The sequence below is a fragment of the Ranitomeya variabilis genome, chromosome 3 (genome assembly GCF_051348905.1).
Source record: "Ranitomeya variabilis isolate aRanVar5 chromosome 3, aRanVar5.hap1, whole genome shotgun sequence".
Taxonomy (NCBI): domain Eukaryota; kingdom Metazoa; phylum Chordata; class Amphibia; order Anura; family Dendrobatidae; genus Ranitomeya; species Ranitomeya variabilis.
Genome location: NC_135234.1, coordinates 370,971,866 through 371,043,954, shown reverse-complemented (window position 1 = coordinate 371,043,954; position 72,089 = coordinate 370,971,866).

Here is a 72,089-nt window from a genome sequence, read left to right as displayed (position 1 = left end):
GATGGTGAAATCATAGTTGGACATCCGGGCCATCCACCGCTGTTCCAAAGCCCCGAGTTTGGCAGTACCCAGATGCGTTAGCGGATTGTTGTCCGTGAAGACGGTGAATTTCGCGGAGGCCAGGTAGTGCTTAAACCTCTCTGTCACTGCCCAGACGAGGGCCAGGAATTCCAGCTTAAAGGAACTATAGTTGTCAGGGTTCCTTTCCGTGGGACGGAGTTTCCTGCTGGCGTAAGCGATCACCCTTTCTTTGCCGTTCTGAACCTGGGACAGCACGGCTCCTAATCCCACATTACTGGCATCTGTGTACAGCACAAACGGTTGATCGTATTCGGGGTAAGCCAGTATCTCTTCTCCCGTCAGTGGCGACTTCAAACAGGTGAAGGATTCCTCCAGCTCTTCGTTCCAATCAAAGGGGGTTTTCCTCCCCTTGGTCTTCTTTGGTTGGCCCACCAGCAGATTTTGCAAGGGTGCGGCCTTCTTGGTGAAATCCTTAATGAATCTCCGATAGTAACCTACCAACCCGAGGAACTGCCGGACTTCGTGGAGGTCACTAGGCTTTGGCCAGTCCTTGATCACTGTGACCTTGTCGGGGTCTGGGGCCACTCCTTCAGCGCTCACCACATGGCCCAGGTACTGCACTTTAGGTTTGAGCAGATGACACTTGGACGGTTTCACCTTTAAGCCGAATTTGGACAGGGCTTCGAACACCTCGGCCAGGTGCTTCAGATGGTCTTCGTAGGTCTTAGAGAAGACAATGACATCATCCAAATACAGCAGCACAGTTTCAAAGTTCATGTGTCCTAGGCAGCACTCCATCATCCTCTGGAACGTTCCTGGAGCATTGCACAGTCCGAAGGGCATGTAGTTGAACTCGCAGAGACCCATTGGTGTCGTGAAGGCCGTCTTCTCCTTGTCCGCCTCCGCTACAGGAACCTGCCAGTACCCACTGGTGAGATCTAAGGTAGAGAAGTAGTTAGCAGATTTTAAAGCAGCCAGAGATTCCTCTATCCTGGGCAGTGGGTATGCGTCCTTATGTGTAATGCGATTCAACTGCCTGTAATCAACACACATCCTCATTGTACCATCTTTCTTTTTAACGAGGACTAACGGAGCTGCCCAGGGGCTACAGCTGTCTCTCACCACCCCAGCCTCCTTCATTTCCCGCAACATGTCCTTGGCACACTGGTAATGAGCTGGGGGTACAGGGCGATATCTCTCTTTTATGGGTCGATGATCTCCCGTGGGGATGTGATGTTGGATCCCTTTCACCTGCCCAAAATCTGAGGGGTGTTTGCTGAATACCTGCTCGTACTCGTGTACCACCCTGTAAGCCCCCTGTATTTGATGAGACGGGGTGGAGTCAGTGCCCACATGCAGTTCCCGACACCAGTCTTTCGAGTGCTCTGCAGAACCTTTGTTCTCCGCCACGTTTGACGGGACCAAGGGTTCAGGTGTCTGTATTACACTATTATTGACAGTGAACAATTTGGCGAGCGTGGTATACTTGGTTAGGTGGACCTCTTCCTCCCCACAATTGAGGACACGTACGGGCACTCTCCCCTGTCGGACGTCAACCACCCCCCGGGCTGTCAGAACAGTAGGCCTATTGTCTGAATATACAGATTCCACCAAGGCCTGGTAGTCCTTACCCCTGAGGCCTATGGCTGCTCGACACCATATTAACATTTCACTCTTGGGAGGTATCGCGATGGGGTTTGAATCACTTACAGTGACACGACCAATCTCACCACCAGTCAGCTCTACCTGCTGTCTCTGCATCAGAGCTCTGATTTCCTTCTGCAGGGCACGTTGCTCACTGTGGCCAGCGTTTTCTGCCACCTGTTGCAACAAAACAATCACTTCTGCAAGACAATTTTCTATAACATTAGTACCAAGAGTCATCATGGGATTACATTCTCGACGATCAATATCTACAATCACAATCCCTTGGGCTTTCAATTCCACCCGCCCCACTTTGATGGTGACCTCCTTATACCCCACTTGTGGCAACGGCTGACCATTACTGGCGATTATGGTGAAATCATCGTCATGGCCACGAGTAATATCAGCGTCCTCCCAATACCGTTTGTAGAGCACGTAAGGTATAGTCGTCACCTGAGAACCGGTGTCCAGCAAAGCATTCAAGGGGATTCCATCAATCACTACAGGGAGAACTGGTCGTCCTCCAATATACTTGGTTCTCCAATGCTGCGGGCCTGACCGTCCTACTCCTGGGGGTTGGCCCTTTGCCCCAGGGGTTACTCGTTTAAAGGACAGTACCTTGCAAGATGGCCCACCTGATGACAGCGGCGGCAGATGGGTCGTCCATCCTGGTGGAAGCGATCGTCGGGCCGGCTCCTGGTCGGCGGAGTCCTCCTCCGTCGCATCCAAGGGACATCCTCTGGGCTGGAAGCCAACTGGATCTTCTCTTTGGGGGCCTCCTGTAGGGACTGCACCGTCCGGGCCAGGGCAGCAACGCTCTTGGTTAGCTCTTGCATCTGGAGACGGAGTCCTGCAGGGGAGTCGTCCTCGAAGCTCTGGGCATCAGCCTCCGCGGCAACTGGGGTATCCGATGCCACCTCCTGGTGGTAGGTGAGAGCGGGGCGCCTGGGTGGTACTGCGCGGCTGGGCTGTCGCTCCTGCAATGCCTGGATAGCTTTATCTTTAAACTGCGCAAAAGTCAAGTCTGGATTTTGCATGGCCAGGAAGTGCAATTGGCCCCGCTGGTGACTGCACAGGAGCCCCTCGATGAACCGCTCCTTCAGGATTTTATCCTCATCCTGCATGCTGCCGGGGTCACTCTGCTTAATGGCCCGCATCGCTTCCTGGAGATTAAGGGCATAGTCCCGTAAGCTATCCTGCGACCTCTGTTTGCATCCATAGAAAGTCAGTTTAATCTCTGTGGCAGTGCGAGTATCAAAGGTGGCTTTAAGCTTGGCAAAAATCTGTTGTGCAGTTCCTTTATCCTCAGCGGGCCAGGATTTCACTTCTCTCAGAGCCGCCCCAAAGAGTTGACCGGTTATCATATGGACCTTCTAAGGCTCGGTTAGGGGATAGAACTCGAGCAGGCTGCAGAGCCCTTCTTCAAAGTCAGTGAACGTATGCGCCTCCCCAGAGTATCGTGGGAGCCAGGCCGCTCCGGGCAGGTAGGGCATGGAGAAGGGCATTATGGCTTTCGCATTAGCGGCAGTGTCCGACTGGCTGATGGGGGCAGCGGGTTCTGCGGCAGCCAGTGGTGGTATTAGGGCCGCGGCTTCGCCCGCTGCGGGGACCGGAGCTGCCCCTGCGTCCGCGGCTGCGACCGCCACCTCCTCTCCTCCCGACTCGGACATGGCCGTCCCTTCCTCCCACTAACCTGCTGGAGGTCGGAGTTCCTCTTCCGGGATTGGCGTCTCACCGCGCTTTCCGTTCCGCGCTTCTTTTGGCCGATCCCGCCCACGTAGCTAAGGCTCCTCCCTCCGCGCGCGGCAATGGCGAATTTTGGCGGTAACTTTCCGCGGCAAGCAGTAGCACACAGTTCTCTCAATAAAGTACAGTTCAAGCACGACAAATCACAGTCTCTAGGCACACATGACCTGATTCTTCAGGCTTAAGTAGATCCTGTTCGTGACGCCAAAATTTGGAGCGCCCCCACACCGCCGCAGGGCCGAGGGGTACCCGGAGCCGGGCCTCTGGGATCTCAGTCCTGGGGTTGTCACGGTGGCTAGACCCGGTCCGTGGCCCTGTCTGTCAGTGGGGGACGTCCGTTGCAAATAGGTGCTGTTAACGGTGGTATAGCGGTGCAGTTGTGGGGTGCAGGTCGCGGTAAATAACGAGGACACCAGGTTGCAGTCTCTTTACCTCTTTACTGAAGATGTGGGAGACCTCAGTCCAGAGCGCTGTTAACTGGGTTTTTAGAGACCGGCCGGTCCAACGACACATCAGGAGCTCTCTTTACAGGTGGGAATCAGTATCTACCTTCTAGCGCTGCGTGTTGTAGTTCTTCCCTGCTGAGCTCCCGGGATAGTCCTCACAACTGTTTATTTCTGTCTCTACTGTTCCTTCTCCGTCCTCCAGTTGATATGGTAGGACGCACCCGTATGACGGGGTAGGCCTGGAGTTCTTCCGGGACCCTAGAGTCGCCCCTCTCCCACAGCTGCCTCCGTTGTCTGCTTAGGTGTTAAGTGAGACAGCCAACCTGTAGTTAGCTGCCCTGCCGTGGTTTGCAATGTACTTAAAGTCTCTTACTTGCTCGGCGTTCCGGCCACCGACTGTTTGCGCCTCAGAAGGATGTTGCCTCGGTCTAACAGCAAGACCCCTTCTGGTATTTCTCCTTTTCTGTATTCCCGTTGTTTACTGGTTAGTTCTGCTCTGAGGAGTCTGCCAGGATCCCATCCCTGACAGGTCCTCTCACTAGCTCTTCTCAGCTACTTCTCCCTGTCTTCCTGTCCAACCCCCAGTTTTACCAGAGTTGTGAGGAGTGGCCTACTAGATAGGACCACCCCCCCTGGTGGCCGGAGTGTGAAGTGTGGTGTGAGTGTACCTGATCAGAGAAACTCCCTAGTGCAATCAGACGCACCATAGCTCCCCGTAGTGGCGGAGCCACAGCACTGCAACAACCAGGACTCTGGGGTGCTGCATTTACCCTGGTTACCAGCGTAAAAGTAAAAAAACAAACACTACATACTCACCTGCGCGTCCCCCAGCATCTGCTTCCTGACACTGACTGAGCTCCGGCCCTAACAGCACAGCGGTGACGTCACCGCTGTGCTTTCACTTTCACTTTAGGGCCGGCGCTCAGTAAGTGTCAGGAAGCAGACGCTGGGGGACGCAGGTGAGCATGTGCTGTTTGTTTTTTTTACTTTTACGCTGGTAACCAGGGTAAACATCGGGTTACTAAGCGCGGCCCTGCGCTTAGCAACCCGATGTTTACCCTGGTTACCAGTGTAAAACATCGCTGGTGTCGTTGCTTTTGCTTTCAAACACAACGATACACGGCGATCGGATGACCAAATAAAGTTCTGGACTTTATTCAGCGACCAGCGACATCACAGCAGGATCCTGATCGCTGCTGCGTGTCAAACGAAGCGATATCGCTAGCCAGGACGCTGCAACGTCACGGATCGCTAGCGATGTCATTTCGTGTGAAGGTACCTTAAGTCTAGGTTCATATAATGCTATGTTTGGCAGGCCGCTCAAAATGTTTCACCAAACATACACCCCAGACTTTGAGCTAGGCCACTTATTCTAAAACACGCTAGTTACCTAGCTACTTTACATGCCAAGATACTTTCATTGGTGTATTTTTTAAGAGAGAGCATAGAGTGTTTTTCTTTTCTTTATATGCCCTAGAAGTATATAGAATTCTGTACATATACAATTGCATATATCTGCATCATTCCCATAATCCCATTTCAAAAGCAGTATACTGCCGTGTCGTCATAATTAATGCTGTAGTTGCCATAGTGCACTTCAGTATATTTGGGACAACTACCTCTCAGCACATACTGGCAAAACGTAAGCCAAAAATTATTTTTTTTTGTCAAAAATTTAGATAATGAAAAGCTATAGACATGTTAGATGTATGCATAAAAATATTTAAACAAAAATATGCAAATACAGATGTACACTTCCTTATACTTTCTTTATAGTTTACATGAATATACCTGGTGCAGTTGTGCTCAAAAGTTTACATACCCCGGCAGAATTTTTGATTTCTTGGCCTTTTTTCAGAGAATATGAATGATAACACCAAAACTTTTTCTCCACTCATGGTTATTGCTGGGGTGAAGCTATTTATGGTCAAACAACTGTTTTTTTCTCTTTTTAGATCATAATATCAACCCTAAACATCCAAATGACCCTGATCAAAAGTTTACATACCCTGGTGATTTTGGCCTGATACATGCTCAGAATTTGACACAAATGGGTTTGAATGGCTAGTAAAGGTAACATCCTTACCTGTGACCTGTTTACTTGTAATCAGTGATTGCGCACAAAAGCTGAATGAGTTTCTATGATACAGACAGACTCTTGCATCTTTCATCCATCCACTTACTACTGTGTTTTTTCTTTTTAAATCTTAATGATAACCCAACTGAGATAGAGTAGCCATCTCAGTCTCCTGACCTCAATATCATTGAGCCACTCTGGGGAGATCTCAAGCATGCAGTTCATGCTAGACAGCCCAGAAATTTACAGGAACTGGAGGCTTTTTGCCAAGAAGAGTGGACAGCTTTACCATCTGAGAAAATAAAGAACCTCATCGACAACTGCCACAAAAGACTTCAAACTGTCATTGTTGTTAGAGGGGGCAATACCCGTTATTAAGAAATGGAGTATGTGAACTTTTGATCAGAGTCATTTGTATGTTTTGGGTTGACTTTATGATTTAAAAAGAGAAAACACAGTAGCTTGACAATAAATGGCTTCACCCAACCACTAGCCATGAGCGGAGAAAAATATTTGGTGTTATCATTAACATTCTCTGAAAAAAAAGCAAGAAAGCAAAAATTCTACCACAGTATATAAACTTTTGAGCTCAACTGTATATGTTACTGTTATGTATCTGTCATTTATTCAGTAAGACATTGTTTCATCAAACCCATTAGCAAGGAACAGTTACTGTATATACTTGTGTAAAAAACGAGAATTTTAGCACTTTTTTGTGCTGAAAATACCCCTCTCGGCTTATACACGGGTCATTGCCGGCGAGGGGGGGGGGGAGCAGAAGACATCATACTCACCCTCCTGGTGTCATTGCTGCATATCTGTCCCTGCAGCTCGGGTGCCGGCATCTCTCTTCCTGTCTTCCTTCCTGTGCTGAGCAGTCACATGGAACTACTCATTAAAGTAATGAATATGCACGCATCTACACACCCATAGGCATGGAGCGCATATTCATTACATTAATGAGCGGTATCACTGACAGCTCAGCACAGGAAGGAAGACAGGAAGAGAGATGCCGGCGCTCGAGATACAGGGACTGATATGCAGCGCCAGGAGGGTGAGTAGGATTGGGGGAGGGGGAGCCATGTGATATTCACCTGTCCTCGTTCCACCACTGTGCTGTGTCTTTCAGGTCCTCTGGCTCTGACGTTCACGTCAGAGGGTGCAATGACATGGCTAGTGCGCGCAGTGAGCCGGTGACGCTGAGGAGCAGCGGGCAGCGACAAGAGGTGAGTATGTCATTTTTTTAACTGCAGCAGCAGCATTATATAGGGGATATTTTAATATGGAGCATCTTATGGGGCCGTCATTAACCTTTGTGCAGAGTTATATGGGGCATATTTTTGTATGAAGCATCTCATGGGGCATCATTATCCTTTGTGCAGCATTATATGGGGCATATTTTAATATGGAGAATCTTATTGGGCCATCATTATCCTTTGTGCAGCATTATATGTGGCATATTTTAATATGAAGCATCTTATGGGGCCATCATTATCCTTTGCGCAGCATTATATGGGGCATATTTTTGTATGGAGCATCTTATGGGGCCATCATTAACCTTTATGAGCATTACATGGGGCATATTTTTGTATAGAGCATCTTATGGGCCCATCATGAACTTTGTGAAGCATCTTATTGGGCCCATCATGAACTTTATGGAGCATTATATGGGGCATATTTTGTATGGAGCATCGTGATGGGCTGATTCAATATGGATATTCAAAAACATTTAAGCTACTGATGTCTCAAATAATTTTATTTTTATTGGTATCTATTTTTATTTTTGAAATTTATCAGTAGCTGCTGCATTTTACACCCTAGGCTTATACTTGAGTCAATAAGTTTTCCCAGTTTTTTTGGTGCCTCGAGTATATACGATATTTAATAAGTTTACAATTTTAATGCTAATCTTAAGGGTTGTTTGGTGAACCCATTCCTGTCCATATGCCCTATTGGAACATATGAATTTCTTAAACATTTTTATGATACAGTAGGAAGGACATGTTAATAAGCAATTATGAACAGGGCAGGATAAAAAACAATGAATGATGAACATCCAAGTAATTAAAAAGAGATGGAAATAAAAGAATATTGCACATTTTTAAAGTTTTTTTATGTGACCACATAGGCCTGCTTATATATTTACAGACAACTTCTCTAACCCATTAGCATCCATGATGTACCATTATTTCATGAGAAGAGTGTGGGTGCATACAGGGCTTTCACTAGGAATTTCAGGGCCCCATACTGGCAAAATTTTTGGACCCTCTTAAGACTCCACCCAGGCTCCACTGTTGTGAATTCCGTTCTTGGGCTCCCTCCGGTGGTTTTAAGTGGAACTGCTGCTCCTTGGATTTAGCTTAGCAGCTGCTTCCACTTATCGTCTCTCCTGCTCTGCTATTTAGCCTGGCTCTGATCTTCAGCCAGTGCCAGCTGTCAATGTTTCTTGGTTGGATTCAGATCTCTCCTTGGATTTCCTTGATAGTCGGTCCTGTTCAGCAAAGATAAGTCCCTGCATGTTCATTTGTTGTCCTCTTGCTGTGGACTTAATCATTCAGCTAATTTTATGTTTGCTCTAGTCCAGCTTGTCAGTATTCTATATTCAGTTAAGCTGGAAGCTCTGGGGAAGCAGATTTGCCCTCCACACCGTTAGTCAGGTGTGGAGATTTTTTGTAAACTCTGTGATGGATTTTTCTAGCTTTTAATACTGACCGCACAGTATCCTTTCCTATTCTGTCTATCTAGTTAGAAGTGGCCTCCTTTGCTAAATCCTGTTTTCATTCTGTGTATGTCATTTCCCTCTCCACTCACAGTCCATATTTGTGGGGGGCTGACTGTCCTTTGGGAGCTTTCTCTGAGGCAAGATAGCTTTCCTGTTTCCATCTTTAGGGGTAGCTAGTTCTCCGGCTGTGATGAGATGTCTAGGGAGTGACAGGAACATTCCACGGCTACTTCTAGTGTTGTGTTAGGTTCAGGAACTGCGCTCAGTAAAGATACCATCTCCTCAGAGCTCATCCCATGTTGCTCCTTAACCACCAGGTCATAACACTCCACCCCAACTAACTCTGCCTCCATTCCAGCTCCGCCTCCACCCTAACTCCATTTCCACCCCTGAAAATCTTCCACAGTCCCATCGCCCACTCTTGGAAAATATCTGCACCTTTTCCTTACCAATCACATATTTACAGTTCCCATCGAACACCATATCATATATAGCCAGCAGCTTTTATTTTAGCCAAAAGATTTTTTAAGCCGCCACAACGACAAGGTAGACTCTTTTGGCAGGGCCCTACTCTATTCTAACCTATTAAACATTTCTTAAAATACCCAACACTTTTTTTAGGTTTATTTTTCTTTAAGGGAATGTGTAACATGCATTTTTTAACAGACTAATAATACGACATATAGTGAATAAATACCACCACACCATGACCAGACCACATATTACCACCACATAGTGACCGAATAGTACCACATACAGGGAACAAATACTGCCACACCATGACCAGATCACATATTGCCATCACATAGTGATCGAATATTACAATACTGATCATTAATAAAAAAACCGTAATACTAATATTACCATGAGGCCCAATATACACAGGAGCTCTGTACATAATATATATTAATATATATGATAGTATAATGTCAGGGTACAAGTAATAGAGGGACTCACATAAAGTGTCAGTGTACAGGTAATAGTGACTCACCAGTGAAATTATACACTGGAGCTATGTGTATAGTGTACAGGTAATGCAGTGATCACCAGAGACATTATACACAAGAGCTCTGTATATACTATATAGTGTACAGTGTAAGTGTACAAGTAACACACTATTTTAGTGGTGATGTCTGTAGTTGAAGTCCTTTCACCTTTGCTTTTCGTCTTCATCCAGCGAAGATCTCCATTACTTATTGAGAATTGGATCACAGGAGAGGAGAAGGAGAGATTAATCTCTCCATCTTCTCCATTGCCTGTCTTGGTGTATATCAGACTCCACTCAGATGACAGTCGAGTGCAGTCCGATGTTTTACTCTCATCCATTGACTTGAATGGACATGCGCCGTGCGAGATACGCTGGGATTCACAGCATGCTGCAATGTTTTTCTCATGCAGAAACACTGGTCAGAATGCAATGTCGAGATTTTCTCGCAATCATTAATCCGTATTATAGGCGTGTAAGCAAGCCCTATCTATAACTATCTAATCTGTCTATCTATTGCTACCTAAAGTTCCCAATGTTATTTTCTGGCCATAAGGCCACATTCTCAAGATCTGTATTTTCTCAGTTTTTTACATCAACCTATACACTGTGTGCAGAATTATTAGGCAAGTTGTATTTTAGAGGATTATTTTTATTATTGATCAACAACTACTGTATGTTCTCAATCAACCCCAAAGACTCATAAATATCAAAGCTTAATATTTTTGGAAGTTGGAGTGTTTTTTTTTTTATTTGGCTATCTTAAGAGGATATCGGTTTGTGCAGGTAACTATCACTGTGCAGAATTATTTGGCAACTTAATAAAAACCAAATATATTCCCATCTCACTTGTTTATTTTCACCAGGTAAACCAATATCACTGCACAAAATTTAGAAATAAACATTTCTGACATGCAAAAACAAAACCTCAAAAAATTAGTGACCAATATAGCCACCTTTCTTTATGATGACACTCAACAGCCTTCCATCCATAGATTCTGTCAGTTGCTTGATCTGTTTACGATCAACATTGTGTGCAGCAGCCACCACAGCCTCCCAGACACTGTTCCGAGAGGTGTACTGTTTTCCCTCCCTGTAGATCTTACATTTTATGAGGCACCACAGGTTCTCTATGGGGTTCAGATCAGATGTACAAGGGGGCCATGTCATTATTTTTTCTTCTTTCTTCTTTGAGACCTTTACTGGACAGCCATGCTGTGGAGTATTTGGAGGCATGTGATGGAGCGTTGTCCTGCATGAAAATCATGTTTTTCTTGAACGATACCGACTTCTTCCTGTACCACTGCTTGAAGAAGTTGTCTTCCAGAAACTGGCAGTAGGTCTGGGAGTTGAGCTTCACTCCATCCTCAACCCGAAAAGGTCCCACAAGTTCATCTTTGATGATACCAGCCCATACCAGTAGTACCCCACCTCCACCTTTCTGGCGTCTGAGTCGGAGTGGAGCTCTCTGCCCTTTACTGATCCAGCCTGTGGCCCATCCATCTGGCCCATCAAGAGTCATTCTCATTTCATCAGTCCATAAAACCTTTGAAAAGTCAGTCTTAAGATATTTCTTGGCCCAGTCTTGACGTTTTATCTTATGTTTCTTGTTCAAAGGTGGTCGTTGTTCAGCCTTCCTTACCTTGGTCATGTCCCTGAGTATCGCACACCTTGTGCTTTTTGTTACTCCAGTAACATTACAGCTCTGAAATATGGCAAAACTGGTGGCAAATGGCATCTTGGCAGCTTCACGCTTGATTTTCCTCAATTGGGCAGTTATTTTGCGCCTTTTTTGCCCAACACGCTTCTTGTGACCCTGTTGGCTATTTGCCATGAAACGCTTGATTGTTCAGTGATCACGATTCAAAAGTTTGGCAATTTCAAGACTGCTGCATCCCTGTGCAAGACATCTCACAATTTTGGACTTTTCAGAGCCCGTCAAATCTCTCTTCTTACCCATTTTGCCAAAGGAAAGGAAGTTGCCTAATAATTAAGCACACTTTATATAGGGTTTTGATGTCATTAGACAACACCCCTCCTCATTACAGAGATGCACATCACCTGATTTACTTAACTGGTAGTTGGCTCTCAAGCCTGAACAGCTTGGAGTAGGACAACCTGTATAAAAAGTATCATGTGATCAAAATACAACTTGCCCAATAATTCTGCACACAGTGTAAGCCAAAACCAGGAGTGGGTGATAAATACAGAAGTAGTGACGTGTTTCTGTTTTACTTTTTCTCTGAGGCTATGTGCCCACGTTGCAACTCCCTGCCATGGGTATTACGCATGCGGAATCGCATTTGTTTTCCCGCAAAACACAAGCGTTTTTAGCTTGCAGAATGCTTGCGTTTTCCAAGCGATTTAAAGCTTGGAAAAGTGATTAACAGGTTGGTCACACATAGTGCTTGACAAGTGTGACCAACTTTTTACTATTGATGCTGCCTTTGCAGCATCAATAGTGAAAGATAGAATGTTAAAAATAATAAAAAAAAATAAAAAATATGGTTATTCTCACCTTCCGACGGCCCCCAATCTTCTCAGCGGCCCTCCTGCTACATTCTGTTCCCAGGGATGCTTTGCCCGAGGGACCATTGTGACTTCACGGTTGCGTGACCGCGATGTCATCCCAGGTGATTCACGCAATGCATCCCTGGGAACGGAAGCCGCCGCGTGCACCGCTGAGAGCCGGGAGGACTCGGGGGGCCATCAGAAGGTAAGTATATCCCTATTTTTTTTTTAATTCTTTTTTTACAGGAATATTGTAACCAGGCTCCAGACCCGGGTACCATCTACACATGAAGCGCTCACTTTATGCATGGTGGGCATAGCCACAAGCGTAAAGTGAGCATTTCAGTGCAATCCTATGGAGGTGGAATCGCCGCAATTCCGCAGAAATAATGAACATGCTGCAGATTTTACCGCTATGCTAATCCACAGCATGGGCACAGCAACTGCGGAGTCCCATAGGATTGCATGGGAATGCGGTTTTTAAGCATTTTTATGCGTTTCCGCTGCTGCACAAAATGCTGCAGAAACGCATAAAAAACGCAACGTGGGCACACAGCCTGATTGTTCCACTTCTGGTTTTGGTTTAAAAAATTGCTAATGTAAAATACTGACCAAATACTGAACTTGTGAACGTTGCCTTATTGTAACTTTCTGAGCTGAAGAGTAGGTTTGTTAGGGTTCGCTCACACTGGCGAGTAAATAGCGTATAACTCAGATGAGTGCTATTTGAATGAATGCTTTATATGGGTATGCCTTGACGTTTGGTGGAGCAGCTTAGTATACTTTTTTTGCAAAAAAACGTATCAGCCAAATACCCTGTTTTTTCCATCTTTTTACTAGCACTTGCTTATTACTGTTATTATTTTTTTTTTACAACAGAGTGTTTTTGGTCTTACTGTGCTCTTTTGTGTCTTCAAGTTTCTTGGTGGTGTGTGAACAGAACATGTTCCTACAGACTTGTTCACTGTGCAAGTAGCCCATGTGTTTCGGTTTCCTTGAATGAAACAGGACAGCACTCGCTCCAATGTTATACTATGGAGCAGTGCCAACTAGTGCTTTTTTTCTCTTGCCGAGTCGGCAGGAGAAAAAAAAATCGCTGTATGCTGAAATTGGCAGCATGCACCCCTACAAGCCTGTGGGTGGGTGGAAAACATCGGACTGCACTCCGAAGTCATCAAAGTGCAGTCCAATATACGTCAACTTACACAATGGATAAATGAAGTTCTCCATCTTCTCTGCACCTGTGATCTGATTCGAGAGGATTGGATCACAATAGAATGACAATCGTCTCACGCTCGCAGCAGAGTTTGAGCCAATTGTCATTTGCATATAGCATCCGATTCTCTCACATCATTGGATGCTATACGCTAATGTGAGCGAGCCATTATGGAAAGGATCATGATGAAATATATATTGTTGCCATTTTGCAAAGTCCTTTGCCTAACCAGAAAGGAAGAGCTAGATACGGTAGGTATTAGATAATCAATTAAAAGAGGTCTGGATACACATGATGAGAGCATTATACTGCCTCTGTACAAATCCCTAGTTAGACCGCACATGGAGTACTGTGTCCAGTTTTGGGCACCGGTGCTCAGGAAGGATATAATGGAACTAGAGAGAGTACAAAGGAGGGCAACAAAATTAATAAAGGGGATGGGAGAACTACAATACCCAGATAGATTAGCGAAATTAGGATTATTTAGTCTAGAAAAAAGACGACTGAGGGGCGATCTAATAACCATGTATAAGTATATAAGGGGACAATACAAATATCTCGCTGAGGATCTGTTTATACCAAGGAAGGTGACGGGCACAAGGGGGCATTCTTTGCGTCTGGAGGAGAGAAGGTTTTTCCACCAACATAGAAGAGGATTCTTTACTGTTAGGGTAGTGAGAATCTGGAATTGCTTGCCTGAGGAGGTGGTGATGGCGAACTCAGTCGAGGGGTTCAAGAGAGGCCTGGATGTCTTCCTGGAGCAGAACAATATTGTATCATACAATTATTAGGTTCTGTAGAAGGACGTAGATCTGGGGATTTATTATGATGGAATATAGGCTGAACTGGATGGACAAATGTCTTTTTTCGGCCTTACTAACTATGTTACTATGTATGTTACTAATGTCGTCCTCAGTAAGAAACAACAAAATGAAGAAAGAAAATCACCAGTGGGGGGGATTATGGATGCGGGAGGGGGCGGTGGTTATATTGACACAACTAATAAAGTATAGATAGTGATGAGCTGAGAGTCTTGATTCATGACTATCATTTAACAAAAGAGCTGCAGTTATCGGCTGTGATCAATTAACGCAGTCGGACTGAATGATTGTTGACCAGTAAGAGAGGACAAAGAGAAAACAAGTGAAGAGAGGCAGTGATACATAAGGAGAAAGGCAATAAAACTGTCTAGAAAATAAGTCATTTAAATATCTGAAATACGTGATTGTTATCTCCTCTCATGTAGATCTGTGGTTCTTCCTTTTATTATGCTGTAATGTTCACCACTTTAAGTAATTTTCTGAAAGACAGAATGCTTTTCATGCCTGTGCCTCAATCTGCCTGTAGCATTGTATCTTCTCCTCACATGTGTGAATAGAAAATGGGATTTTGTAGTACGGTTGGACCGAAATATATTACACCAAGAACTGAAAATATGACTTAAAATGGATTATGAAAGATTTGGCAAAGTAGTATATATTCAGTGCAGATATAGCCCTTGTTAGATGGTAGAGACCAGGATGATTGGACAAGGCACTGGGCCTTGTGGCTTACTCTGTGGAAATTGTCTTTCAGACACGAGTACAATTGAAGCACTGACCTCCGGCACTTCAGGGTGAGTGCCACTTCAGCAGCGTCATCTGATCAAGTGATCACACTATTGACGTCACTCGCCAGCTCTACTGATGTGAAGGTGGCAGGGTACAGCGTTGGTGGTAACTAACACTCCAGCCTCTGATGGAGCTGAAGACACTGAAGATAATGGTGGAGATTTGAGGACATAGTTTGGAGGGATAGGTAATCACAGTGGGAGAAATTTGAGTACTCAAACTGAGTAGCAAGGGTGAGATGGGGAGCATGTATGAGAAAACAGTATGAGTGGAGGATGGCAGAAGAGAAGACACATCTATAGGGAGTGGGAAGGGGAAATTTAAAGACAGTATGGGGAGAAATATTTAAGGACAGTATGAGGGGAGAAATTTGAGGACAGTGTGGAGGAGATATTTGAGGACAGTATTAGGAGTGAGGGAGTGGGATTGGTGTGTACACAGTATGGAGAGCAAGGAAGCGGTATGGGTGCATATACGGTATGAGGAGCAAGGAGGGGAATGTACAGTTGTGCTCAAAGGTTTACATACCCTAGAATTTTTTCTTTCTTGGCCTTTTTTCAGAGAATATGAATGAAAACACCAAAACTTTTTCTTCACTCATGGTTAGTGGTTGGGTGAAGCCATCTATTATCAAACTACTGTGTTTTCCAAATGACCCTGATCAAAAGTTTACATACCCTGGTGATTTTGAACTGATAACATGCATAGAAGTTGACTAGTGATGAGCGAGTATAGTTGTTACTCGGGCTTCCCCGAGCATGCTCGGGTGGTCTCCGAGTATTTCAGCGTGCTCGGAGATTTAGTTTTCATCGTCGCAGCTGCATGATTTGTGACTGCTAGACAGCCTGAATACAAGTAGGGGTTGTCTGTTTATTAGGGAATTCTCAGATGTATTCAGCCTGTCTAGCCGTCGCAAGTCATGCAGCTGCGGACATGAAAACTAAATCTCCGAGCACGCCAAAATACTCGGAGACCACCCGAGCATGCTCAGGGAAACCCGAGTAACGAGTATACTCGCTCATTAGTAAAGTTGGCACAAATGGGTTTGAATGGATACTAAAGGTAACATCCTCACCTGTGACCTGTTTGCTTGTAATCAGTGTGTGAGTGTAAGGGAGTGGCCGGTCCCCTCAGTTGCGCACTCCTCTCCTTCCGTGTGACCTCCCTGTGCACTGTATATAAATATGTTATGTATTCTTAATGTATTGTGCTGTGTTTGCCTGGTCCTAATGTTTACTATTGTAATGTAGGTAACTGTGTGTTAGAAGTAGGGAAAGAGTTAAGTAACTTAGGCGACTGGGTCAGCAGCATCCAGAGCAGGCAGGAAGTCTAGGTCTGCAAGCAGAAAGCCTGGGTATGTCGTCCAGGGCAGATGTGTGCTACAGAAGGGGCATTTCCAGACTCCCAAATGTGAGAGATCTGCTGCCCCGGACCAAGGAGTTATATAGACTGAAGGCAGGAGTTATATAGACTAAAGGCTTACAACAAAGACCCCCAGGACTTGGGAAGGGCCTTTTCTGAAGGGGTCTCAGGCGCCCAGATGCTAGCGATTGGATGACTGTGAATCTCGGCCATTGTGGACGTTGTGTGTATGGCCACAGCACGTGTCCGGGAAAGAGCAGGAAGCCAGTGTTGAAATTGTCTTTTTGTCCATCCTTCATCGTTTGTTCAATAAAAGTTCATTTTCTCTGTTGGAGTACAACTGCCTTCCGGAACCTTATTTGCCTGGACTGCTGTGACCAGAGGAAAAGAAGGTAACCTGTGGGGAAAAGCTGTGTTGGTCTATCATAGAATGTAAGTCCGCAAGGACAGGGTTCTCTCCCCTCTGTACCAGTCTGTCACTGTAAACCTGTTTACTGTAAACGATATCTATAACCCTGTATGTAACCCCTTTCTCATGTAGAGCACCATGGAATTAATGCTGCTATATAAATAAATAATAATAATAATCTATGTGCAAGTGACCCCCCAGACGCAGGGCCGCGGGGTACTCGGTACCGGGCCTCTCGGTCTCAGTTCTGGGGTTGTCACGGTAGCTAGACCCGGTCCGTGACCCTGCTAAGGGGCGTCCAATGAAAAATGTGATGATGGTGGTGCGTGGCGCAGGTCGCGATGAATAACGAGGACACAGGGTTGCAGTCTCTTTACCTCTTTACTGAAGGCTTCAGGGTCCTCAATCCAGAGTACGGTTAACAGGGCTGTCTGAGACCGGCCAGTCCGATGGCACCTCCAGAGTTCCCTTTGCAGGTGGAAATCTGTGCCTACCTTCTAGCGCCTGTGTGTTGTAGTCCTTCCCTGCTGAGCACCATGGGATAGTCCTCACAACTGTTGTGTCTGTTTCTGATGTTCTTTCCCACAACTTATGTCTATTCTGATGTTCTTCTCCGTCCCCCAGATGATATGGATAGGACGCACCCGTATGACGGGTAGGCCTGGAGTTCTTCCGGGACCCTAGTGACGCCCCTCTCCCACAGTTGCCCCCTATGTCTGCTTAGGTGATTTAGGTGAGACAGCCAACCTATAATTAACTGTCCTGCCGTTGGTTTGAAGTAATGCTTGGAGCTTAATACTTCCTCGGCGTTCCGGCCACCGGCTACGCGCCTCAGTAGGATGTTGCCTCGATCTTACAGCACGACTCCTACTGGTGTTATCTCCTTTTTGCTTTGATCTCGTTTCTCACTCTCCACAATAAACCTCGCTTCTTGTCCTTTCTTGAGATACCGCCGCAATGTAGTGCAGGCGCGGTTCCTTAACGTTCTTTTCTGTTCGCTAGGCCTCTGTCAGGATCCCACCCCTGACAGGGACCCCCCTGAATCTTCCCCTGCAACACCCTCTGCCACAGGATGTTGCCTGGTTCCAACCCAGTCAGCTTCTCACTAACTTTCTATCCAACCCCCAGTTTTACCAGATTGTGAGGAGTGGCCTGATACATAGCGCCCTTAGCTCCCCCTGGAGGCCAGACTATGAAGTGTATTGGTGTCTGTGATACCTGGTCAGGTGAACTCCTTCAGTGCCATCAGACGTACCATCACTCCCCTTAGTGGCGGAGCATCAGTACTGCAACGACCAGGACTCTGGGGCGCTGCACTAGGGACCGGGGGTGCTCACTGACCGTTTGCTCAGTGGACTCTGTCTATCTACTGTGCCTTTAAACAACTCTCCACAACTACTCCCCCCCCCACTGTTCGTCCTTGTTACATGTGCGTAAAAGCTTAGTGCATTTCTGGGATCCAGACAGACTCTCTCATCTTTCATTAAGCCGCTGACTTTTCTGGATTGTGAGTCATGTGGAGAGCAAAAGAAATGTAAACGGATCTCCGGGAAAAGATAGGTGAACTGTATAAAGCAGGAAGCGGATACAAAAAAAATATCCAAGGAATTTATAATGCCATTCAGCAGCGTTCAAACTGTGACTAACAAATGGAAAATCAACAAAAATGTCGTCCACAACTGTAAGGAAAATTGTTTGGGATGCAAAGAAAAACTCACACATAACATCAGCTGAAATACTGGACTAACTGAAAACTAGTGGTGTGGCTGTTTCAAGATGCACAATAAGGAGGCACTTGAAGAAAAATGGGCTGCATGGTCGAGTCGCCAGAAGAAAGCCATTACTGCGTAAATGCCACAAAGTATCTCATCTACAATACACAAAACAGCACTGAGACAAGCCTAGAAACTTCTGGAACAAGGTCATTTGGATTGATGATACCAAAATTGACCTTTTTGGACACAACCGTAAACGTTACATTTGGAGAGAGGTCAACATGGTCTATGATGAAAGGAGCACCATTCCTATTGTAAAGCATGGAGGTGGATCAGTGATGTTTTGGGGATGTTTGAGCTACAAAGGAAGGTTGAATGAAAAGATGAATGCAGCACGTTATCAACAAATAATGGAGGCAAATTTGCAATCATTAGCCAGGAAGCTGCACATGGGACATACTAGGAGGTTCCAACATGTCAACGATCCAAAACACAAGGCCAAGTCGACCTGTCATTGGCTACAGAAGAACAAAGTGAATGCGCTGGAGTGGCCAGCTCAGTCTCCTGACCTCAATATCATTGAGCCACTCTGGGGAGATCTCAAGCTCACAGTTCATGCTAGACAGCCAAGGAATTTACAGGAACTGGAGTCTTTTTGCCAAGAAGAGTGGGCAGCTTTACCATCTGAGAACATAAAGAACCTGATCCACAACTACCACAAAAGACTTCAAGCTGTCATTCATGTTAGAAGGGGGCAATACATGGTATTAAGAAATGGGGCATGTAAACTTTTGATCAGGGTCATTTGGATGTTTTGGGTTGTCATTATGATTGAAAATAGAAAACACAATAATTTGACAATTAATGGCTTCACCCAACCACTATCCCTGAGTGGAGAAAAAGTTTTGGTGTTACTCACATTCTCTGAAGAAAGGCAAAAATTCTGCCATGGTGTATAAACAACTGTATGTGGACACAGTATGAGGAGCAAGGGGAAGAATATATGCCAGCACAGTATGGGGAGTGAGGCTGATGAGATGGGTGCAGACACAGTATGGAGAGTCTGAGAGATGTGTGAGGAGGCAGTATGGAGTGAGGGGGTAAATATATGAGGAGACAGTATGGTTAGCAAGGGGGAAGAAAGAGTAGACAGTATGATAAGGGAGGAGACTATTGAGAGTAATACTGTCAGGAAACATTTTGGGGGAGAAAAGTGTGAGTGGGTACAGAATAGAGACTGAGTAGTGTGTGTGGGGAGTAGCATGGGGAAAAAATGTAAGGTCACAGCCAGGAGGGGACAGTATGCTAAGGATGGGGAGTGTGATGAGGGGGCAAAGTATAGAGACTGGTCCCTATAGGGGGACATAATGTGAAGACGCGGCCCAGTGTGGAAAGGAGGGGGAAGTGTTGAGGGCATGTATCAAAAGAGGGACAGTGTGTGGGTCATATTTTGTGCAGTGATTATAGTGAGGGGCAATTATTTATTCAGGGTCATAGCGTAGGGCAGATATTTTTATTCAGGAGTATTATAATGACACTGTTATCTTTAAAGGCATCGTGTGGGGATGTGCTGCAGAAGACTGGAGAAGGCTGAAGACTGCAGAGATGAGCTGTGGCTGTGAAAATTCATCATAGCGTATGGACAAGATGAATACAGGAAAGATATATATCTTGGTACCATGTTAGTCAGTAGATAGAAAATAAATAAATATTTTTCTGGACAAGATGAAGAAAAGAAAGAGATCGACTCCAGAGACAACGTCATCTATAAGGTACCTGGATATAATTTTTTTTGTGATACTGACTAATTCTCATCAGTACTGTGGTTCCTGTCTGGTCCGCAGTCTGATGATAACTAATGGCAACAACTCCCAGTATCTTCTTACCATTGTTAAGGATGTACTGGAAGTTTTAGTGACATGCCCACCAGGGCCGTGGGGTACTCAGAACTGGGTCAGAAAGTTCTTTGGGGAAGTCACGGGGCTGTGACCTGACTCCGTGGCCCTGGCTGTGCCGTAAAATGGGGAATATGTATATGGGATTTAACGTAACATGTTGTGAACTGTGTTTCTGGGCTCCCTCTGGTGGTCACTAACGGTATTGTGTTAAGCATGTCTTGTTGCAGGCCTGAGCTCCAGCTGTGTCGTTAAGCAGCGGGTGTTCCCTATTTAAGTCTCCTCTGGACTCAGTCTCTTGCCTGGCATCGTTGTATCCAGACCTATATGGTCTCCTCCGGATTCCTTTCAGTCTGCCTCATGCAAGAAAAGCTAAGTCTGTTTTGTACAATTTGGATCGTTTGCATTATTCAGTGTTTTTGTCCAGCTTGCTTTACATTTGATTTTCTGACTCGCTGGAAGCTCTAGGGGGCTGATATTCTCCCTCCACACCGTCAGTCTGTGTCTGGGTTCTTGAATGTTCAGCGTGGATGTTTTTGTAGGGTTTTCTGCTAACCGCATAGTCCCCTATCTATTTTCTGCTATTTAGACTATTGGGCCTCACTTTGCTGAATCTAGTTCATCTCTACGTTTGTGCTTTCCTCTTGCCTCACCGTTATTATTTGTTGGGGGCTTTCTATATCTTTGGGGTTCAATTTCTCTAGAGGCAAGTGAGGTCTTATTTTTTCTCTCTAGGGGTAGTCAGTTCTCCGGCTGGCTCGAGACGTCTAGAACCAACGTAGGCACGTTCACCGGCTACTTTTAATTGTTTGTGTTAGGATCAAGTATGCGGTTAGCCCAGTTTCCACCTCCCTAGAGCAGTAGTTATATTTTTGCTATCTTGCCGGAATATCAGAGATCCTCTGCCATTGGGATCATAACAGAATGCTCTAAACGTTTAAAAAAAGAAGTTAATCCTGTCGCCATTGGTACTTTTCAGCCTAAGTTTATTTTGTCAGTGACTTTAATTTGTTCATTATCTTCTTACTCAGTTATGGCTTTTGTGGATTCTGGTGCTGCTTTAAGTCTGATGGATTTGTCGTTTGCCAAGCGCTGCGGTTTTGTCCTGGAGCCTTTGGAAAATCCTATTCCTCTTAGAGGAATTGATTCTACGCCATTGGCAGAGAATAAACCTCAGTATTGGACGCAAGTGACCATGTGCATGACTCCTGTACATCAAGAGGTGATTCGTTTTCTGGTACTGCATAAAATGCATGATGTTGTCGTTTTGGGTCTGCCATGGTTACAGGCCCATAATCCAGTTTAAGATTGGAAAGCTATGACTGTGTCTAGTTGGGGGTGTCAGGGGATTCATGGCGATTCTCCATTGGTGTCTATTGCTTCTTCTACTCCTTCTGAGATCCCTGAGTTTTTGTCAGACTTTCAGGATGTATTTAATGAGGCCAGGTCCAGTGCCCTTCCTCCTCATAGGGACTGTGATTGTGCTATAGATTTGATTCCTGGTAGTAAGTTTCCTAAGGGACGACTCTTTAATTTATCTGTGCCAGAGCATGCCGCGATGCGGAGTTATATAAAGGAGTCTTTGGAGAAGGGACATATTCGCCCATCCTCGTCCCCTCTTGGTGCAGGATTCTTTTTTGTGGGCAAGAAAGACGGGTCTCTGAGACCTTGTATTGATTATCATCTTCTGAATAAGATCACGGTTAAATTTCAGTATCCTTTGCCATTGTTGTCTGATTTGTTTGCTCAGATTAAGGGATCCAGTTGGTTCACCAAGATAGATCTTCGTGGTGCGTATAACCTTGTGCGCATAAAGCAGGGAGATGAATGGAAAACGGCATTTAATACGCCCGAAGGTCATTTTGAGTACCTGGTGATGCCTTTCGGATTATCTAATGCTCCTTCTGTGTTTCAGTCCTTCATGCATGACATCTTCCGGAAATATCTGGATAAATTTATAATTATTTATCTGGATGATATTTAGTTTTTTTTCTGATGATTGGGAGTCCCATGTGAACCAGGTCAGGATGGTGTTTCAGGTTCTGCGGGAGAATGCTCTATTTGTGAAGGGCTCAAAATGTATCTTTGGGGTACAGAAGGTTTCTTTTTTGGGTTTTATTTTTTCCCCTTCTACTGTGGAGATGGACCCAGTCAAGGTCCGTGCCATTCATGACTGGACTCAGCCCACGTCTGTTAAGAGCCTGCAGAAGTTCTTGGGCTTTGCTAATTTTTACCGTCGTTTTATCGCTAATTTCTCCAGCGTGGTTAAACCTTTGACGGATATGACTAAGAAGGGTTCTGATGTTGCGAACTGGTCTCCTGCGGCCATGGAGGCCTTTCGGGAGCTGAAGCGTTGGTTTACTTCAGCGCCAGTCTTGTGCCAGCCGGATGTCTCTCTTCCCTTCCAGGTTGAAGTTGATGCTTCTGAGATTGGTGCAGGGGCTGTTTTGTCGCAAAAAAGTTCTGATGGCTCCGTGATGAAGCCGTGCGCCTTCTTTTCAAGGAAATTTTCGCCTGCTGAGAGGAACTACGATGTTGGTAATCGGGAGTTGTTGGCTATGAAGTGGGCATTTGAGGAGTGGCGACATTGGCTCGAGGGAGCTAGACATCGTGTGGTGGTCTTGACTGATCATAAAAATCTGATTTACCTCGAGTCTGCCAAGCGCCTGAATCCTAGACAGGCTCGTTGGTCGTTGTTTTTCTCCCGTTTTGACTTTGTGGTCTCGTACCTGCCTGGTTCGAAGAACGTGAAGGCTGATGCACTTTCTAGGAGTTTTGTGCCTGACTCTCCGGGAGTCTCTGAGCCGGCTGGTATTCTCAGAGAGGGAGTGATTTTGTCTGCCATTTCCCCAGATTTGCGACGAGGGCTGCAAAAATTTCAGGCTGATAGGCCTGATCGTTGTCCACCGGAGAGATTGTTTGTCCCTGATGGATGGACCAGCAGAGTCATTTCTGAGGTTCATTCTTCGGTGTTAGCGGGACATCCTGGGATTTTCGGTACCAGAGATTTGGTGGCTAGGTCCTTTTGGTGGCCTTCCTTGTCGCGGGATGTGCGTTCTTTTGTGCAGTCCTGTGGGATTTGTGCTCGGGCTAAGCCTTGCTGTTCTCGTGCCAGCGGGTTGCTTTTACCCTTGCCTATCCCAAAGAGGCCTTGGACGCACATTTCCATGGATTTCATTTCGGATCTTCCGGTATCTCGGAAGATGTCTGTCACCTGGGGGGTATGCGATCGTTTTTCTAAAATGGTCCATTTGGTGCCCTTGCCTAAGTTGCCTTCCTCCTCTGATTTGGTCCCTTTGTTCTTTCAGAATGTGGTTCGTTTGCATGGCATCCCTGAGAATATTGTATCTGACAGAGGATCCCAGTTTGTGTCCAGATTCTGGCGATCCTTTTGTGCTAAGATGGGTATTGATTTGTCTTTTTCGTCGGCTTTTCATCCTCAGACTAATGGCCAGACTGAGCGAACTAATCAGACGTTGGAGACTTACTTGAGATGTTTTGTTTCTGCTGATCAGGACGACTGGGTTACCTTTTTGCCACTGGCCGAGTTTGCCCTTAATAATCGGGCTAGTTCTGCCACCTTGGTTTCACCCTTTTTCTGCAACTCTGGTTTTCATCCTCGTTTCTCCTCGGGCCAGGTTGAACCTTCTGACTGTCCTGGGGTTGATTCTGTGGTGGATAGGTTGCAGCGGATTTGGAACCATGTGGTGGACAATTTGAAATTGTCACAAGACAAGGCCCAGCGTTTTGCCAACCGCCGCCACGGTGTGGGTCCCCGACTTCGTGTTGGGGATTTGGTTTGGTTGTCTTCTCGGCATGTTCCTTTGAAAGTCTCCTCTCCTAAGTTCAAGCCTCGTTTTATCGGTCCTTATAAGATTTTGGAAATCCTTAACCCGGTGTCTTTTCGCTTGGACCTTCCAGCGTCATTTGCTATTCATAATGTGTTCCATAGGTCCTTGTTACGGCGGTACGTGATGCCTATGGTTCCTGCTGTTGAGCCTCCTGCCCCGGTTTTGGTTGAGGGCGAGTTGGAGTACGTGGTGGAGAAGATTCTGGATTCTCGTATCTCTAGACGGAAACTCCAGTATTTAGTTAAATGGAAAGGCTATGGTCAGGAGGATAATTCCTGGGTTGTCGCCTCTGATGTTCATGCGGCTGATTTGGTTCATGCCTTTCACGCTGCTCATCCTGATCGCCCTGGGGGTCTTGGTGAGGGTTCGGTGACCCCTCCTCAAGGGGGGGTACTGTTGTGAACTGTGTTTCTGGGCTCCCTCTGGTGGACACTAACGGTATTGTGTTAGGCATGTCTTGTTGCAGGCCTGAGCTCCAGCTGTGTCGTTAAGCAGCGGGTGTTCCCTATTTAAGTCTCCTCTGGACTCAGTCTCTTGCCTGGCATCGTTGTATCCAGACCTATATGGTCTCCTCCGGATTCCTTTCAGTCTGCCTCATGCAAGAAAAGCTAAGTCTGTTTTGTACAATTTGGATCGTTTGCATTATTCAGTGTTTTTGTCCAGCTTACTTTACATTTGATTTTCTGACTCGCTGGAAGCTCTAGGGGGCTGATATTCTCCCTCCACACCGTCAGTCGGTGTGGGGGTTCTTGAATGTTCAGCGTGGATGTTTTTGTAGGGTTTTCTGCTAACCGCATAGTCCCCTATCTATTTTCTGCTATTTAGACTATTGGGCCTCACTTTGCTGAATCTAGTTCATCTCTACGTTTGTGCTTTCCTCTTGCCTCACCGTTATTATTTGTTGGGGGCTTTCTATATCTTTGGGGTTCAATTTCTCTAGAGGCAAGTGAGGTCTTATTTTTTCTCTCTAGGGGTAGTCAGTTTTCCGGCTGGCTCGAGACGTCTAGAACCAACGTAGGCACGTTCACCGGCTACTTTTAATTGTTTGTGTTAGGATCAAGTATGCGGTTAGCCCAGTTTCCACCTCCCTAGAGCAGTAGTTATATTTTTGCTATCTTGCCGGAATATCAGAGATCCTCTGCCATTGGGATCATAACAGTAACACCACCTGTGGTGTTCGGCAACGGATGGCCGACGCTGCTAAAGTAGACCGCTGGGGCTCATGGTGATGCAGCTGGGATGGTTCTGCTCCCCACAGGTGGAGCAGGGCCCCAGGGCTACTGATCCCATTTATGTCAGGCCCTTTATGTCAGTACCTTGTGGTGCAGGACTCAGGGCGCCAGAGATCACTGAATGACACAAGGACTGTAGTTTTCTTTTCGTTTACTTGATGGTTGCTAGTACAGACCAGGGTACGGGTAAAAGGTCATAATGGAGAGCTGGGCAGCCTGGAAGCAATTTTTGGATACACCTGTCCAGGTAGGTATGGAGGCCTTCTTTCTGCGCTGTCCTCCCTTTTTCCTTGCTGCCTAACAACTCACCCTCCTGCTGCTAACTGTCTCTCTCTGTTTTTAAAAACTAACCATTGCCCGCATGGCAGGCAGCTCGAGCCTATCACAGGTGCTGCTCCATTGTGTCGGCTCCAGGCTCTGGTATGCTGCTGAGCCGCTGGGTATTAGATCGGGCCAGAAGACCTGCAGTCCCCTGCCCTTCGGATTTAGCTGTCGGGACTTCAGTACCCACGCAACCACGAACTCTGGTATCCAGTTCCTAGCGCTTAGCTCTGGGGCGAGTTTAATCATAGCTCCACTCCCCAGGTTCTGCTCTACTTCTCTTCTATTGACACCTGGAGGGGACCCCTCCTTGTTTTCCAAGTTTCAGGCATGACATTACTCCCTGTGAGGGAGGCAACACCACTGTGGCAACCGGACTCCTGGGGTGCCACATTTCCCCCTAGTGAAATTCAGTACTCCCAGACTGAGGAAACAAATAGTAAACAAATGAACAAGTGAACAATCATAACTATTTACAAAATTTCAAAAATAAAAATGACAAAAACCTGGTGACGATTAGTCAATGCGCCATTGTCCATAGTTCATTCCTGAGCCAGGTTGGTAACTATATACAAGTATTGTCCTGGTCACAATGAGTCCAGTGAGCCAATCGCCCATTAAAACAAGTAAAATAGGATTGCTTAATAGTTCTTACAGAGTCTCTATAGGCTCATATGCCTGACAGTTACGTACTTACATTACATATTTACATATCTTATTTGCACAATCTACTTACATGCGGAACCTTACAGGGATTTGACCTAGAGTACTACGGATAGACCTTCGTAGCACTGGTACTGGTGTAGTGCACTCTCTATTGGCTGCGCTAAGGGTGACTCTACGTAGCACAGGTATACCTGATGTTCTACGACCACTGATGCTCACTGTGAGCATGACAGATTTGTCTCTGGCAGGGGGTGGATTCTCTTGCTCCGCTGCTGGTGTGGCATCTGCTGCTTGAGCCCACTGGTATTCAGGCTGGTCTTGAGTCACATCTCTTTCTGGCACTACTAGCTGGGGAACTATCAAAACGGGCATGACTATGGCCTGGTTCACCCTTGTTCAATTTGGAGGGAACTCACTGAGTACTGTGCTGATCTCTTCCTCCACCTCTTCCATTGGCTGAGGAATGTCTTTGTCTTCAATACTTTCCTTTAGTTGGTCAGGGCATGGTTTTAGATGATCCATCGACACTGCAGCTGAGGTTTCTCCTCCATCTTTACTGATGAGGCACACCTTGGTGTTATCAAAGTCTGAAGGTAAAACGGTGTATGGCTCAGCCTCCCACTGGTCGTCTAGTTTGTGAACTCGTATCTTGCTTTTGAGTACCTGTTCTCCAGTTTACAAGGGAACTGCAGGGGCGTGCTGATTATAATTTCCTTCCTGCCTCTGTCTTGCCTGGGACTAACTTTTCTCTACACATTCTTGCTCCATCATGGTTTGCTTCTAAGACCATTGGCGCATCCCGCTTCGAGACTACCACCTGCCAAACCAGTTCATGGGTTTGAGAGTTGACGCTTCTCTGACACAGCATCCTCATAGATGAATAGCTTGCCCTTCTCCTTCCACAACTGTTGGGTCTCTTGTGGGGCATCTGGACCAATGTGTGAATCAGCTTGTGTCAGCAATTCCTTTACTAGGCGGACTGCCGGATCACTATCCTGCATTTCTGCCCATCCATGGTGGGGCAATGGGTTAATTGTTGCCTCTTGCACGGCATAGCACTTGTCCCTCATGCAGTGGAAGCACTGGGCCGCACCGGGGCGGTGGAAGGCTGGGAACTCAAGTTCCTCCGGGTCTTCTCCCACATCTGTCAAGTTGGGCATCCTGGACAGGGCATCAGCATTAGCGTTTTTATGTCCCGCCCGGTATTTGACGGTAAACTCGTAGTTGGAAAGCCGAGCCATCCATCGCTGCTCCAACGCACCTAGCTTCGCTGTTTCAAGGTCGGTCAGCAGATTATTATGCGTGTAAATGGTAAACTACGCTGAAGCCTGGTAGTGCTTAAAGCTCTCCGTTACTGCCCAGACTATTGCGAGAAACTCCAGTTTAAAGGAACTATAGTTGTTGGGGTTCCTTTCCGTGGGATGAAGCTTCCTGCTGGCATAGGCAATCACTCTCTCTCTGCCTTGCTGTACCTGGGACAGCACTGCTCCCAATCCCACATTGCTGGCGTCCGTATATAGTATAAAGAGTTGGCCATAGTTGGGGTGGGCGAGGACTTAGTCTCCCGTAATAGCCATCTTCAACCGAGTTAAGGATTCTTCTTCTCTTTTACTCCACTCGAATGGAGGATTCAGGTTCTTGGCCTTCTTGGACTGGCCTATTAAGAGGATCTGAATGGGTTCCGCTATCTTTGTGAAGCACTTTATGAATCTTCTGTAGTAACCTACCAGCCCAAGGCAATGCCACACTTCCTTGATAGTGGAGGGACTTGGCCAGTCCTTGATCTTGGTGACTTTTTCAGGGTCTGGTGCCACACCTTTGGTGCTTACCACGTGACCTAGGTACTGCACCTTGGGCTTCAACAGGTGGCACTTGGACAGCTTTACTTTCAGGCCAAAACCGGATAAGGCCTCAAACACCTCGGCCAGGTGCTCCAGGTGGTCTTCGTACATCTTTGAATAGATGATGACATCGTCCAGATACAACAAAATGGATTTTGAAGTTTTTATGTCCTAGGCAGCATTCCATTAACCGCTGGAGCATTCCCAGTGCATTGCAGAGCCTGAATGGCATGCAGTTGAACTCGCAGAGGCCCATTGGTGTCGTAAACGCTGTCTTGTCTCTGTGTCCTTCTGGCACGGGAACCTGCCAATACCCACTGGTGAGATCTAAAGTGGAGAAATAGTTAGCGGATCTCAGTGCAGTTAATGATTCCTCAATTCATGGTAATGGGTAGGCATCTTTATATGCAATGCGGTTAATCTGCCTGTAGTCAACACACATCCTCATTGTACCATCTTTCTTTCTAATGAGAACTAACGGAGCTGCCCAGGGGCTGCAACTATCTCTGATTACCCCAGCCTCCTTCATCTCCGGTAACATACCCTTGGCACATTGATAGTGAGCTGGGGGTACAGGTTGGTACCTCTATTTAATGGGCAGATGATCTCCGGCGGGGATATGGTGTTGGACCTCTTTTACCTGCCCAAAGTCTAGAGGGTGTTTGCTAAAGACCCGCTCATATTCTCGAACCACCCGGTAAACCCCATGCTTTTGTGTGAAGTGGTGGAGTCAGCACCTATGTGTAGCTTCTGACACCAATCCTCCAGCTGCCCCCAGAGCCATTGTCCTCCACCTGGTCGGATGGAAGCAAGGGTTCCACGGCCTTTATTGCATAATTACTGACAGTGAACAGCTTAGCAAGGGTGGCATACTGGGGTAGATGGACCTCTTTCTCCCCACAATTCAGTATGCATATTGGCTGTCAGGATGGTGGGTCTACTATCAGAGTACATGGGTTCCACCAGTGCCTGGTAATCTTGACCACTGAGGCCTAATGCTGCCCGACACAAAATCAACATTTCACTCCTAGTGGGTATTGCAATGGGGAATGGATGACTCACTCTGACACTGCCGACTTCTCCACCAGACAGCTCTACCTGTTGTCTCTGCATCAGGGCTCTGATTTCCTTTTGCAGGACACGCTGCTGACTGGAACTATTGGTCTCGGCTACCTGTTGCAACAAAACAATAATTTCTCCAAGACAATTCTCTATTACATTGGTGCCCACCCAGAGTAATCATAGGATGGCATTCTTGTCTGTCAATATCAACTAATATCAAACCTTGCGACTGCAATTGTACTCGGCCAACCTTGATGGTCACCTCCTTATACCTCACCTGAGGCAAGGGCTGACCATTGCTGGCAAAGATGTTAAAGTGTTCATCTGGGCTGCGAGTAATGTCTGAATCCGTTTAAAAAGGATATATGTAATCATTGTCACCTGGGAGCCGGTGTCCAATAAAGCGTTCATCGGGATGCCATCAAGCACGACGGGCAGGACCCACCGTCCTCCCACTTACTGGTCTCGCCTGCTTTGTGGGCACGGTCGTCTTACTCCTGGGGGTTGGCCCTCTGCCCCAGGGGTTGCTTGTTTAAATTACAGAATCTTGTGATGTGCCCCGCCTTGTTGTAGCGGCAACAGATGGGTCGTCCGTCCTGATCGTAGCGATTGTTGTCTCTCCCTCTGGTCAGTGGATTCTCCTCTGCCGTCGCCACGAGACATCATCTGGACTGGAGGCCAGCTGGATCTTCTCCTTTGGGGACACTTGCATGAACTACACGGTTTTGGTTACTGCAGCCACACTTTTAGTCAGCTCCTGGACCTGGAGACGTAGGCCTGCAGAGGAGTCATTATCTAGGGTCTGCGCATCGGCCTTCACGGGTGCCGGGGAAAAGGACGCCGCCTCCTGGTGGTATGTGATGGCTGGGCGCTGGAGGGGTGCAGTGCCACTTGAGGTTGGTTCTTGCAGCACCCGGATGGCCCGGTCTTTAAATCGTGCAAAGTCCAGGTAAGGGTTTTGCAGGGCCATAATGCACAGCTGTGTACGGTGAGCGGTAGACAGGAGCCCCTCAGTACATACCAAAAAAGAAGTGAAGGACAGCATCCAACCCAGGTGAAGTATGAAAAGTTCTTTATTGTGCCAGATTGCATCTGGCACAATAAAGAACTTTTCATACTTCACCTGGATTGGATGCTGTCCTTCACTTCTTTTTTGGTATGTACTTCTGCATTGGAATTAGGACGGGCATCCTTACATCAGTTGTACTGTCGGCTACTTTTTAATTTAAGGAGCCCCTCAGTAAACTGCTCGGTTAGCAATCTGTCTTTGTCTCGTACACTGTCGGGGGTCTACCTGTTTAATGGCCTGCAGCACCTCTTGCAGGTTTAGGGCATAGTCTGTCCTACACCCTTTGTTTGCACCTGTGGAATTTCAATTTAATCTCTGCTGCTGTACAAGTGTCAAAAGGATCCTTCAGCCGGGCCAGGATTTGCCTAACAGTTCTTTTGTCGGTGTCTGGCCAGGACTTCACCTCCCTCTTGGCCTCACCAGTTAGCTAGCCAATAAGGATGTTGACTTTTTGGTTCTCTGACAGGGGGTACACTTCAAATAAACTATGCAGGCTCTCCTTAAAGTCACTCAGGGTGTGCGACTCCCCTGAGTACTAAGGTAGCCAGTCTGCCCCTGGGATATATGGCATGGATAAAGGCATTACGGTGGCTGCTGCCGTGCCCGTCGCTGGATCCTCTCCTAGATTGGACATCTCCTTCCCTCCTAGTGAACCTCAGCCCGGCTCTGGGTATCGTTACCGTAGTAAGCGGCTGCTCCGCAGGTGGGATGGATTGAGCTCCCAGGGGTTTCCAATTCAGGGTCACCTGCTATCTGTACCCCGTGGGGTGCAGTAATTGTGGCTTTTATACAGTTCAATAAAGTCTATGGCACACAGTACCCAGTAATACCCGGCTACGAGATCCTGTTCGTGACACCAAAATGACATGACCAAAAGTCCATACTTGGAACCGGGTCGGACAGTTCTTTGGGGAAGTCACGGGGCCATGACTCGACTCCGTGGCCCTGGCTGTGCTGAAAAATGGGGAATATGTATATGGGATTTAACATGACGCCACCTGTGGTGTTCGTCAATGGATGGCCGACTCTGCTGAAGGAGACCCCTCGGGCTGAAGGTGACGCAGCTGGGTTGGTTCTGCTCCCCACAGGTGGAGCAGGGCCCCAGGGCTACCGGTCCCATTTATGTCAGGCTTTGTGTACCTTGTGGTGCAGGACTCAGGGCGCAAGAGATCAATGAATGACACAAGGGCTGCAGTTTTCTTTTACTTTACTTGATGGTTGATAGTACAGACCGTGGTACTGGTAACAGATCGCAATGGAGAGCCGGGCAGCCTGGAAGCAATTTTTGGATACACCTGGCCAGGTAGGTACGGAGGCCTTCCTTCGGCGCTGTCCTTGCTTTTTCCTTGCTGTCTAACAGTTCACCCTCCTGCTGCTAACTGTCTCTCTGTTTTTAAAAACTAACCGTTGCCCACATGGCAGGCAGCTCGAGCCTATCACGGGTGCTGCTCCTTTGTGTCGGCTCCAGGCTCTGGTATACTGCTGTGCCATCGTGTTAGGGCTAGCGAAACACACCAAGTAATTGAGAAATTGATACGAGGTGCGTTTGCAGCCCGGGGTCCACCGTGCAGAGATACCTGCTTCAAAGTAATGGCGGATGGACACTGAGCTCACACGTGGGTTAAACTTCACCCCATGTGAAATTAAAGCGAGCTCTGTTGCCTCACAGAGTCGCGCTGGGCACATGAAATAATACCCAACTAGGGTTGTGCTTGCTCTAGAACTCTTCTGTGCTAACCGCACACATGAAGGAACCAGATGCTAAGCCAAGGCTAATTGCCCCCACTGATGCTAGCTGCCTGCCTGAGTGTACAGCCCCAAAGCTAAACAGATTCACACCACATATGAACTGAGTGGTAGAGTATCCACTTGCAACAGCCAAACACAAATGATACTAGCGCATGGCAGTGCGGCAATGCGAACCGTTTATAGTTGTAGCGCTCCAGGACCTTCCTAGTGGACCAACAGGAGCTACTATGGGACCTGAGTGTGTGACCCCCGACCTCCAATGAGAGGTCTTCCCTTGGGCATGCTCAGAAGGAGGACTTAGTCCCAGGAGCGCCTGCTTGTCGCCAAGCAGTACTGGTTATAATGGCTGACCCTGGAAGGGCAGCAATAACCAAACGTGCAGTATCTGTCCGAGCCAGGCGCTGGGACCAACGTCTCCACTGAGCAGGTTCCACTGCAGCTTGAGAAGAATGGGAGACAGCAGCAGACATGGTTCGAGATTCCCCCTTTGCAGAGGCAGGAACTCGACACCTAACACACCGGGTATTAGATTGGGCCAGGAGACCTGCAGTCCCCTGCCCTCCGGATTTGGCTGCCGGGACTTCAGTACCCACGCAAGCATGGACTCCGGTATCCGGTTCCTAGCACTCAGCTCTGGGGCGAGTTTAGTCACAGCTCCACTCCCCAGGTTCTGCTCTACTTCTCTCCTACTGACACCTGGTAAGGGGACCCCTCCTTGCCTCCAGGCATGACATTACTCCCTGTGAGGGAGGCAATGCCACTGTGGCAATCGGACTCCTGGTGTGCCACAGTAGGTTCATACGATACAATTGTATATGGGTCTGACCTGACATTACAGTTGATGTACCATGTAATGTTGGTGGTAATGTGATACATGGCTATCTTAATAAAGTGTTGTGCCATCTGCCAAGTTAAGGTTTATTATTAGTGATGAGCGAATATACTCGTTACTCGAGATTTCCCGAGCATGCTTGGGTGACCTCCGAGTATTTTTTAGTGCTCGGAGATTTAGTTTTTTTCACCGCAGCTGGATGATTTATAGCTACTAGCCTGCTTGATTACATGTGGGGATTCAGTAGCAACCAGGCAATCCCCACATGTACTTAGCCTGGCTAATAGCTGTAAATCATTCAGCTGAGGCGATGAAAACTAAATCTCCGAGCACTAAAAAATACTAGGAGGACACCCGAGCGTGCTCGGGAAATCTCGAGTAACGAGTATATTCGCTCATCACTATTTATTATGTTTTTAATTATATTAGGAGCATTAAAGGGATTGTGCAAGTTTGTGATGAGTCTGCAGTTATTCAATGTGACTGCAGACTTCTGAATTCTTACAGTGTGGTCACGAAACTGCAAGTGTGCGATTTGCATACATACACTCACGTGCCGACTAGACATAAGTGGCCTCACTTAATGAAAATTAATTTATCAAGATTGGACATGTCTAGTCTGAATGTGACCAGAAGTATACAAATAGCATAATTGTATTGACATGACAGTCCACTATTGCCACCGGCAAGGGAGAATACTAAAAATGTGCAGTGTATGCGCTGTAAGAATTCAGAAGCCTGCAATTAAATAGAGTAACTGCAGACTTTCATCTCAAATCTGGGCAAGCTGTCAGGATTCAGCTCTACTTGCAGGTTCCAGCAGACATCACATGGCCCTTCACTCATATGCGATTTTCACCCTTACGGTCATGTGAAAACGAGCTTATATTTCTGTTTCTCTCAGCTCTTCACTGAATATTTAAAGAATTATGGAGAGCAGCTCGTCGGCACATGACTAAGTGGGCAAATCACATATGTGTTTGAGCGAGGGATGGGGCGCCAAATTGAATTCTTGCCCCAGATGCCAGAAAACCTAGATACACATCTGTGCCAGCACATTATCTTTCCATTTATTGCATAGAGTTCACTATGTTTGGAAAGCACAACTCTCACAGACTCCAGCTCTATCTATGGTCTTTTACTTTCTCATCTGCCTCACTGTCTTTTTCATTCTGACCTCACTCAACGTAAGTAACTCTTTTTTGGAGCCACATTCTCTTACCTCTGATTTTATTTGAAGTGAAAAAATATATGTATGATAAAAGAATAGCACCAATACACCAGCACTGCTGTCATATTGGTTCCAGACGGTCTCCATTTACGGTACTTTCAGGCTGCCAATCATACATAGTCTAAGCACATGACTATAGCAGAGGTGGCTTAAAGTGATGGGTATTTTACTTACTTATTTTATTTTCACATTTATTGGTTTTTTGAAAAAAAACTAAGCAATGTATTTACTAGACAACCTACTTAAAGTCACCTATAAGTGACTTATAAATAAGTGTATGGTAAAAATGGCAGCTGAAAGCTCTATACTGACAGGGCACAATGCACCAATACAACAGAAATGTCAAGAAGTGATGTGTCAGCACCGGTGGTCATACGATACTGCATTTTTGGGAGAAAGAACACAAAATAAGCTACCTTTAGGCTAGGCTATGCAAGAAGATGGAAGTTTTGCCCACGTTCCCCCTTGAGGACAAGTGTATTGTTGCAGTGTATTTTTGATGTGCACTGCACTTAGTAATGTGTGTTATTAGGGATAGGTTGTGTTCTGCCCAGCCACAGGTAGTTACTAGGGACAGTTAGGGTTAATGTTTGGGACTAGCCCAGAGTTGGAGGGTCTTCAGTGAAGAGACAGAGGGAGTTTCAGGAAAACAGATAGGGCCTAGCAGGTAGATAGAAGGAGTGAGTGATTCTCTGGAGACAAGATCTGGGGTTAGACGCCTAGCAGGATGGTCCTGAGTTCGCAACCTAAGGAAGTAACGGAGAAAACCAGAGCAGGGAAGGCAAGATGAAGAGACTGCCCCGTGTATTAGTTCCAAGGCGTCGGCAAGCAGAGTGGCATATGTAGCTCCTCTAAAGGGAAAAGGACGTGGAACCGCGGGTTGAGAAATAGGACACTCGCTTACCGGACTGTAGTGCCTTTATATACAAGGGAACCTCCTGCAGCACTGCACTTTTTTGTCGTAAAGGCAGAGGAAGCAACTGAGGCAGGACTGATTGAGTTTAGGAAGCAAAGACAGAATGTGTATAAAGATGCTCTATGAATTAAGAGAAACGTCCATGAAGATTTGCACCCACTATCAACTTTGCAGACTCTTCCCTACGTTATTGTTCAGTAAAAGACAGTTTATTTTTTAATGGTGGTCTATCTCATTGAACTCTACAACATCACTTATCCTAGTCAGCTGAAGTCACTGGCTGTTGTGAATTCTGTTGTGGGTTCTGCTCTTAGGCTCCCTCCGGTGGTTATAAGTGGTAGTGCTGCTGTTTGTCCTTCACAACAGTCATCAGCTGCTTCCACTTTGGACGGGGCTATTTAGTCTGGCTCCTGCCTTTAGTGAGTGCCAGTTGTCCATTGTTTTCTAGGGATCCACATCTCTGCTTGGTTTCTCCTTCTGGGTTGTCCAAATCATCAAAGATAAGTCCTGGCTCTGTTTTTGCAGTCCACATGCGGTGGACTTAATAGTTCTGTGAATTGCTATGTTTTTTCTTGTCCAGCTTTGTCTGTGTTAAGATATACTCAGCCAAGTTGGAAGCTCTGGAGTCACAGAGTTACCCTCCATGCCTTTAGTTAGGTGTGGAGATTTTTGTATTCTCTGTGGTGGATTTTGTAGTATTTTTTATACTGACCGCAGAGTACTCTTTCCTGTCTTTTCTTTCTAGGTAGCGTGGCCTCCTTTGCTAAATTCTGTTTTCAGTCTGCGTTTGTAAATTCCCTCTCCTCTCACAGTCAATATTTGTGGGGGGCTGCCTTTACTTTGGGAATTTTCTCTGAGGCAAGATAGTATTCCTGTTTCTTTCTTTAGGTGTAATTAGTCCTCCGGCCGTGACGAGGTGTCTAGGGAGGGACAGGAACATCCCACGGCTACTTCTAGTTGATGTGTTAAGTTCAGGGTCTGCGGTCAGTATAGAGGCCACCTACTCCAGAGCTCGTCCATGCTGCTCCTAGGCCACCAGTTCATAACAGTACAACTGGCCAACAATGAGTTAACCGCATCTCAAAAGAAGGGAAAGAAAGTGCTGAGCCATTTTTTTTTCTGTACTCTGTTGTGTTTTTTTTTCCCTCTTCACTTCTGGGTGGCTCAGGAGTTAGGCATTGACATGGATGTTCAGGGACTTGCTTCTCGGGTGGATCAACTTGCTGCTAGAGTACAGGGTATTTCTGATTATATCGTGCAGACTCCTGTTTTAGAGCCTAGAATTCCTACCCCCGATCTGTTCTTCGGGGACAGGTCCAAATTTTTGAGCTTTAAAAATAACTGTAAACTGTTTTTTGCTCTTAAGCCCCGTTCCTCTGGTGATCCCATCCAGCAGGTAAAAATTGTCATTTCTCTGTTGCGCGGTGACCTGCAGGATTGGGCATTTTCCCTGGAATCTGGGAATCCGGCCTTGCTTAATGTAGACACCCTTTTTCAGGCGCTTGGGTTATTGTATGATGAACCTAACTCTGTAGAGCATGCTGAGAAAACACTTTTGGCCCTGTGTCAGGGTCAAGAAGCGGCAGAGTCATATTGCCAGAAATTCAGAAAATGGTCTGTGCTTACTAAGTGGAATGAGGATGCTTTGGCGGCAATTTTCAGAAAGGGTCTTTCTGAATCTGTTAAAGATGTTATGGTGGGGTTCCCCACGCCTGCAGGTCTGAGTGATTCTATGTCTCTGGCCATTCAAATTGATCGGCGCTTGCATGAGCGCAGAGTTGTGCACACTATGGCGTTGTCTTCCGAGCGGAGTCCTGAGCCTATGCAGTGTGATAGGATTGTGTCTAGAGCGGAACGCCAAGGATTCAGACGTCAGAATAGGTTGTGCTTTTACTGCGGCGATTCTGCTCATGTTATTTCTGATTGCCCTAAGCGTGCCAAGAGAATCGCTAATTCCGTTACTATCAGTACTGTACAACCTAAATTTCTGTTATCTGTGACCCTGATCTGCTCATTATCGTCATTCTCTGTCATGGCATTTGTGGATTCAGGCGCCGCTTTAAATTTAATGGACTTAGAATTTGCCAGACGTTGTGGTTTTTCCTTACAGCCTTTGCGGAGTCCTATCCCTTTGAGGGGGATTGATGCTACACCATTGGCTAAAAATAAACCTCAGTTTTGGACACAGTTAACCATGTGCATGGCGCCAGCCCATCAGGAAGATTGTCGCTTCCTGGTGTTACATAATTTGCATGATGTTGTTGTGCTGGGGTTTCCATGGTTACAGGTACATAATCCGGTGTTGGATTGGAAGTCTATGTCTGTGACTAGTTGGGGTTGTCAGGGGGTTCACGATGACGTTCCTCTGATGTCAATTTCCTCCTCCCCCTCTTCTGAAATTCCTGAGTTTCTGTCAGATTTCCAGGATGTTTTCGATGTGCCCAAGTCCAGTTCCCTTCCACCGCCTAGGGACTGTGATTGTGCTATTGATTTGATTCCAGGCTGTAAGTTTCTTAAGGGCCGACTTTTCAACCTGTCTGTGCCTGAACATGCCGCCATGCGGAGCTATGTAAGGGAGTCTTTGGAGAAGGGGCATATTCGGCCATCTTCTCCATTAGGAGCAGGTTTTTTTTTTGTTGCCAAGAAGGATGGCTCCTTGAGACCCTGTATTGATTATCGCCTCTTGAATAAGATCACGGTCAAATTCCAATACCCTTTGCCTTTGCTTTCTGATTTGTTTGCCAGAATTAAGGGGGCTAGTTGGTTTACTAAGATTGACCTTCGAGGGGCATATAATCTGGTTCGTATTAAGCAGGGTGATGAATGGAAAACTGCGTTTAAAATGCCCGAGGGCCATTTTGAGTATCTTGTGATGCCATTCGGACTCTCTAATGCCCCATCTGTGTTTCAGTCCTTCATGCATGATATTTTTCGGAATTATCTTGATAAATTCATGATTGTATATTTGGATGATATTTTGATTTTTTCAGATGATTGGGAGTCTCATGTGAAACAAGTTAGGATGGTATTTCAGGTCCTTCGTGACAATGCCTTGTTTGTGAAGGGGTCTAAGTGTCTCTTTGGAGTACAGAAGGTTTCTTTTTTGGGCTTCATTTTTTCTCCATCATCTATAGAAATGGATCCGGCTAAGGTTCAGGCCATTCATGATTGGATCCAGCCCACATCCGTGAAGAGCCTTCAGAAATTTTTGGGCTTTGCTAATTTTTATCGCTGTTTCATTGCCAACTTCTCCAGTGTGGTTAAACCCCTGACCGATTTGACGAGGAAGGGCGCTGATGTAGCTAATTAGTCCTCTGAGGCCGTTTCTGCCTTTCAGGAGCTTAAGCGCCAATTTACTTCTGCCCCTGTGTTGCGTCAGCCGGATGTTTCTCTTCCTTTTCAGGTTGAGGTTGACGCTTCTGAGATTGGGGCAGGGGCCGTTTTGTCTCAGAGGAATTCTGATGGTTCCTTGATGAAACCGTGTGCCTTCTTTTCTCGAAAATTTTCGCCTGCGGAACGCAATTATGATATCAGCAATCGTGAGTTGTTGGCTATGAAGTGGGCATTTGAGGAGTGGCGACATTGGCTTGAGGGGGCCAAGCACCGTATTGTGGTCTTGACCGATCATAAGAATCTGATTTACCTCGAGTCTGCCAAACGGCTGAATCCTAAACAGGCCCGATGGTCCCTGTTTTTCTCCTGTTTTGATTTTGTTGTCTCGTATCTTCCAGGTTCTAAGAATGTTAAGGCTGATGCCCTCTCTAGGAGTTTCTTGCCTGATTCCCCTGGGATTCTTGAGCCGGTTGGTATTCTTAAGGAGGGGGTGATTCTTTCTGCCATCTCCCCTGATTTGCGACGGGCTCTTCAGGAGTTTCAGGCTGATAAACCTGATCGCTGTCCAGCGGCGAAACTGTTTGTTCCTGACAGATGGACTAGTAAAGTGATTTCTGAGGTTCACTGTTCTGTGTTGGCTGGCCATCCTGGGATTTTTGGTACCAGAGATTTGGTTAGTAGGTCCTTTTGGTGGCCTTCTTTGTCACGGGATGTGCGTTCTTTTGTGCAGTCCTGTGGGACTTGTGCGCGGGCCAAACCTTGCTGCTCCCGCGCCAGTGGGTTGCTTTTGCCTTTGCCGGTCCCTGAGAGGCCTTGGACGCATATTTCTATGGATTTTATTTCGGATCTTCCTGTTTCCCAGAGGATGTCTGTTATCTGGGTGGTCTGTGACCGGTTTTCTAAGATGGTTCATTTGGTACCTTTGCCTAAGTTGCCTTCCTCTTCTGAGTTGGTTCCGTTGTTTTTTCAGCATGTGGTTCGTTTGCATGGCATTCCGGAGAATATTGTGTCCGATAGAGGTTCCCAGTTTGTTTCTAGGTTTTGGCGGTCCTTTTGTGCTAAGCTGGGCATTGATTTGTCTTTTTCTTCCGCATTTCATCCTCAGACAAACGGCCAAACCGAGCGAACTAATCAGACCTTGGAAACTTATTTGAGATGCTTTGTGTCTGCCGATCAGGATGATTGGGTGGCTTTCTTGCCATTGGCCGAGTTTGCCCTTAATAATCGGGCTAGTTCTGCTACCTTGGTGTCACCATTCTTTTGTAATTCTGGGTTTCATCCTCGTTTTTCTTCAGGCCAGGTTGAGTCTTCTGATTGTCCTGGGGTGGACTCTGTGGTTGACAGGTTGCAGCAGATTTGGGCTCATGTTGTGGACAATTTGGTGTTGTCTCAGGAGGAGGCTCAGCATTTTGCCAACCGTCGTCGGCGTGTGGGTTCCCGGCTTCGGGTTGGGGATTTGGTCTGGTTGTCTTCTCATCATGTTCCTATGAAGGTTTCTTCCCCGAAGTTCAAGCCTCGGTTTATTGGTTCTTATAGGATTTCTGAGATTATCAATCCAGTGTCTTTTCGTTTGGCCCTTCCAGCCTCTTTTTCCATCCATAATGTTTTTCATAGATCTTTGTTGCGGAAATATGTGGTGCCCGTTGTTCCCTCTGTTGATCCTCCTGCCCCGGTGTTGATTGTCGGGGAGTTGGAGTATGTTGTGGAGAAGATCTTGGATTCTCGTTTTTCTAGACGGAGGCTTCAGTATCTTGTCAAGTGGAAGGGTTATGGCCAGGAGGATAATTCTTGGGTTGTTGCCTCCGATGTTCATGCTGACGATTTGGTTCGTGCCTTCCATTTGGCTCGTCCGGATCGGCCTGGGGGCTCTGGTGAGGGTTCGGTGACCCCTCCTCAAGGGGGGTGTACTGTTGTGAATTCTGTTGTGGGTTCTGCTCTTAGGCTCCCTCCGGTGGTTATAAGTGGTAGTGCTGCTGTTTGTCCTTCACAACAGTCATCAGCTGCTTCCACTTTGGACGGGGCTATTTAGTCTGGCTCCTTCCTTTAGTGAGTGCCAGTTGTCCATTGTTTTCTAGGGATCCACATCTCTGCTTGGTTTCTCCTTCTGGATTGTCCAAATCATCAAAGATAAGTCCTGGCTCTGTTTTTGAAGTCCACATGCGGTGGACTTAATAGTTCTGTGAATTGCTATGTTTTTTCTTGTCCAGCTTTGTCTGTGTTAAGATTTACTCAGCCAAGTTGGAAGCTCTGGAGTCACAGAGTTACCCTCCATGCCTTTAGTTAGGTGTGGAGATTTTTGTATTCTCTGTGGTGGATTTTGTAGTATTTTTTATACTGACCGCACAGTACGCTTTCCTGTCTTTTCTTTCTAGGTAGCGTGGCCTCCTTTGCTAAATTCTGTTTTCAGTCTGCGTTTGTAATTTCCCTCTCCTCTCACAGTCAATATTTGTGGGGGGCTGCCTTTACTTTGGGAATTTTCTCTGAGGCAAGATAGTATTCCTGTTTCTTTCTTTAGGTGTAATTAGTCCTCCGGCCGTGACGAGGTGTCTAGGGAGGGACAGGAACATCCCACGGCTACTTCTAGTTGATGTGTTAAGTTCAGGGTCTGCGGTCAGTATAGAGGCCACCTACTCCAGAGATCGTCCATGCTGCTCCTAGGCCACCAGTTCATAACAACTGGCATCCTACAGCCAGAAAGGCCATATCTTCCCCGCAGAATATCCGCACACCCAGCCAGGACCTCCATTTTCATGTAACGTGCCCGAGCATGGAAGTCAAGTATCTCTACCATGGCTTCCACTCTGCGCCACGGTACAACTATGGCAACTCACATCCTTGGAAGAAGCATTTGCGAAACGACGTACGGATAAGGGATGTGCGGCTGTCCTGGTCTTTTTGCTAGTCTTGGCATCTTTGGTCTTTTGAGGTGATGTCATCTCTTGTGTCTATTTACTTAGTCTTACTTACTCTTTTTGGCACTTTATGATTTAATCTATGTATGAAACCTTTTTCTGATTTGTGTATGAGAATCATATTATCATATTTGCTGGCACAACAGTCTGTCCATATGTATGTATTAACAATGTTCCTTCCTTGCACTAAGCACTTTCTAGGAACTTTTCCATATATCCTTATTACCATAAATGAGACTAAACTGAATGCTTCGGCATATCTGATAATTAATTGGGTATTACATTAAACTCCTGTGTTATAAGATTTTGAACTATATGGTAGGCCCTGCCTTATTTTTGTGCACATCCCCCTTTGGAGGTTTGTTCCCACCCTGTTTTTTATTCTGCACCTTATTATTTTTTCTTTATGTGTTTTAATTATACTTCAATAAATTATGAATTTTATATTATTGCTGGAATCACTTTGTATCCTTAGACGGTAAAATATCGTTATTTTGGAACGTGTGAGTTCTATATTTTGGAGTGTCTGCAACCTTAACTGTGTCTTTTGGACCCATTTTGAATTTATATGGCAACTTTGGCCGAGACACCAACATTAGATAGGTGCTGCTGCTACATTGCCCAGTACCACAAGTGAATGGGGTAGTATTATGACCTCGATGTCTCAAAAAAAATTGTTGCATTTAGACTTTTCCAACTTAATTGCCATGGTTTAGGTACCCTTTAGGTTTCAATGAGACCTGATTCACTTGTATTGCGCTGCAGTGTTGCAGGAACAACTAGCTAACTTTGGTCAAGCGACAAAGCACAATCGGCATGTAGCTGTAGCCTAATACACACAAAGCATTTAAAAGACTACAACTACATTGTCCTTTTCTCCAGCGCATCTCAGACAGCTAGCACTGAGTATTAGTAAATGGTAAAGACAGTTTCAGAAATAAACTATCCCCTTAAGAGCAGGTGCTCTGATCCTTCCCAGTTAGCCACTGATTATACTGCTCTTGTCAGTTACTTTTTTGCCTTAGGATATCCAGACATAGACATCCCGGATCAGGATGAATGCTGCTCTATTTTTTCCCACACTGGGCACAACCAGTCATAAGGTTTTAACTCACATAGTTGATTTCTATGGCAAATGCATCTATAACTGAAAAAAACTATATAAATCAGTTTGCCTCCTCTCTTTCCTATCACTATGTGTTTTTTGCGTGACAGCCTAGACATTGTAATGTTCTCTTTTTCTTTGTTACATATTACATCCTTGAAATATTACAGCACTTATATTGAGCAGATTCCACATACATCTATGACACTTCACTTAAAATTGAGTGCAGGATGGAAGGGGTTAGTACAGTTGCCACGTGTTGCAGCCTACAATCCTCAGGCTTCTTAGATAGAAGATGTTTGGGAGAGAGGTAGCTATATGGTTCCCAGGCCTCAGGGAGAGTAAACAGCATTCAAACATTAGGTTGAGTCCTCAAGCTAGAAGCTGTTACCGGATATGACCTGGTGCAACTCACAAACATGCAACGTACTGAGCTTCTAATCTGTACTTAATAGTCACATACTGAATATTAGGTTTTTTACACTGAAAATAAAATGAAAAATATGTTTTTCCCCACAGTCTATCATGCACATAAACGCTCCTCCTACTTCACTTCTACAGATATGTGTCTTTTATATATACTGTACATATATTTTTCGACATTGAAACACTTAGAAGAAAAAAATTGAGAGGTTCTGAAAATCACAAGATGGATAGACATGTTAGTTATAAATGATGGAAAAATGGAAATCAAATTTTCAAAACATCTCGATTTATTTCAGTATTAAGAGCACCGTGCACAGAAATACCTGCACTTATAGGGTGTGTAGTTTCATCAATGAGGTTATTAATGGTTGTCTGAGGGAATGTTCTGTCACATTGAAAGCACTTGGGCCTGCAAATCATCAAGATTCACTGCTGGCAGCTGCCTCTGCAATTGCCGACTAATGATGTCCTAGATGTGCTCAATGGAAGGAAGACGTCTGCTCAAAGTACTACAAGCAACGTGCGGCCTTGTGACATTGTGTTGAGAAACGGTTCCTAGAACACTGGATAAATGACTGTACCACTGGTTTCATGATTGATCCGTTCTGCCATTTAAGTGAAATTTGACATCACAAAGCTAAGACATCAGTGTCTACACAAAGCATCAGCAGGCGTTTGCACAATATTAGGCTATGAGCCAGACATCCAGCTACAGGTTTCCCATTGACCTCGTGCCACCATTCTCAGGGGCTATCATGGTGCAGAGCAAGATGGTAATGGAGGCTGGAGTTGAAGTCTATCCTCTTCAACAATAAGTCCTTCTTTTGTCTTGGACAAGAGGTCTTCACAAGGGAACAACACACTGTTCCTACTACCAGGATTACGGTGTTGGGTGACATAATGTTTAGTAGTCAGACCCATCTAGTCTTCTTTCCAGGTACGCTTAGAGCTCTACTTGGAAACAGTGTTATGGCCATTTCTCTAAAGTGTCCCAGGAGCCATATTTCAACACAATAGTGACAGACTGCATATTGTTCATGCTTTTGTGAGCAGCTTGCGTGGTCTAAATGTGCTAAAATGGCTTGCAGCATTTCCGAACTTGTCTCCCACCATGCACATTTCTAACATTATTCTTCGGCAATTGCATATGGAGCTACCAGTAACAAATTTTGATGCATTCACTGTGACAGAACTTTGTCAGACAGCCATGAATTACCTCATTGATTGCATGCCAAGATGTGTAGGTATGACCATGTGATAGTTCACTTTTAATTTCTTTAATACATTTGCAAAAATTACTACATTTTTTTTTTTCAGTCAAGATGGGGTGCAGAGTGTACATTAATGAGAAAAAAATGAACTTTTTTGAATTTACCAAATGGCTGCAATGATACAAAGAGTGAAAAATGTAAATGGGTAGGAATACTTTCCGTACAAACTGTATGTACAGTGCATGTCGGGAAGGTGCTAAATATCCCACATGTGAATTTGACACTTTTTTTCGAACAAACTGCTATTTATAGTTTGTGCATTTGTGTATATATATATATATATATATATATATATATATATATATATATATATATATATACAAAATCTCCCTTTTACATATATGCTCTCCTTGCCACTTTTCCCTTGTACTTTTATACATATTTTCAAAAATCGCCAAAATAGGAGAAAAACAGCAGCACTCACCAAGATGAAAACAAATAATCAGTGCTTAATTTCACCATTTCACAGTGAATGCAGGAACAGGTGGACGTGCAGGATCAAGGAGGCATGCGAGGAGAGAAAGTGGACAGTCCACCTATTCCTACATAGACCATGAAAGGGTGAAATAAAGGACTGATTATTTGTTTTCAACTTGGTGAGTGCTGCTCTTTTACTCCGATTTTGGCGACTTTGACATTTGTGTTCTTACAAGCTGAGCACCATTTACCTGTTGAATTTGGCTGCCATATTTCAGTAACAATAGGGGACTGACATCTTCATTTGTGTATGAGGGTAGCACTCTAGTGCAGTTCTACTTTTTTCTTTTCTTTCTTTTTTTCCTTTCTTTTTTATATTTTTAAAAATGTTTGAATGTATTTAATAAGATTGTTTTTTACATTAATAGCTGGTTCTGCTTCCCCTTTTTATCGGATTCTTAGATTGTTGGAAGTGCTATTAATATAGACCGGTTTCTTTAATTGGATAACCTATATATAGGGAGCTATGTGCATGCTCATACTGTAATCTAGGAGGCTATGTGGGGGCTCATACTGTACATAGGCAGCTATGAAGAGGCTCATACTGTATCTAGTGTGAGGTAGTGACCGGTATTATATGCGAGGGTCGCTCTGTGATTGCAATGCAAAATAAAAGTAAGTGCTGGTCTTGGGCAAGCTACAGTATTTGCCCAAGGCAGATTTAAGAAAACCCGCCATGGGCTTTTATTTTTTAAACGGACTACAAGAAGGTAGTGGGTTGGTCCGTTTCCTCCCGGCCAGGTTTTACAAGTAGCCTATGGCCACAGATACTTTGTAAAAGCCTTGCAGCAAAGGGGGGGTAGTGTTGTGGATTCTGTTTTTGGGCTCCCTCTGGTGGTTACAACTGGTACTGGGTGACTTTGGTGGGTTGCGGTCTCTGGTTTCCACCTGTCCATCAGTGGCTGGGTGTTTCCTATTTAACCTGGCTTTCCTGTCATTCCCTTGCCGGCTATCAATGTATCAGTGTGTGTCTCTGTTACCTGCTCCTAGGCCTTCAAGACAAGCTAAGTCTGTATTTCCCTGTTTCATGATTGCTTTCATGTTTTTTAGTCCAGCTTGCAGATATGTAATTCTCTGCTGCTGGTTGCTCTAGTGGGCTGAAATTACCACTCATGTACCATGAGTTGGCACATGAGTTCAAGTAATTTCAGGATGGTATTTTGAAGGGTTTTTCAGCTGACCGCGCAGTTCACCTTTTGTATCCTCTGCTATCTAGCTTAAGCGGGCCTCATTTTGCTGAATCTGTTTTCATTACTACGTTTGTGCCTTCTTCTCATTTCACCGTCATTATATGTGGGAGGCTGCTATCTCTGTGGGAATATTTCTCTGGAGGCAAGTGAGGTCTGTTATTCTTCTGATAGGGGAAGCTAGATCTCCGGCTGGCGCGAGACGTCTAGGGGCCCCCCAGGAACGTCCCCCGGCTACTGTTAGTTGAGTGTTGAGGTTCAGGATCGCGGTCAGCTCAGGTTCCATCACCCTAGAGCTCGTCCTGTTTTTGCCCGTGTTATGTTGACAAATTCCCTGCCATTGTGAAACATGACAGTATAGCCGGCCCACAAAGTGTTAATTGTTTGGGCTGAAGCAGGAGAAAAAGAAGTGCTGAAGGGAAATTTTTTTTTTTTTTCCCCCTCAGAGTTTTGCTGCCTAGCCCTTAATTGCTGTCTAGCTGCTTCTTACCTCCTCTTAACCCTTGAATGGCTCTGACCTTAGCTGTTTAACATGGATGTCCAGAGTTTGGCTTCCAGCCTGAATAATCTCGCTGCAAAAGTTCAAAATATACAGGATTTTGTTGTTCACACTCCTATGTCTGAACCTAGAATTCCTATTCCAGAGTTTTTTTCTGGAGATAGATCTACCTTCCTGAATTTCAGGAACAATTGCAAATTGTTTCTTTCTTTGAAATCTCGCTCCTCTGGAGACCCTGCTCAGCAGGTCAAGATTGTAATATCTTTCCTGCGGGGCGACCCTCAGAATTGGGCATTTGCATTGGCACCAGGGGATCCTGCATTGCTCAGTGTGGATGCGTTTTTTCTGGCACTGGGATTGCTCTATGAGGAACCTAACCTGGAGATTCAGGCTGAAAAGGCTTTATTGGCCCTCTCTCAGGGGCATGATGAAGCGGAAGTATATTGTCAAAAATTTTGGAAATGGTCGGTGCTTACTCAGTGGAATGAGTGCGCCCTGGCTGCAAACTTCAGAGATGGTCTTTCTGAGGCCATTAAGGATATTATGGTGGGGTTCCCTGCGCCTACAGGTCTGAATGAGTCTATGACTATGGCCATTCAGATTGATCGGCGTTTACGGGAGGGCAAACCTGTGCACCAGTTGGCGGTGTCTTCTGAACAGGCACCTGAGACTAAGCAATGTGATAGAATTCAGTCCAGAAGTGAACGGCAAAATTATAGGCGGAAAAATGGATTGTGTTTTTATTGTGGTGATTCAGCTCATGTTATATCAGCATGCTCTAAACGCACAAAAAAGGTTGATAAATCTTTTGCCATTAGTACTCTGCAGTCTAAGTTTATTTTGTCTGTAACTCTGATTTGTTCACTGTCATCCATTTCCGTCGATGCCTATGTGGATTCGGGCGCTGCCCTGAGTCTTATGGATTGGTCTTTTGCCAAACGCTGCGGTTTTAGTCTGGAGCCTCTGGAAGTTCCTATTCCTTTGAAGGGAATTGATTCTACACCATTGGCTATGAATAAACCGCAGTACTGGACACAAGTGACCATGCGCATGACTCCCGTTCATCAGGAGGTGATTCGCTTCCTTGTACTGTATAATTTACATGATGTACTAGTGCTTGGTCTGCCATGGTTACAAACTCATAATCCAGTCCTGGATTGGAAAACAATGTCTGTGTTAAGCTGGGGATGTCAAGGGGTTCATGATGATGCACCTCTGATTTCAATTGCTTCATCTACTCCTTCTGAGGTCCCTGCGTTTTTGTCTGACTATCTGGATGTTTTTGAGGAGCCTAAGCTCAATTCGCTCCCTCCTCATAGGGAATTTGACTGTGCTATAGAATTAATTCCTGGCAGTAAGTTCCCTAAGGGTCGTTTATTTAATCTGTCAGTGCCAGAGCATACTGCTATGCGGAATTATATTAAGGAGTCCTTGGAAAAGGGACATATTCGTCCATCTTCGTCCCCTCTGGGAGCAGGTTTTTTTTTGTGGCTAAAAAAGATGGTTCCCTGAGGCCTTGTATAGATTATCGCCTTCTGAATAAGATTACAGTCAAATATCAGTATCCATTGCCATTATTGACTGATTTGTTTGCTCGCATTAAGGGGGCTAGGTGGTTCACTAAGATAGATCTTCGCGGTGCGTATAATCTTGTGCGGATAAAGCAGGGTGATGAGTGGAAAACCGCATTTAATACGCCTGAGGGCCATTTTGAGTATTTGGTAATGCCTTTTGGACTTTCTAATGCTCCTTCAGTCTTTCAGTCCTTTATGCACAATATTTTCCGTGAATATCTGGATACGTTTATGATTGTGTATTTGGATGATATTTTGGTGTTTTCTGATGACTGGGAGTCTCATGTTCTACAGGTCAAGAAGAGGTTTCATACCTGCCAGGTTCAAAGAATGTGAAGGCAGATGCTCTTTCCAGGAGTTTTGTGCCTGACTCTCCTGGAGACTCTGGGCCTACTGGCATCCTTAGGGATGGGGTAATATTGTCCGCCGTCTCCCCAGACTTGCGACGTGCATTGCAGGAGTTTCAGGCGGATAAACCTGATCGGTTTCCACCAGAAAGACTGTTTGTTCCGGATGATTGGACCAGTAGAGTCATCTCCGTGGTCCATTCTTCTGTGTTGGCTGGTCATCCTGGAATATTTGGTACTAGAGACTTGGTGGCCAGGTCTTTTTGGTGGCCTTCCTTGTCAAGGGATGTGCGCACCTTTGTGCAGTCTTGTGAAGTGTGTGCTCGGGCTAAGCCTTGCTGTTCTCGGGCCAGTGGGTTGTTGTTATCCTTGCCTATCCAGAAGAGGCCTTGGACGCACATTTCCATGGATTTTATTTCAGATCTCCCTGTCTCACAGAAAATGTCCGTTATCTGGGTTGTGTGTGACCGCTTTTCTAAGATGGTTCATTTGGTACCCTTGCCTAAGTTGCCTTCCTCCTCTGAGTTGGTCCCTTTGTTTTTTCAGAACGTGGTTCGTTTGCATGGGATTCCGGAGAATATCGTTTCGGACAGGGGATCCCAGTTTGTGTCTAGATTTTGGCGGACGTTTTGTGCTAAGATGGGCATTGATTTGTCTTTCTCGTCTGCATTCCATCCTCAGACGAATGGCCAGACGGAGCGAACTAATCAGACCTTGGAAACTTATTTAAGGTGTTTTGTTTCTGCTGATCAAGATGACTGGGTTGCCTTTTTGCCACTGGCCGAATTTGCCCTTAATAATCGGGCTAGTTCTGCTACTTTGGTTTCTCCTTTCTTTTGTAATTCGGGGTTTCATCCTCGTTTTTCCTCTGGTCAGGTGGAGCCCTCGGATTGTCCTGGAGTGGACGTGGTGGTGGATAGGCTACATCAGATTTGGAATCAGGTGGTGGACAATTTGAAGTTGTCTCAGGAGAAGGCTCAGCAGTTTGCTAATCGTCGTCGCCGCGTGGGTCCCCGACTTCGTGTTGGGGACTTGGTGTGGTTGTCTTCTCGTTTTGTCCCTATGAAGGTCTCTTCTCCCAAGTTTAAGCCTCGGTTCATCGGTCCTTATAAGATCTTGGAGATTCTTAACCCTGTATCTTTTCATTTGGATCTCCCAGCATCGTTTGCTATTCATGATGTGTTCCATCGGTCGTTATTGCGGAGGTATGAGGTGCCCGTTGTTCCTTCAGTTGAGCCTCCTGCTCCGGTGCTGGTGGAGGGAGAATTGGAGTATGTTGTTGAGAAGATCTTGGATTCTCGTGTTTCCAGACGTAAACTCCAGTATTTGGTTAAGTGGAAGGGTTATGGTCAGGAGGATAATTCCTGGGTGGTCGCCTCTGATGTTCATGCGACTGATTTGGTCCGCGCCTTCCATAGAGCTCATCCTGATCGCCCTGGGGGTTCTCGTGAGGGTTCGGTGACCCCTCCTCAAGGGGGGGGTACTGTTGTGGATTCTGTTTTTGGGCTCCCTCTGGTGGTTACAACTGGTACTGGGTGACTTTGGTGGGTTGCGGTCTCTGGTTTCCACCTGTCCATCAGTGGCTGGGTGTTTCCTATTTAACCTGGCTTTCCTGTCATTCCCTTGCCGGCTATCAATGTATCAGTGTGTGTCTCTGTTACCTGCTCCTAGGCCTTCAAGACAAGCTAAGTCTGTATTTCCCTGTTTCATGATTGCTTTCATGTTTTTTAGTCCAGCTTGCAGATATGTAATTCTCTGCTGCTGGTTGCTCTAGTGGGCTGAAATTACCACTCATGTACCATGAGTTGGCACATGAGTTCAAGTAATTTCAGGATGGTATTTTGAAGGGTTTTTCAGCTGACCGCGCAGTTCACCTTTTGTATCCTCTGCTATCTAGCTTAAGCGGGCCTCATTTTGCTGAATCTGTTTTCATTACCACGTTTGTGCCTTCCTCTCATTTCACCGTCATTATATGTGGGAGGCTGCTATCTCTGTGGGAATATTTCTCTGGAGGCAAGTGAGGTCTGTTATTCTTCTGATAGGGGAAGCTAGATCTCCGGCTGGCGCGAGACGTCTAGGGGCCCCCCAGGAACGTCCCCCGGCTACTGTTAGTTGAGTGTTGAGGTTCAGGATCGCGGTCAGCTCAGGTTCCATCACCCTAGAGCTCGTCCTGTTTTTGCCCATGTTATGTTGACAAATTCCCTGCCATTGGGAAACATGACAGGGTAGGTCAGTGTGGAGTTTGCAACTTGCAGAGCAGATGGCTCTACAAAAGCTCAGCCAGTGTGAGGGAACACAGAGCCTAGCAGAGCGAACTCCTCGCACCCCGTAGTGTGATACTATGGTGCAATTGCCATCAGCAACTGGACGCATTTATGGACTGTCTTGTTTCCCTGCTGTGATCCGGAGGCTAGCGTTTGTCTTTTTGTTTGTGAGTACATGGTACATTAAACTATGGTTACTTTTGAACTAGGGAGCTATATGCGGGCTCATACTATAAATAGGAAGCTATACGGGGACTCAAACTGTATATAGGCAGCTATGTATGGGCTCATACTGTATAAAGGGATCTATGTGTGGGCTCATACTGTATATAGGAGGCTATATGGGCTCATACTGTATATAGGCAGCTATGTGCTGGCTCATATTGTATGTAGGAAGCTATATGGGGCTCATACTGTATATAAGCAGCTATGTGGCGTCTCATACTGTATATAGAAGGCTATATGGGCTCATACTGAATATAGGCATTTATGTGGGGGCTTATACTATATATAGGGGATAAAGGAGCCTAAGATCGGGTTCATAATCTCTATAGGAGGATATATGGGGTTCATACTGTATATAGGCAGCTATATAGGGGCTTATACTACCTATAGAGACAGCTATGTGCTATGTGCTGGCTCATATTGTATATAGGGGACAATGTGCGGGCTCATACTGTATATAGGAGGCTATGTGAGGGAGGGCCAGGGCCGTAGTCATGGCTGAGCATATCTGGTTAGGCGTGCCCTGGCCTCCCGCCACATAAAAACAATGTCCCCTTTTTTTTGCATATATTCTGCTGCACCCTCTGCACAGTCAGGGTCCCATCGAGGCTGCTGAAGTTCGGCTGCTGGTGTTGTTGAGCACAAAGAGACAGAGTCTATTTCAAGCTTTAAACTAAGTACTTTACTGGATTCCAAACGAAGCACATCCACATCAGTTACAGCATCAACACAGAGTACAATATCGTTCAGTTCCTTTACTTTCCCTGTGTCTTCATTAAATCCTCCCAGGGTGTCCCCGGGACATACCGACTTATTTGGTACTGCAGCGTCCTCCCTGTACAAACTCACTGTGCTTGGGGGATCCCTCAGCCGTTTCGCAACGGATCTGAGGGCATCAGCCCATGCGATAAGCTGCCACATCTTGGAGCAACCTGCGTCCTATTACTGCTGCAATTCTTTAACTGTAATCTTCTGACCCACTGCCACTGGATGGCTGGGCCCTTCTTATCAAACGTTGCGGAGCTGCTGCACTGTCCCGGGCTCTTAAGCCCTATGGGACACATGGGGCTCCCTGTTCCCTCTGAGCTGTAACAGCTACCTGTCTTCTCTGACTAAAATCAGGAAATGTTCCTGAATTACCCACAGCAGACTCCTCCTATTAGAAAACTGTGTACACTATTTTATGTGGGCAAGCTAGAGGGCAAAATTCAGTACTGCACTTTCCCTACAACATCACATGCATAAAGGTAATAAATATATACACAGCAGCACTTGAAATGGCATATTAAAAACAACTACATGTACACCATTAACCGGGATGAGTTTAAAGGAGTGGGAGCATCCACAATCTAGGCCACCCCTTACAGCTACATGGACTCATACTTTATATAGGCAGCTATGTGCTGGCTCATATTGTATATAGGAAGCTATATGGACTCATACTGAATATAGGCAGCTACTGTATGTGGGGGCTTATACTGTATATAGGAGACAAAGTGCAGGCTCTTACTGTATATAGGAGCCTAAGAGCGGGTTCATAATCTATATAAGAGGCTATATTGGGGCTCATACTGTATATAGGCAGCTATATAGGGGCTCATACTATATATAGACAGCTATGTGCTGGTTCATATTGTATATATAGGACAATATGCAGGCTCATACTGTATTTAGGAGCCTAAGTGCGGGCTCATACTGTATATAGGAGGCTACATGGACTCATACTGTATATAGGAAGCTATCAGCAGGCTCATATTGTACATACTAGGCTATATAGGGGCTTATACTGTATATAGGCAGCTATGTGGGGGCTCATACTATATATAGAAGGCTATATGGGCTTATACTGTATATAGGCAGCTATGGGTGGGTTCATACTGTGTATAGGAGTGTGATGCTGTAAGAATCAGGCTGCACTCAGATGTCATCCGAGTGCAGTCCCATTTGAGAGAGTGGATTCAAACAGGGACAACGGAGAGTGGACCCTCTGGACCGTGACGACGAACCCCTCTCGGACGAGCTGACCAGGTGGACCGCCCCCTATACAGGGAGCGTTAGGGGCAGGCCCGTGAGGGACTATCACCACGGAAGCTGGAGGGTCGACTGAGATAAGAAGGGTACACTGCAGGAACACAGGGACCGAAGGAAACAGCGGAGGAAACAGAGGGAATGGCAAGGAACTACTGAGACGAGGGAGAAGATGGGAATACTACAGAGACACGGAGGCTGACAAGACAATATGGAGACACAGAGGCTGACGGGAGCAAGGAAATGGTAAAGGAGCCAGGCAGGTACCGCAGAGAAACAGGAACTGAAGGAACAAAGCAGGAACACAGGAAAATCAGGCAGGTACTGCAGAGGAAGGAGGAGTCCCAAGGTCAGAAAGCTAGGAATGCACAGAGACCACAGGTGACCAGAAGCACTTGTAAACACAAATGATCATCAGGCACAGAGGAGCAGCAGGAAGCAGCTTATATACCAGCGTGAGAGCTACTTCCGGGTTACAGTCCTCCAGGATGACGGAGAGGACAGGAAGGAGTGCTAACAGAGGAATCAGATGTGCGCACGCGCAGAGCTGAATGCGCCGCGCGCGCGCACCCAGCGAGCTGCAGAAGCCGGGGGCGAGCGCTGCATGACAGTACCCCCGTCTTTACGCCCCTCCTTTTTAAGACTTGAAAGAAACCGGGACAAAATGCGAGGGGCCTGAATGTTCTCACGAGGCTCCCAGGACCTCTCCTCAGGACCAAAACCTTTCCAGTCAACCAAAAACAAAGTTCTCCCTCTAAGTTTTTTCATGGCTAAAATGTCCCTAACTTCAAAGACATCATCCTCGGAAACAGGCGAAGGAGAACAAAGGTTAGAAGAATGAAACTGATTAAAAACTACGGGTTTAAGGAGAGACACATGAAAAGAATTAGAAATATGCAGAGAGGCAGGCAACTTAAGTTTGTAAGAAACGTCATTAATACGAGACAAAACTTCGAATGGACCGATATAGCGAGGACCCAGCTTATGTGAAGGAATTTTGAGACGGATAAATTTAGAAGAAACCCAAACCTTGTCCCCAGGATGGAATATAGGAGAATCGAGGCGTCTTTTGTCCGCATGTCTCTTCATCCTGACTTGAGCCAACTCAAGGGCAGACTTGGTCTCCTGCCAGACCCTGGAGAACTCTCTAGACAGAAGATCAGCCGCTGGTACAGTAGAGACAGGAGGAACCGGAAGAGGAAGACCAGGATGTTGACCGTAGACGATAAAAAATGGAGATTTGTTAGTAGCTTCGCTGGAATGGTTATTGTAAGAAAACTCAGCCCATGGCAGCAAGTCAGACCAATCATTCTGATGGGAATTGGAAAAATGACGGAGATAAGTTACCAAGGTCTGATTAGTACGTTCCACCTGGCCATTGGACTGCGGATGGTAGGCCGAAGAAAAGTCAAGCGAAATGTTCATAGATTTGCAGAGGGATTTCCAGAAGCGGGCGGTGAATTGAACACCTCGGTCAGAAACAATATGTAAAGGAAGACCATGAAGACGAAAAATATGGTGAACAAAAATCTTTGCCAATTCGGGAGCAGAAGGCAAACCAGGTAGTGCAATGAAATGAGCCATCTTGGAGAAACGATCCATGACCACGAAGATGACGGTACAACCAGATGAAGAAGGCAGGTCAGTGATGAAGTCCATCGATAAATGTTGCCATGGAGTGGAGGGTACCGGTAAAGGATGCAAAAGCCCGGAAGGTAGTTGCCTGGGAATTTTATTCTTGGCACAGGAGGGACAAGAGGCGACAAAACTTTGGACGTCCTTGGACAACGTAGGCCACCAGTAATAGCGAGAGATCAGACGGAGGGTTTTTTTGAGACCAACATGTCCAGCTAATTTGGAGGCATGACCCCAAAGTAAGACGCGTTCTCTGTTCTCTTCAGCTACTAAGGTCTTACCCGGAGGCAACGAGGAAAGAGAGAGAGGAGCAACTGTGATGACTCTTGCAGGATCGATGATGTGCGCAGGTTCTTCCTCCATATCCACCGCCTGGAATGACCTAGACAGAGCGTCGGCTCTGGAGTTTTTATCTCCTGGCAGGAAACGAAGTTCGAAGTCAAACCTGGCGAAAAACAAGGCCCACCTGGCCTGCCGAGGATTTAGTCTTTGCGCAGAGCGGATATATGCCAGATTCTTGTGATCTGTGTAAATTACAAAACGATGTAAAGCCCCCTCCAAGAGGTACTGCCACTCCTCCAATGCCAACCTGATTGCCAAAAGTTCTTTATCACCGATAGAATAATTCTTTTCAGAGGAGGAGAAGATCTTAGAGAAAAAACCACAGGGCACAAGACGACCAGAAGAGGATTTCTGCGAGAGCACAGCTCCAGCTCCAATTGCAGAAGCATCTACTTCAAGGATGAAGGGTTTATTGGCCACAGGACGATGAAGAATAGGAGCGGAGGCGAAGGCCTGCTTGATGGACCGGAAAGCCTCTTCGGCCTCAGAAGACCATAGATGAGGATTGGCACCCTTCCGAATCATGGAGGAGATTGGAGCAGAAAGAGAGGAAAAGTGAGGGATAAACTGCCGATAGTAGTTAGCAAATCCAAGAAATCGCTGAATTGCTTTCACTCCAAGAGGACGTGGCCAGTTGAGCACGGCAGAAACTTTTCCTGGATCCATACACAAACCAGCGTCGGAAATGATGAAACCCAAGAAGGGAAGAGATGACTGTTCGAAGACACATTTTTCCAGTTTTGCGTACAGCCGATTCTCTCTCAAACGCTGAAGTACTTGCCGTACATCTCTTCTGTGAGTAGACAGATCTGGAGAGAACACAAGGATATCGTCCAAGTACACTACAACACAGGTGTAAAGTAGATCCCGAAAAACATCATTTACAAACTCCTGGAAGACTGCGGGTGCGTTGCATAAACCGAATGGCATAACCAAATATTCATAATGACCATCTCTGGTATTAAACGCAGTCTTCCACTCGTCACCGGAACGGATACGGACCAAATTATAAGCTCCTCTGAGATCCAATTTGGTAAAGATTCGTGCTCCACGTAGACGATCAAAGAGTTCTGGTATGAGAGGAAGTGGGTACTTGTTCTTGATCGTGATAGTGTTGAGACCCCGATAGTCTATACATGGGCGAAGAGAACCGTCCTTCTTCTTGACGAAGAAGAACCCAGCTCCTGCAGGTGAGGAGGACTTTCGAATGAAGCCTCTGGCCAGATTCTCTTGGATATATTCGGACATGGCTTGAGTTTCGGTAGGAGACAATGGGTAAATACGTCCTCGAGGTGGAGTAGAACCAGGAACAAGGTCTATCGGGCAGTCATAAGAGCGGTGCGGCGGCAAGATCTCCGCCTCCTTCTTGTTAAAGACATCCGAGAAGGCGCAATAGGCTGGAGGAATTCCCGTGGATTCCGAAGCAGACCGAAAGGAGGACGCAGGCTTGACAGGAAGCAGGCACCTGTTCAGACAAGACTGTCCCCACCGTAGAACATCTCCAGTGCGCCAGTCCAGAGTGGGTTCGTGATCTCTCAGCCAAGGAAGACCCAAAAGGAAAGAATGAGACAATGAAGGTAAAACATAAAAGGCCAGTTTCTCACGATGAAGAGCTCCAATCTGAAGTTCAACTTCCTCCGTAACTAAGTTGACGGTCTCCCGCAAAGGCTGACCATCGACGGAAGCTATTTGTCTAGGAGTCTCCAAGGGTCTAACAGGTATCCCAAGCCTGTTTACAACCTCGAGCTGAACAAAGTTCCCAGCCGCTCCTGAATCAACATAAGCCTCCAGAGAAAAGTGACGGGAACCTAAATGTAGAATAACAGACAAAACCAGAGGTGGAGAGGAGTCATAACCACCTAGGAAGGCCTCTCTTACCTGTCCTAGGCGGAGGCGTTTCCCGACCTCTGAGGACAGGCGCGTAAGAGATGAGAGGCACTACCGCAGTAAAAACAGAGACCTTGTGCGAGTCTCTCCTTGCGGCGCTGCTCGGAAGACTCAAAGCGATCGACCTGCATGGGTTCAGGAGAAGATGAAGAAACCACCGGGGCTGTTTGAGAAAAAGAAGTCCCTCGAGCAATAGTGGTCTGGCGAAGAGGTCTCTTTTCTCTGGCAAGCTCGCGAGTGCGCTCCTGAAAGCACAGATCAATGCGTATGGCCAAGGAGATAAGATCATCCAAAGAGGTGGGAGTGTCCCGTCCTGCCAGCTCATCCTTAATCCGTGAAGACAAACCACGCCAAAACGCTCCAACCAAAGCCTCATTATTCCACCCAAGGTCTGAAGACAGTCCGGAAACGGATGGCGTACTGAGCTACAGAGAGAGTGGCCTGGCTAAGGTTAAAGAGGGACTCTGTGGTAGAGACCAGACGTCCAGGTTCATCAAAAACCTTGCGGAAGGTATCCAGGAACGGATTGAGTTGGGAGACCAAAGGATCATTACGCTCCCAGAGGGGATTAACCCACGCCAAAGCCTCACCCTCCAAATGGGATACTATAAAAACAACCTTAGCTCGATCGGTGGGATAAAGTAGCGGAGACAATTCAAAATGCAACTGGCATTGAATAAGAAAGCCGTGGCATGCTTTAGGATCCCCACCATACCGAGGAGGTCTAGCAAATCGGGGCGAGGGTTGTGGCGCAGAGACAGGAGTGGAGACAGAGGCCACATTCTGGAGGGCGAGAAGCCGATCATTAATAGAGGCCAAAAAAATTGAAATATGGGACTGAGTGTCCCATTGTAGACCTAGCTCCAGCTGAAGGGCAACCAACTGCGGAGCAATACCAGGATCAGAAGGCTGTAAAGCCGCTAGGCGAGACTCCATATTTTTTAAAAACGACATGATCCTAGTCTGGTTTTCACGCAAAAAGAGTAAGTCTTTTTGAGTAGCGGAAGCTCCAGCGGGGTCCATGGCCTGATGATACTGTGATGCTGTAAAAATCAGGCTGCACTCAGATGTCATCCGAGTGCAGTCCCATTTGAGAGAGTGGATTCAAACAGGGACAACGGAGAGTGGACCCACTGGACCGTGACGACGAACCCCTCTCGGACGAGCTGACCAGGTGGACCGCCCCCTATACAGGGAGCGTTAGGGGCAGGCCCGTGAGGGACTATCGCCACGGAAGCTGGAGGGTCGACTGAGATAAGAAGGGTACACTGCAGGAACACAGGGACCGAAGGAAACAGGGGAGGAAACAGAGGGAATGGCAAGGAACTACTGAGACGAGGGAGAAGATGGGAATACTACAGAGACACGGAGGCTGACGAGACAATATGGAGACACAGAGGCTGACGGGAGCAAGGAAATGGTAAAGGAGCCAGGCAGGTACCGCAGAGAAACAGGAACTGAAGGAACAAAGCAGGAACACAGGAAAATCAGGCAGGTACTGCAGAGGAAGGAGGAGTCCCAAGGTCAGAAAGCTAGGAATGCACAGAGACCACAGGTGACCAGAAGCACTTGTAAACACAAATGATCATCAGGCACAGAGGAGCAGCAGGAAGCAGCTTATATACCAGCGTGAGAGCTACTTCCGGGTTACAGTCCTCCAGGATGACGGAGAGGACAGGAAGGAGTGCCAACAGAGGAATCAGATGTGCGCACGCGCAGAGCTGAATGCGCCGCGCGCGCGCACCCAGCGAGCTGCAGAAGCCGGGGGCGAGCGCTGCATGACAAGGAGGCTATATGAGGTCTCATACTGTGTATATATGCAGCTATGTGGAGCTCATACTGTATATAGGGGATAATGTGCGGGCTCATACTGTATATAGGAGGCTATAGAGCGTTCATACTGTATCCAGGAGGCTATGTGGGGGCTCATACTGTATATAGGCACCTATGAGGAGGCTCATACTGTATCTAGGGAGCTATGTGCCACCTCATACTATAAATAGGAGGCTATATGGGGGCTCAAACTGTATATAGGCAGCTATGTGTGGGCTTATACTGTATAAAGGGATCTATGTGTGGGCTCATACTGTATATAGGAGGTTATATGTGCTCATACTGTATATAGGCAGCTATGTGCTGTTCATATTGTGTATAGGAGGCTATATGTTTCTCATACTGTTTGCATCTATGTGGGGGCTCATACTGTATATAGAAGACTATAAGGCTAATACTGTACATAGGAAGCTATGAGGAAGCGCATACTGTATATTGGAGCCAAAGAGCGGGTTCATAATCTATATGGATGGCTATATGGGGGCTCATACTGTATATAGGCAGCTATATGGGGGCTCATACTATTTATAGACAGCTATGTGCAGGCTGATATTGTATATAGGGGGCAATGTGAGGGATCATACTGTATATAGGCAGCTATGTGCGGGCTCATACTGTATATAGGAGGCTATATGGGCTCATACTGTATATAGGCAGCTATGTGTGGGTTCATACTGTATATAGGAGGCTATATGGAGTCTCATACTGTATATACGCAGCTATCTTGGGCTCTTACTGTATATAGGGGATAATGTGTGGGCTCATACTGTATATAGGAGGCTCTATACTGACTCATACTGTATATAGGCTGCTATGTGGGGATCATTGTACATAAACAGCTATGTATGGGCTCATACTGTATATAGGCTATATGGGGTCTCATGCTGTTTATAGGCAGCTATGTGCAGGCTGTATATATGGGACAATGTGCGGGTTCATACTGTATATTGGAGCCTAAGTGCGGGCTCATACTGTATGTACGAGGCTATATGGGGTCTCATACTATATATAGGCATCTATTTGTAGGCTCTTACTGTATATAGGGAGCAACTCCCTTTTACCCTCATTGGTGTCCCTGCACACCCCTGAAAAAGTGTTTTTCATAAATATTGAGGGGTCCCATCCAATGGGTGAATCTAGTTCATGCACATCACTGCTTTGATCCCTTCAAACTCCTTCATCTTGATGACGTCTCTTACATCATTACATCATGCACACAGTGATCAAAGCACAAGTGCGCCTTACTCTTGTCTATTGAACAGCCGGGGAACTTGTGACGTAGAAGCAAAGCCAGCACCACTGTGAGGGTGTGAGGCTTTGAGCACTATGTGGATAATGTAGGAGACGTCATCCACTTCCAGGAAGGTAGACAAGGCAAAATTTGAAGCGATTGGGGTGGCGATGAGAGCAATCTGGATTTGCACATCCAATGGGACCTCGCAATTTGAATGCAGTGTGGAACATGAATTAAACACTTTTTTTGTAGTTATGCAGAGGCACCTATGAGAGTGTAAAGGGGATGCATGAATTCTGATTGCATGCTGTTAAAGGTGATGGTCATGGTTGATTAGGTATAAAACTGGTGACAGGTTCCCCTTGTTTCTAGGAACCTTTATGTACGATAATCAGCCGTTGTAAACGGACTATAATTAAAGAAAGGTCTGTTATCCTCAAAACTCAATTTAAACTACTTAAACAGTCATAGAAGGACTTAGTCCCATATAAAGAAAATCAGACTTGTAATATAGATTGCACTTCATTTTTCAGAAAAAAAGGTTTTATTTCATGTGCAAACGAGGCCTCCTCATTGTACTGTTGGCTTGGCCAAGGGCTCATACACCATTCCATTCCCTCGATCAGCATGTCTCATACCTCCCCATAGTTTGACTGACAGCACATGCTTGCCAAGAGAGAGCACGTCCTGAGTTGAATCCTTTCCCCTTTACTTCTACATTGACATTGTAAGAGCCCAGCTAGTCTGTACACTGTTGTCAGTGGAAGTGGGTTTCCATCCCCCTCTCCTGTCTACAGCCCACACTCACTGCACACAGTAATGGGTGGCTGATGGAGATAGGAGAGAGATGAGAATGCACCTACACTGACACTGTGTAGGGTCAGGGATTAATTGCAGGCATCATTGGTCCTGGGCAAATGAGCTTGGTCAATTGAGGTGCAGAAGCATGGTGATTGAGTGGGTGGAATAGTGCACTAAGCCCTTTTCTATACTAAAGGTGTGCCAGGGAGCCCTCATTTACATTTAACCCCTTTACAAAATGCATTGCGGGAGCTGGGTTCCCTCAAATCACCATATATGTATGGCGTGTTGATCGCGCAGCTCACTCTGTTACCGCTGTCAATAGTGACAGCGACATTGCAGGGCATCGCTGAGGGCGGGAGCTACCTCTGTGCTCCCATCGGCACAATGAGATTGTGTTGTGCCGATGGTCCCAATGGTGACCCTGGGCAGAAAGATGGCTGTGGGGTCACACAGGGACGGTGGCTTGTCAGCTCTTCCTTAGAGCAGGAGCTGACACGCCTCCTCCCTGCATCTGAGACACTGATCTAATGCCTTGGGGACATTTAGATTTTTTTTATTTTCATGGCTAAACGTCTATACCTGGGGGTTGAAGGTTCTTATCACACTTCAAGATAAGTTCTTTGAGGGGTCCGGTTTATAAAAGGGGTAATTTGTGGGGGAATTACCCTCTTTAGGCAAATTAGGGGCTTTCCAAACGGGACATGGCGTCCGCTAATGATTCCAGCAAATTTTGCATTCAAAAAGTCAAACGGCGCTCCTTCCTTTCTGAAACCGGCCGTGCGTCCAAACAGTAGTTTTACTCCATATATTGGGTATCTGTGTACTCAGGAGAAATTCCAAATAAACGGTATGGTGCATTTTTTTCTGCTACCCTCGTGAAAATAAAAAAATTGGGGCTAAAAGAACATTTTTGTGGGAAAAATGTGATTTTTTATTTTTACGGCTCAACTTTATAAACTTCTGTGAAGCACCTGGGCGCTCAAGGTGCTCACCACACATCTAGATAAGTTTCCTGAGGGGTCTAGATAACAAAATAAAGGTCACTTGTGAGGGGTTTCCACCCTTTAGGCACATCAGGGGCTCTCCAAATGCGATATGGCGTCTTCTAATGATTCCAGCAAATTTTGCACTCAAAAAGTCAACTGGCACTTTTTCCCTTCTGAACCCTACCATGCACCAAAACAGTAGATTCCCCCACATATGGGGTATTGTCATACTCATATGAAATTGCACAACAAATTGTATGGTGCAATTCCTCATGTTACCCTTGTGAAAATGATAAATTTGGGGCTAAAATACATTGTTGCAGAAAAATGTGATTTTTTTTTTATTTTCACGGCTTAACGTTATAAACCTCTGTGAAGCACCTGGTGGTTCAAGGTGCTCACCCCACATCTGTATAAAAAAATATATTTAGTCAGCCACCAATTGTGCAAGTTCTCCCACTTAAAAAGAGGAGAGAGGCCTATAATTGACATCATAGGTAGACCACAACTATGAGAGTCAAAATGGAGAGGTAGCAGAAAGAACTCTGGAGCAACTAGAAAGCCTTAATAGCTGTGTGTTTTGGTAGGCCTTATATAGGCTCAAGCAGATGATCACATAGGATCATGCATGGCCATCTCCAAAGCTCAATGTGAAGCACAGCAGAGTTCAGCGGACCAGGGTAAGGACCAGATCCAGTACAGGTGTGTAACACTACTATGCCTGCTCAAGTGACCACTATAAAAAATATTTAGCATTAAATATCTAGGTCAGGTTTTTTTTTCCAGTAGAGCTTGGCCATTAGTCATTTCTAGTGTTGAGCGATACCTTCCGATATTTGAAAGTATCGGTATCGGATTGGATCGGCCGATATCCAAAAAATATCGGATATCGCCGATACCCGATACCAATACAAGTCAATGGGACACAAATATCGGAAGTGATCCTGGATGGTTCCCAGGGTCTGAAGGAGAGGAGACTCTCCTTCAGGCCCTGGGATCCATATTCATGTAAAAAATAAAGAATAAAAATAAAAAATATGGATATACTCACCCCTCCAACGAACCCTGCTGTCACCGCTGCAAGCGTCTGCCTCCGTTCCTAAGAATGCAGAGAGTGAAGGACCTGCGATGACGTCACGGCTTGTGATTGGTCGAGTGACCGCTCATGTGACCGCTCACGCGACCAATCACAAGCCGCGACGTCATCGCAGGTCCTACACTCACTGCATTCTTAGGAATGGAGGCTGCCGGTTGCACCGGTGAGAGCCAGGGCCCGTCCGAGGGTGAGTATATCCATATTTTTTATTTTTATTCTTTATTTTTTACATGAATATGGATCCCAGGGCCTGAAGGAGAGTCTCCTCTCCCCCAGACCCTGGGAACCATACGCACCGCACACACCTGGGAACTTATAGGAACTTCCGATTCTGATTTCCGATATCACAAAAATATCGGAACTCGGTATCGGAATTCCGATACAGAGAATATCGGCCGATACCCGATATTTGCAGTATCGGAATGCTCAACACTAGTCATTTCTTAAAAATGGAAGCTTGCATTGTATTGTTTTGTTGTGACATGTACTGAAACCAATACCGTAGAAGATAAGCATAGTAAAAACCATAAACCAATTGTAATCATTTGTATATACAGTAGGTAGAGATCTGGAAGCCCATGCAATCCGATAGTTTAATGTTTGACATCTTGTGAATCATGCCACTATTTTTATAAAAATACTTTTTTTTGCCTAGCTCAAAAGTCCTGTCACTAAAAGCTTCCATATTCATCAAACTCAGTCAAACTCCCCAAGTTTGGCTGGAGAGGCCAACCATCTATGTGTATGAGACCTCCCAACGCTCCCCAGAATTGTACAATTTGAATTTAAATGCACTATCATTTTGTCCTGTAGGAGCTGAGCCACCACCAGAGAAGTCTGACAGCAGTTTTATGTCCTCTGCGTATTGACAACGAGTAGTCCAAGCCATAAGTTTATGTATATGGGGAGTCGGGAAAGATAACTGTCAATGACAGCTTAGCTGACAGCTGTCTGAAGTGTAAGGGCACTATAACTCACCTTTTTGTATCAGCAGGTTTAGGGTACAGTATAAAACTTAACCTTTATTATCCCTTTAAAATCACTTACTAAAGTTCATAAAACTGTGCAATAAAGTGCAGGTGCCAAAAAAAAAAAAGGTGCAAATAAAATAATAGCTTAATACCGCCACAGTATCATTGGAATATAAGCATTACCGCTAGTGATGACCGAATATACTCGTTACTCGAGATTTCTCGAGCATGCTCGGGGATCCTCCGAGTATTTTTTAGTGCTCGGAGATTTAGTTTTCTTGCCGCAGCTGAATGATTTACATCTGTTAGCCAGTATAAGTACATGTGGGGGTTGCCTGGTTGCTAGGGAATCCCCACATGTACTTATGCTGGCTAACAGATGTAAATCATTCAGCTGCGGCAAGAAAACTAAATCTCCGAGCACTAAAAAATACTCGGAGGATCCCCGAGCATGCTCGAGAAATCTCGAGTAACGAGTATATTCGCTCATCACTAGTGTTGAGCATTCCGATACTGCAAGTATCGGGTATCGGCCGATACTTGCTGTATCGGAATTCCGATACCAAGATCCGATATTTTTGTGATATCGGGTATCGGTATCGAAACAACATTAATGTAAAAATGTGTAAAAGAGAGAATTAAAATAAAAAATATTGCTATACTCACCTCTCCGACGCAGCCTGCACCTTACCGAGGGAAGCGGCAGCGTTCTTTGTTTAAAATTCGCGCTTTTCTTTCCTTTACGTGAGTCCCGGCTTGTGATTGGTTGCGTGCCGCCCATGTGACCGGGACGCAACCAATCACAGCAAGCCGTGACGTAATTTCAGGTCCTTCAGGATTTTAAAATTACGTTCCGGCGTTGTGATTGGTTGCGTCGCAGTCACATGGGAGACGCAACCAATCACAAGCCGTGACGTCACGGGAGGCTGGACACGCGCGCATTTTAAAATGGGCGCGTGTCCAGCCTCCCGTGACGTCCCGGCTTGTGATTGGTTGCGCCGCGATCAACCAATCACAAGCCGGGAGGCTGGACACGCGCGCATTTTAAAATTTTAAAATGCGCGCGTGTCCAGCCTCCCGGCTTGTGATTGGTTGACCGCGGCGCAACCAATCACAAGCCGGGACGTCACGGGAGGCTGGACACGCACCCATTTTAAAAAGCGCGCGTGTCCAGCCTCCCGTGACGTCACGGCTTGTGATTGGTTAATGGCGGCCATGTTGCCGGGACGCGGACCAATCACAGCAAGCCGTGACGTAATTTCGTCACGGCTTGCTGTGATTGGTCCGCGTCCCGGCAACATGGCCGCCCTGACCAATCACAAGCCGGGACTTCACGTAACCAAGTAAAAGCGCGAATTTTAAACAAACAACGCTGCCGGTTCCCTCGCTGAGGTCCAGGCTGCGTCGGACAGGTGAGTATAGCGATATTTTTTATTTTAATTCTTTCTTTTACACATTTATATGGATCCCAGGGCCTGAAGGAGAGTTTCCTCTCCTTCAGACCCTGGGAACCATCAGGAATACCGTCCGATACTTGAGTCCCATTGACTTGTATTGGTATCGGGTATCGGTATCGGATTGGATCCGATACTTTGCCGGTATCGGCCGATACTTTCCGATACCGATACTTTCAAGTATCGGACGGTATCGCTCAACACTACTCATCACTAATTACCACACTATAATCTCATTTGTGGTTATTTTGCCTTCAAGTTTCAATATTCTCATATGTAACAAGTGGTTCCCACCTCTCTTGTGGGTCACCTTGCTTATTTTACTGCTATATTCATAGCATTGTGTGCGGTCCTATAATAATGCAGATATATGATGTCTTATAGAGGTAATTAATAGCACTCTCCCCCAATATTTGTCTTATCTCATATTATTTTAATAAATTATGATATTACACTGGACAACAGCAAAACCTAGATAGAATCAGGAGGATGCTTATTCAAACCTCCCTTATTACTGAATAGCCATCATGATGTGCTATCATTATATTCAGAGAGGTGGCGGTACACGAAATAAGCAACAAGCTCAAAAAAACAAAAATAAGGAAAGAAAACAAGGTACAATTCCTATGTATACCATTTAACCCAAATGACTACCTGAATACATCTATGCCACTCTTAAAAAGAGACTCATTTAGGGGCATACGTTCTATTTATCATCATACTGGGTATAATTAATCATTTTGCAGTTTATACTCATCGGTAACTCCGTATGTATCCCCCGGTTATATCAGCTGAGTTCATAGAGACCCATCTGCAGCAATGGATAATTCCTGTATCCTTGCCATGTGGTCCTTTTCATGCATAATGTCTGCCAGGCAGTGCCGTTCGGGCACCCGCAGAACCAGAGACACCAGCAGAGCACCGGGCAGCAGCGCTTGACACCTGCAGCAGGACCGCCGGACACCCCCGCAGAGCTGCCGGGGACTGGAGACACCTCCTCCAGCAGCGACCCTGGGACCCCGCTTCACTGCAGCCACCACCCCTGGTAAGCAATAAGACGCATGGATTATAAGAAGCATCACCATTTTATTAAAAATACATTTTTTTTCAATTTTTCTCCTCAAAATTTGGGGTGCATCTTATAATTTAGATGGCGTCTTACAAAGCGAAAAATACAGTAATTTGTTTAATGTTTTGCAGCTTTTACACAATAAAAGCCATTTTACAGAAAAAATAATTGTTTTTGCATAACTCAATTCTGAGAGCTATAGCTTTTTTATTTTTCTGCTCACTGAGCTGCATTGTGGCTTATTTTTTGCAGGACAAGTTGACTTTTTTCAGCAATACCATATTTTTTACATGCAACTTTTTACTGCATGTTATTACACTTTTTGTTCAGCATTATGATGAAAAAGCACAGTTTTTTGCCACATTTTTTTTTCCACGGAAGGGTTTAACTAGTGGGACAGTTTTATAGGTCACACCGTTCCGGATGTCAAATATGTGTACTTTATTTGTTTATTTTTGTTTTTACAGAAATATACGTATTTATTGGATTAATATTTTTGTATTTTCTTTGCTCTTTATTGTTGTGATTTTGAAAAAAATATTTTTACAATTTTTTTTTTTTTAACTTTTTTACCTTTTCTCAAGATGGGGCATCCATTTTACTTGCCCTGATCTCTGATCTAATACTCTGCAATGCTTGTACATGTGTGACCCTGCGGCAATGTCACCATGGAGACCATTGACACAAAGCAATCGCAATTTCGTTGTTCCTACCGAAGCAGAGTGGGAGCTCCCTCCCTCTGCGATGCCGATTGGTGTCTCTGGCACTATTGATGGTGGCATCAGAGTGGATAACCGCCCGCGAACGGCACTACCACCAATTGTGGGCATTGTTGAAGGGTGTTAGCGCTCATATAGCGCTGACACCCGGTTTTGATCGGACCTCCAATCGGACAAGTACTGTGGTTTGCGGCAATGCACCTCCCGCAGCACCGTACATGTATGGCGGAAGTTGTGAAGGGGTTAAATCAATATTAGTATTGTATATATGTATGGAAAAATGAAAAGTATTGTGCCAGAATAACATTGGGAAACAGTTATTTACTAATGGCAGTGCTCGATATTTGTTCAGCTACCATTGTACTGACTCGCTAGTGATCTCTATACTTGTGACGTTAAGATTTCTACATGATAAAAGTATAACATAGTGTGCATAATGGAAGCCATAGAATTGTAGGACATAATTGATTTAGATGTATAAGAAAGCTTTATTTCTTCTCGTTAAAGATATATCGCCATTGTTTATATTTATATATGTAGGTATTGACTTTTATACGGCACCACACAATATATGCAGAGGGAACAGAACAATATATACAATGGTACTGGAGGAAATACAATAATAGTTCCAGTCAATGCTGATATTCTAAGGCATTGTACAAATGAGGTCTCTTTGCTGTAGAACATTTATATGTTTAACTAATATCCATGCCTTTTCCCCGCTGACATATCTAATTAACTATAAAGCAGAGTGGGAGGCTTCACAATCCACTTTTAAATAATATTATTGCATTAAGTCTTCTTTCTGAGACAGTCTAGCAGAAGCCAATTGACACCGGAGGATGGATGATGGAGCAGCTCTCATTCACTTATTTAGTTATACATAATAGGGAAAATAAAGTAAAAAATAATAATATTGCCTATTGCAACCAAATAGTTATAGTTATTTTTATCGCCTTCCTGCCAAGGTCATTTTTCATTTTTGCGCTTTTCTTTTTTCCTACCATACTTCCAAGGGCCATAACTTTTTGCATTTTTCATCGACATTGTCGTACGAAGGCTTGTTTTTGCCAAATGAGTTGAAGGTTTCAGTGGCACTATTAATTTTACCATATATTATGCTGAAAGATGTTTTATAGCATATATTCTGGTAAAAATGACCTTATATCATGATTCCCAGTACGATTATGGCGATACCAAATTCATTTACATTTTTATTTAATTTAAATAGAGAAAATAAAATTCAGAAATTTGTAAAAAAAAAAAAAAAATTTGTGTCACCATTTTCTGAGACCTGTAATGGTTTGATTTTTTTGTCCTTAAAGGGAACCTGTCACCCCCCAAATCGAAGGTGACCTAAGCCCACCAGCATCAGGGGCTTATCTACAGCATTCGGGAATGCTGTAGATAAGCCCCCGATGTATCCTGAAAGATGAGAAAAAGAGGTTAGATTATACTCACCCAGGGGTGGTCCCGCTGCAAGGTACTGCAGTGCGCAGGCGCTGGGCCACTCTGACCTTCAACAGGGAAGACAAAGTAAGTACGCCTGCACAGGAGCCGCGGCGTGAATGCAAGAAGAGGACGTCATCGTAAGAAGATGGGAGGACCCGGACCGGACCGCGAAACCAATCGGACTCGGACCACAGAGGGACCGACCGTGGGTGAGTATAATCTAACCTCTTTCCAGAATGCTGTAGATAAGCCCCTGATGCTGGTGGGCTTAGCTCACCTTCGTTTTTGGGAGTGACAGGTTCCTTTTAAAGCTTGTTTTTTGCATGACAAGTTGAACATTATAATGTTATCAATTTGGGCTAGATATGATGTTTTGATCGTTTTTATTGCATTTTTTTAAGGACAAGTGGTTACCACAATAGTGCAATTCTTATGTTTTACATTTCGGCATTTACAAATTTTCTTGATTAATTTTATGTTTTGGTAGACCAAATATTTATGAATATGGAGATACCAAATTTTTTTTTTTTTTCATTTCTTTATTTTTAATGGGAGAAAAATAGGGTGATTCGAATCATTATCTATATATATTTTTTCCATTTTCTTTTACTTTTTAGCTCCCTTAGGGAACTTGAACCTGCAATCATTTGATCACTTATCCTATAAACTGTGTTGCAGTATATGGTAAAAATCTTGGTCTCCTATGAAGCTCACCCTGTGTCAGTCAACTACCAACTGGTGCCCCCTGAGTTCCATACAAATGATTGATGTCAGCGTTTAAATGGTTAACAGCCGCGATCAGAGTTCGGCTCTGGTCGAGGCTGTTAGAGACACATGCCCACCACATAAAAGCCCCGGTAGAGTTGGCTCAATAGCTGAGCACACAGGAACTGTGTAGAAATACAGTTTCACACGCCAGCACGGTGGCTCAATAGTTAGCACAGTAATACTGGGTCCTGGTTTCAAATTCTGCAAAGGACAATATCTCTAAGGATTTTTTATATTCTACATGTTTGGTTGGTTTCCTCCCACATTCCAAAGGTATCCTGAATCTGAATTTGGACCGTGAGCTCAAATAGGGACAATGATGATAATGTCTGAAAGTGCAGCAGCATTAATAGCATTATATAAGTGTTATCTGTGGTATAATATTTGGGGCCCAGGAAACACAATTCGCAGAATTAGGGTCTTTTGGTTGATTTAAGAGACTGCTGTAAATACAGATATACAGTTGTAAGAAAAATTCTTCAATTCCTGTTGCAAATTATGTTTCTTAGCAAAATGTATAAACTTTCTGCTGTTTGAAATAAACCGATCAAAGAACAGTTTAAATTGCTGAACACAACTAATATGACAAGTGCTTTCTCCAAATTCAATGCAAAATGTCACTTACTGCAGACACATAATTATTCAAGCTATGTGAGACAAAAATCTTTTGTACTTAGTACAGCCCCTTTGGTTATTATGACCTACTGTAGATGTAATGTGCATAGCCAGAAACGAGTTTAAGACAGCATTCCTGACTATCCCCTAGCCTATTCGTCATGGGCAATGACCTTCATTTCACTCATTTTTGGGGCTTGCATTCAGCAACCGCCTTCTTCAAATCCTACCAAAAATTTTGTATGGGGTTCAGGTCATGCAACTATGTTGGCCACTCTAGAATTTTCCGAGAATTTTTCTTTAACCCAAATAAACATAACAAAGGCACTCACACTTATAGTCTAAAATTAATATGCACAAGTATACAAATACACTATGGGCAATATACAAACATATACAGTTGAAACCAGAAGTTTACATACACTATATAAAAGACAAATATGCCAAAATGGCAAGTCAATGTTTTGGAGTGGCCATCACAAAGCCCTGAACTCAATCCTATTGAAAATGTATGGGCAAAGATGAAAAGGCAGGTGCAACCAAGGCGACCTACAAACCTGGATCAGTAACACCAGTTTTGTCAGGAGGAATGGACCCAAATTCTGACTAACTATTGTGAGAAACTTGTGGAAGGAGATTGTATTTCATGTTAGTGGTAAAATTTGTTCGATATAACTTGCATTTATTTATAAAAAAAAATGGAAATGTAGCAAAAATTTTGCAATTTTCAAATGTTTAATTTTTGTACCCTTAAATCAGAGCGTGGTGTCACACAAAGTAGTTAATAAATAACATTTTCCACATGTCAACTTCACATCAGCACATTTTTGGAAACATAATTTTTTTTTGTTAGGACGTTATAAGGGTTAAAAGTTGCCCAGCAATATCTCCTCAATTTTCCAACAAAATTTACAAAACTGTTGACAACCTCACATTTGAAATGAGTTTGGGGGATCAATATAACAGAAAATACCCAAAAGTGACACCATTCTAAACACTTCACCCCTCATGGTGAGCAAAACCACATTCAAAAAGTTTATTAACCCTTCAGGTGCTTCACGATAGCTAAAGCAATGTGGAAGAAAAATATGAACATTTGAATTTTTTCACAAAAAATTTACTTTGGAACCAAATTTTTTTATTTTCACATGGGTGAAAAAAAATTGTTGTACAATTTCTTTTGAGTATGCTGATACCCCTTAAGTGGGGGAAAGTCACTGTTTTAGCTCATGGCAGGGCTCAGAGGGGAGAGAGCACCGTTTGACTTTTTAAATGCAAAATTGGCTGGAATCAATGGTGGGTGCCATGTCATTTTTTGAGACCCCCTAATGTACCTAAAAAGTGGAAACCCCAATTCTAACTCAAACCCTAACCCCAACACACTGCTAACCCTAATCCCAACCCTAACCATAACCCTAACCACAACCCTAACCCCAACACACCCATAACCCTAATAATCCCAGCCCTAACCGTAATCCAAACCATAACCACAACCCTAACCCCAACACAAACCTAACTCCAACCCTAACCCAGCCCTAGCCCCAACTCTAACACTAACTCTAACCTTAGCCCCAACCCTAACCCTAGCCCAACCCTAACCCTAGCCCAACCCTAACCCTAGCCCCAACCCTAACCCTAGATTTAGCCCCAACCCTAACCCTAGCCCCAACCCTTACCCTAACCCTAGCCCTATCCCAACCATAACCCTAATGGAAAAATGGAAGTAAATGCATTTTTTTAATGTTATTATTTTACCTAACTAGGGGGATGATAAAGGGAGTTTACTATTTTTTTTCATTTTGATCACTGTGATAGGGTCTATCACAGTGATTAAAATTAACCAATAGGAGAAATTTCCTATTGTTGCCGGGTGCCGGCCGACAGATCTTGGCGGGCGCACTGGAGTTTTTCCCCTGCACCGCCATCCTATTATTTCTGGTATTGGATCATTAAATGAAAATCTTACAACACCACAACAGTTTTACAAGTTTTTGATCAGTTCAATTGGAATGAGGACTACAGGTTCATCACATCTGATGTTGTGAGCCTGTATTCCACCATTCCTCATCACCTTGCCATTTTAGCAATACGTTATCATTTGGAGAAATACAGTAATTATTCCACCATATTACAATACTTCATTATTAAGTCACTTTCATATTTGTTGGTTCACACTTATTTCTTGTTTGATTCCCAATTCTTTCTCCAAAAACTTGGTGCCCCTATGGGTTCAAAATTTCACCGTCCCTGGCTATCCTTCATATGTTATGGTGGTAAGAGTCATATATTTTTACTGACAATCATTCTTTCTTGGACAACACATATTGGTTTGGGAGATATGTGGACGATTTGATGTTTGTATGGCAGGGTGGATTGGAGAGTTTTCCTGATTTCGTTGTGTATTTAAATAGTAGCAATTTATATCTCAAATTCACCATTAATGCCCC